At 39.5% G+C, this 59,451-nt stretch overlaps 1 protein-coding gene across 1 annotated transcript; it reads left to right on the top strand.

Annotated features, from left to right (window-relative positions):
• Positions 1-11,287: 11,287 nt before the first annotated feature.
• LOC138196799 (neurexophilin-4) lies at positions 11,288-55,986 on the top strand. Its single transcript, XM_069147152.1, has 2 exons — positions 11,288-11,721; positions 54,602-55,986. Exons 1-2 carry the CDS (start codon positions 11,668-11,670, stop codon positions 55,397-55,399), a joined length of 852 nt encoding a protein of 283 aa, XP_069003253.1. The 5' UTR covers positions 11,288-11,667; the 3' UTR covers positions 55,400-55,986.
• The last annotated feature ends 3,465 nt before the right edge of the window (positions 55,987-59,451 follow it).

The following is a 59,451-nucleotide window of genomic DNA, read 5'->3' on the forward strand; positions in this document are numbered from 1 at the left end:
GTGAGTCCTACAGGGCTCTCACATGCTCATGTGTGTTTCACAAATGTGGCCTTTTTTAATTGGTGAAAAGTGTCAAAATGAGTGAGAGGAGATGAGCTCATGTTAAACAGCTTGCAGGCTGTACAATTTTACGAAGGACCGTGTGTTATTGATGCATTTATTTCTTCATATGGGTTTGTGAATTAACGAGGAAGTAAAGAAACAATTTTAAGAGGTTTGTAGCAGCAGCCATTTTATTTGTAAAGTCAGCATGTCACTGAGTCACTGCTTTATTTTTGGTAAAAGTGAAACATGCACCTGTAAAACAGTTAAAATAAAAAAATGATCTGTCGAGGCTGGAGCTTGTGGCAGAGTCAGACAGGGGAATCTAATTATGTTTGATCAAAGTGATTTTGAGATTTATTTGCACCTATCAGATGTTTTGTCTGCAGCCTCACTGTGACTAAAGTGAAGGATTATGTGCATGTTGTCGGTGAGTTTGATGTTCTACGCAATCTGATGCATTTGGACACATCAGTGATGTAACCTGAGGTTGCAGAGGGTGTTTAGGGTCATTTAACATCAGACACACTCACCCATGCCTGCAGGTTTGAATCAATCAGATCCCAGCTTCTGTCCAAGTCTTATCTGTAGTCCACGCATCAGCCTTCATTATTCATGGTCATCCTCAGGCCGTTTATATTACCTTTAATGCTATCACTGATAAATAAGGTGAATTCAAAACACAGATTTTGCCACAGACCCTTTTGCCACAGCAATCTTCTAAAAACTGAAAGTTGTAGTCAAAGCCACAGTGCCAAGAAAAGTAAATATCTGCATTTATGCACATATTTGTCTTAGAATATGATGTGTTTATCTAAATTACAATTATGAACAAACACAGTCTCTTTTAACTAAAAACACAGTGTAGGCTGGATAAACATATGAATCCCTTGGCTAATGACATTAACACAAGCTAACTGAAGTCGAGAGTTAGCAAATCTGGAGTCAAATCAATATAACAAGATTGAAGGTGGAGTTCAGAGCTCCTTTGACTTCCAGAAAAGCAAACATTCAGAGCTAGCTAATCCCAAGAAACATCCGCTGATGTGACCCATGCCTCGCAAAAACGAGCTCTCAGAAGACTCAGGATCAAGAATTGATGAGTTGATTTGCATAAAGCTAGAAAAGGTTAGAAAGTAATCTTACAGAGTTTAGATATTGATCAGTCCACAGTCAGCCAAACTGTTAAATCTATAAATGGAGATGATTAAGCACTGTGGCGACTCACCTTAGAAGTGGGCTCCCACATAAGATGACTCCAAAAGCACAACACAGAGGGCTCAGTGAGGTAAAGAAGAAACTCAAAGTAGCAGCCAATGGCTTCAAGCAATCGCACACGTATTAACAGCAGCTCACCTGACAATCGATACCTCCTGTTTACCTCATGAATATTATAAATGGCATTGCAGCGTTTTGCCATCTTACAAGTCTTTAAACTCATGGATCTTTAACTCAAACTGGATTATCAGATTTGTACTTCATGTCTCAGCCATAACATAAATTAGAGCTGAATCTCATGAGAATGTCATTAGCTCTGCAGGTGTTTCATGATAATCAAATGTTTTACAATTTAATTTTTCCAAGGAAAAAGTTGAGAAGATCTTCGAAGAAATTGTAATTTCTTCGAAGATCTTCTCCATCCGATGGGAAACAAGAATCTCTGCACCAAAATTCACTACAATCCTCCACACAGCTGAACTTAAAATCCCCAAAAGCATCAACATCATCCAAGAGGAAAAGTCAGGGGGACACAATGGCTCAATTTTAGCGATCTAAGCGCATGGTCAAATGCATTAAGGGCATGTCCAAATCCACTTTTGGTAGTTTAAGGGCAAATCCTCTATGCACAAAGTAAGGCACATGGTTGAAAGGGGTTCCCTAATTACTCACAGGTTTTGTTTGGGTGTAACATGACAAAAATCAAGCAATAATCCTTTTTCACATTGTAATCTTTTCATTTTTTGTCTTTTACATGTTTGTGTGCTGTTGTGAACCCACCTATGTTTTCAGATATTATTTATTTGATAACGGCCCTCAAAATACCTCAAAATACCAGTAATATGAAACTTAATATGAATCAAGACCTGTTTTTTGTTGGTAAATCACGCAGCCGCTTTCTGCTGCTTCAAGATAGCAATGCCCCAACAATATGCCTGACCACACCTCATTTTAGGACCACACACTCAGATGGTGCAAGTATATTTGCTGTTCAAACAACATGTTTCCTGGATGGAAAAATTGCACCTATGTAATTCTGAAACTAGCAAAGACAATTGGGTTGCGTTTGGAGCCGGGTGTAAGATTGAAACCCATATCTGTTAGTATTTATCCTCTGAACACCCTCTGAAATGTCTTTTCACATTTCAATGGTAATCTACCCTGGTTGTAAAGCTTATTCTCTGATTTACTGACAGAAAGACAGACAGACATTGCCATCCATGTCGAGCCACGCTGCTTGTGGGGCTAAAAATGTCTGTCAATGCAATTCTCATTCCAGAAGTTCTTCACATCGGACTGACTTCACGAGCAGTCATGCACATTGTGACACTGTCAAAATAATTCCAGACGCATATTATGTCCTGTCCTGTTCTGACAGACAGATGTAATCAAATCCAATTATTCCACTTCTCCCTTTGCTCCCCATTAGTGCTCATCTCCCATTCTCCTCTCAGATTCCCTTCCTGCAACAAAACATTTGAATGACAATGGCATAGTCCTAACACCCGCAACAGGCACACTGCTCGTGGCTCCACTGCTCCTGGCTCCTCTGCTGTGCCTCTCTCACCCTCTCTCCTTTCCACACATTTTCCTTTCTGAAATTGATAGAAAGGAAAACAAAATGACAGGGTTTCATACGACTGCTGTTATACCCCGAGACTACACAGGGAAATGACTATTTCCACACACAAAAGGCTCCATTACTGCCAGGTGACCTCTCGTCATTGTGTTCCTTAACCTCCGAGTTAGACACCTCAGGATCGGCGCTTCAATGCATGTGTTAGCAGGTGTGTGTCTGTCTGTGTGTGTGTGTGTGTGTGTGTGTGTGTGTGTGTGTGTGTGTGTGAGTGGGCAGTATAATTTTGTCTGTACCGGAGCATCTCATGCAATGGCAAGGAATTCATACTGTCATTCATCCTGATGTTTTTTTTTTTCCCCTTCACACTCTCTTTGCTGTCATGTTTGCAGTGACTGCATGGCCTTCTATTCTTAGCGCTAAAACTTGCAGCTTTCAAAAAATGTCGAAGGCACGGCTAATTATATTTTCCTTTGTCGATTCAGACGTATTCGCAATTACTCATAATTATCCTTGATAGCTGTGTTTTTTTCTTATTGGCAGATAAGGGACTTTATTCTGTAGACTTAGAATGTCTTCATCATTGGAGACTATCTACTGCCTCAGAGTGTGTACATTAATAACTGCATACATCCACACAGTTTGAGAGGCAGTCCTCTTTCAAAAAATGACCCTGATGTTTTTTGTGTAAGCATGTTATTATGACCCACAGTCATATTTTGAACTGAAGTGACCTATAGCAGTCCTAGAAATAATGACAATCTGGTGTGTTGGTTTGATTTGATGACCTTCGACCTTGTGTGAAAATTACCAGAACCTCTTCACACCGGATTATTAGGTGGTGGCACGTAATGTGTTAAAATTACGTGATAGTACCACAAAAACATGCATGAGGAGAATCAGTTTGGATCATTTGTCAGGGTAGCCACATGAATGTGAGCCGGAGAAGTGATGCAGTTCTGTGGACTTGGGTGCCGGACAGGGCTTTCTGTTTTAAGCCACGAGTCAAGAGAGTTTTTTTTTTAAACAGTTTACTGTTGCCGTGGCGATAAAGGATGCATAACTTTAAGAAAGTAGTAACGTTAACACACAATATATAGTAAGTCATCACTTTGATCCAAACCTTTACCTTGCCCTAACCCTGGCCGACTGTTTTTTGTGATTAAACCTGAGCAGGGGCCCTAATTCGGAAAACATTTCTCTGTGTCGTATTTAAGAGGAACAAAGTCCTGTATGGTTGCGTGGATTGGAGGACTTGTAGTGCTTGATATTGTGGTTTGTTCTTCCTGCTTCTGCATATCCACCTCTCCCCACATTTGTCTGCTCCCTGTCTCTTCGGTTACACCTCCACTTCCTTTGCTTTGCCTCCGTATATAAAGGATTCATAATGTGCATCAAGGAGTGCAGCTCAGCTATGATGCCAGTGCTGTAGGCTGCACTGTAGCTGGCAGGCACCTCCTGAAAAATCAAACCACGCATCAGGGCTAAGGCGGCTACTGAGGTACCACTTGGAGACCATCAGGATGTGATTGGTCAGCTTGGGCTGCTTGTGTTTTACCCACAAGTTTCATATTTTTGTGGAAATTGTTAACAGCAAAGACATCATGAAGCAAGATGATGAAAGACTTAAGTGGCCATTCTTTTAATAATGCACATCTTACAGAGTCATTTCTGCAACAAAACTGCTCAACACAATTGTTGCTCAGTGAATAAAAGGACATGAACACATAAATTATTCAGTAACAACAATCTCCTAGAAATTATATTTACAAGTAACTAATTTCCAACATTTTAAGGGAAATATAATGGCGTCTAGATTATATATTAATAAGGAAAATGAGGATTTGACTTGTTTCTTTATACTACCACATCTAGTTGTAACTAAAGCATTATTTGACAATTTTATGGTTATTTTCAGGCCAGTGGTGTCTTAGTGGTGTTTGTAATGTGGTGTTAATATGTGCATTATTACGGCTCATTTGAGGTTGCAAAGATAGAAACTACCAGATTATTATGCTTGTTTATTTGTGTGTTTATGCACCCGCCTCATTTAGTTGTATTTAGGGAAAGATTGTACTCTGGTTTATTAAAAAAAAAAAATAGTCAGCACCTGGACATGAGACAATAAATGTTTATTCCCATTTAAGGTAATATGTCCCACTCCACTAAAACAAATATTTTAGCTATTGTTACTTCTTTTGGTTGTTTTTACAGAAGGGAATTTGTTTAGAGTTCAATACTGTTTTTAATTGTTCTACTGGAAGTGTAAAGTTTCTCTGAGCCCTCATAAACTTTGAGTTTAAATGGTTTACGAGGAGGCTCAAAAGGTTCTTTTTCAAGATGGCATTTGTTGCACCCAAACAGTGGATGGATCACATAGAAACTATAACCTTCGCGAGTAAGTGCTCCAAGTGTCATTGCTTGATCAAAGTCAGCACCTGGGTTACACATGCTTTTTGAGCAGTGGTTCGGATTGCATCTGCGATTCTTTACGCACCTGAAACTTGAGCAGAGAGCGCACATCAAAGTTTGTGTCAAAGGCTTCAGGGTGTCAATAAGCTTGAGAGGTATTTTGAGTGATCCTTGTTTTCAAAAGGTGGAATGTCACTGTCCAAAACCGAAGAAGGCGCTTCAGGTCAAGAGCGCTACCAGGCGGGTTTTCTTTGAGATTCATGGGATTGTACGCCGTGAATTAATCCCCCATTTTCAGACAGTCAACACTGAGATCTACTGTAATGATCTAAAGTGCCTGAGGGAAAACATTCAGTGCAAACCACCTGAACTGTGGTGTGATGGCACTTTGATTCTCCAACATAACAATGTGCCCACTCACATTGAAAATGTATACATTTATGGTCCACAACAATACAAACGTTGCTCCCCATCACTCCTACTGGCTGCCTGCTACTTCCTTCTGTTCTCTAATAATTTGTCACAAACTTTGAGGGGTGTTCTCAATCTCAATCTCAATCTCAATCTCAATCAGGGGCTGATTTTCATCAAGTGACATGAATGAGTATTTACATACAAACTTTATAGCATCACTCCCCAATAGGACCAGCCTCAAAAGCCAATCCTGGTCCAACTAGCAACTTACAAAAATGTAACTTGTAAACTTGAAGCCTAAATTGCACCAAATTGAGTGTCTTTGAATAGTCTTTAGGAAACATCTTGTGTCCAATAGTTAATTAAATATTTGCTTAATTATAGACATTTCTATGAGGGAGGAGGTGTGAATGTCATTTTGAGAATTTATAACCAGGCAAATGAACTTTTCTATGAAGAAAACATATCTGACACAAATTAGTTTCAAAGCAGAGGATTTTAGTATATTTTCAAACATACCTGGAATGGATCTGAGTCCAAAGTATCTCTGTTGCCTAAAAGTATCCACAAGATGGAAAAATGTTACCTGTTAACATAATCCAAGTGGTGTTTACATTTCTCACCACAATGTCATTGAGAGAACAAATTATAGATGTGTACTGATGATGGTACTGTCAACAACGAGACAAGGTGAAATAGAAGTTACTTTAATGTACGTTCTACTCCGCCATCGCTCTATATCACGAAGTAAATGAAATAATAAAATGGAATGTAATTAAAGTACACCGTGGCTTCATCAATCATGTGCAGTATATTTATGGAGTGTTGCAATGATGCTGTCAGCGGGGAAAATCCAACACTGAACTACAACACAAGATCCTACGTTATAGGTGTCCATAACAAGACCCCAGTTCCCTCTAGTTCAAAGACATCGTTCTCATCTTTTCATTTCCTTATCTTCATCCCTTCCTCCTCTCCTACTTCTTGGCCAACCTCTGCTCCTCCTCCTCCCTGTTGGTCCATCTTCACCTTCGTCTTCTACTTTTATTTAATTTGCTTCTAATCCTGCTTCCACTGCCTACTTCTTCCTCCTCCATTACACTCACACCATTGTCCTCCTCACTTATCCCTCTTCACCCCTTCTCCTCTTCCTCCGCTCGCTTTCAGCTCAATCTATCAAAGAGCATTAATGGTAAAATGGGTGTACTTTTTCCTACACTTAGTCATCACTGTAATTTATTGTCTTTATTGATACATACTTGGTAATTCTCTCACAAACATGGAGATGATTGATGAACAGAGCAGCTTTTAAGTGTGCAGTTTTGGAAATGATGAAACTTTATCCTGACATTTTGGGAAGCCAAAAGAGAAATAATGATGTGAGGAGGATATTTGTGATAGTAGATGCACTGGGCTCTTGCTCAGAACATGTTCATTCATTTACCATAACCATACGGCGACTGAGGGACTCGGAATAGGAGTGTCGCTGCTAAGTGGAACAGAGAAGGGGAGCAGCTGGGCGAAATTTACCTGCCACTTCCAATGTGAATCAGAAATTGCACACACACCAGCAACCTCTCTCCGGCAGTAGGGATAAAAATTAGGGGAAACAAGAGGACAGAGCGTGCTGTGGCCATACAAATCGCAAACAGTAGATTAAATGGAGGGCAGTGATGGAAATGGGAAATGGTCACATTCTTTGAGACCTGTTGTGTTTGATAGACAGGGTTTCATGGTCTACTGAAGATGAAGCAATGGGTGTAACACACTGATTTACAGCAGCTGTAAGATTGACAGAAGCCAAAAGAGTCACTTACGCTGATGGTGTGTTATGGATACAATAAAGTATGTTATTCTTTACATCGAGGAAACGTTTAAGTAATAATTTCTACGATTTTTATTAAAAAAAATGTCTGTGAAGTCAACATCTATTGTTGAATGAGTTAACAGAGGTAAGTGAGCCTGTGGCCTGATGAAACCTTTATAATTTGTATTATTACAAACTGAATGTTCCCGTGAAAAATCTCAAGCAACCCAGCAGTGGTTGTTCCACCAGAGAAGGTAGGCGGTAATGATATGCGGCCTAAGCCATAACTCGGGCATCGGGCTGGTTCGGGTAAGCCTTTCCGAAAATATTGTGGGTTAGGGTTGGTTGGGTCAAAAAGTGATAAAGTGGTGTTTTGACTACGTTATAAATAACTTTTGTGATGTTGCATCCTTTTCTTTTTGAGGACACACACACCCCCGTCTCTTCATGCTCGCTGGAGCAGCTCAGTGCATTCCTGCAAAAATTGCACCCAGTGACTGAGTGCACTTTCAGCACAGCTGGTTGTGTGTGCGAAATACGTCGGAGAAGTTTAAATCCTGGAACTGTGGACTTTCCTCCACAGTGCAGCCAAACACTGGACTAAAAACAACAGCTGGACACATGTAGGCTCCTATTTTGTTTAAGTTCATCTTTAAGATGTGAAATATGCACAGTATGCTGTGTGTGTGTGTGTGTGTGTGTGTGTGTGTGTGTGTGTGTGTGTGTGTGTGTGTGTGTGTGTGTGTGTATGTCTTTGTATGTTTGTGTGTGTGTGTGTGTGGGTGGGTGTATATGTGTGTAAAAGTGAGAGTCAAAGTTCATCTTTAATGAAAGGTTATTTGTTTTGCGAGCTGCATATTTTAGACCAAATCGTCTATAGTAACCTAGACCCCGACACTATTTGACTAAGATTAGATTAAATTCAGATATACATTATATCCTAATCCACACATTATGCATATACATATGCCTCACAATTACTGTATTATGCAAACGTTTTGGCAAACAGCCCAAAAATTTAAATAACAAAAACTTTATTTTCTACATCCATAGCTGTCCTTTTTTAAAAGTATGCTAAATGAAATAACGTTACGTCTTATTAAGTACCGTTAACGTTACGTCTGCTGACAGATATACATTGTACAGGATACCCGCGCATCACTATTAGGCGGAGCTAACAAAAAAGGCTTGCACTTTAACTCAAATTTGAGCTTGAACTGCTGATTGACTGATGTCACACAGGCAACGCTATTTGGATCTTTGGGAAGTGAAGTCCAAAAAAAACAGTTGCAATGGCCGCTTATTGCCATACGTGTCGCCAAAGACAACAAAATGGAGATCTTTGCGATTGTAACTTTAAGTAGTACTTTTTCCATCGTAGTAAGATGTTGTGTCTCAAAATGTTGAGCTAAAGGTCATAACAGGTTTGTTAATGTCTCCTTTAAAATTATAATTGTATACTATTTATTTGTCTATTTGTTTAGCCAGGAATATTTTGAGGTAAGTTTATTTTCAAAGGCAAAGTTTTTAGTATCAAGGAAGTTAGTCTGGGTATTGTATCCTCAGGTGTCTGTGTGCTTAGATTTAGGTAACTAAATCTTTTTAGGTGACACGTTTATCTCAAAATGTGTATGCAAATAGTATATAAATTCTATTTTCAGGATTTGCTCATCTGCTGTTGTTCACTACTCTGAGTACTTACTATACTTGAAGAATGGAAATGAGATATTTCACTCTTGCAGATTTTAATTTGTAAGTGTCTCTTCTTGTAGAGTTGATCTCTTGCATTAGCTGACCCTGAAGATTGCCACATGATGTGAATGATTGCAGTTGTCCAGCTGAGATGGTTATCTATTTGAAGTTTTGCTTTGACAGGTCTGCTATTAGAAATAACAGTTTGACACTCTCTTTTTGCTCATCCAGCAATTTGCAGACCCTTCTGGCTGAAATGATCAGTATCCATCTTAATCTTTCTGCCACTCCATTCTCTCCATTGTACAAACACAGAGCCTAGTGTTTGAGTGAGGACTGTTTGCCCCGGCGTGCAGGGACTCTTTCCCTCGCAGGGAGGCAGTGCTGTGTCATTCACACACTGATGAGAGCCACAGACAGACTACACACAGTGCATTCCAGTGGCTGATAATAGATTGTTAATGTACAATATGTAGAGTCACACATAATCACAAAGCAGAACAGAGCATTTTACAGAGGCACCCCTCTTCCTCTGTGACAGACCAGTCCCACTTCACCACCTCTGTGGCCACCAACATGATGCACACTTTGGACTACAGTCACTGAAACTGGCCTTGAAAACGCACGACTACAAGTATGAGGATGAGCCGCAGGTGAGCTGAGATGCTCCGTGTCTGAGGTAGAAAATGTATCAGCGCCCGAGTTTGGTCTGCAGACTGCCTGCCTCCCTGAGTTCAGGACCGAAAGCTGCTGTTTCTGCTCATGGGATAGATACGATCCACAGAGAGAGACCAGAACTTAGAGAGTCGGAAGTTTTATTCATAAATTTGATTCTCTTTGGAGACACAGAGAGGCAACAAAGAAAATCCAGTATACTGAGCGTGTGCGTTACTGTAGACTTGCTCTAAATACTTGGAGAAGCCACGGACAAAGAAACAGATTGAAAAATAATAAGACAGACATGCATACAAAGGGACATTAGAAAAGAACAAACAGTTGGTCATTTAGTCAATCAGACAGACGGTTATATTGAAGGGACACACTTGAACATACACAGACAGAAAGTCGAGACAGACATTGTACAGAGGAGCCAGTCACGCAATCAGTGACAGCGTTATATAATGTTACACAGACAGATACACTAACAATCCAGCAGACAGACACTGATCTCCGCACAAACTCACAAGACAGGCGAGCAAACACTGTGCATCTCAGATCAGTTCATTTTAAAGGTGGCTCAATCAGGCAGGCAGCAGCTGGGACTGGCCATCAGGGAGAGATGTGGGGCCACGCTGCCCCAATATATCCATGCAACATTAATATTTCAAAATTGTTTTTCTGGAAATTTATGGTCTGGCTAGCTTGAGCTGTTGGCCTCCATCACACATGGTCACTTAAATGTAACATTCAAGGTTTATGTTTTTTGTGTAAGATAATGATTGTTTTCCATCTGCAGAGCTGTACATTGAGTTTTAATTTCCCCAAAGAAAGTAAGACATCTATCTATCTATCTGTCTATCTGTCTGTCTGTCTGTGTGTCTGTCTGTCTGTCTGTCTGCTGTTTTTGTTTTTTTTTGTACATGTATATGAATGCAGATAGAAAACTGTGCATTTAAATGGTTCAGTCTATGTTGATAATTAAGATCATAAAGCCTATCTTATGTAAAATGTACAAACTGATTGAGATTAAGAATGTCTTAGGGGATTTAGTGTCAAATAAGTTTAATGATTATTTTCGTCATAGTTAGCTTTTTAAAAACACAAACTGGCATACTTTACTATCACGGACAAGAAAGAAAAGCAACAAAACCTCACATATTCCAATTAAGATGTTTGGAGACGTCATGTTTGCTTAATTTGATTCACATTCAAGTAGTTTTTGCGAAGGACACTGTTCGTAGCATTTTATCTGATTAAGTGCTTCGAAGAACGTAAATAATTACCTCATCATTTGATCACCGACTGAACATTATAATCTACCAGTAATTGTGGTCATTGTGGTTTCCAATAAAGGAAAAGCAGCTGTGCGCCGTGACGCGCGCATGGACAGAGAGAGAGAGAGAGAGAGAGAGAGAGAGAGGGAGAGGAGGAAAGAGAGGGTGTGCGACAGATCTCATCTCTCAAAATCAACCAGTCCGTATACCAAAAATACAAGAAGCACTGGTGATCTTCAGTGAGATCCGCTCTTAGCCTCCATCTCACAAAGTGACTTCGTCTCCGCACAAAGTTCCAGCAGACGTCAAGCAGCATGAGCGGAATCAAACACCATGGATGTGCCACATGAGGCGGACCGGAGCAACTGAGACCACCGCTCAAAGTTTGCCCGCAGAACCCACTGTGACTCTGACTAAGCAAACACACAACTTTAAGCGCGTTTTTCTGCTTTTCTGACACTTTTCGCACATCGCCTGCCACTTGGGATTGCTTGGATTCCGCGGTGTGTCTTTATATGTTCAGCCGGGGAGACGTGTAGTTTTTCGGGGTGGTCCGCTATAAGGAAGGTGACATGCAGGTTCTCGGTTGGACCATAGTTCTCCTCAGCCAGTGGATTCTACGGAAGGTGAGTTTATTGCCATGCAGTGAAGTAAAAAACTGAAAATACTTTTTCATGTCCAACAGAGATTCGAGGTGCAGCGTTTGGAGGGAAACACCTTCCCTCTCCTTGTAGAGGCTCCGTTTCCTAGAAATCAATTACCTGAGAAAATGATACATTTAAAAAAAAAAAAAAAAAAAAATTTTTTATCATTGTTTCACATAAATGTTTAACGAAATCACATCCAGCAGGTGTAGTTTCTTTTTATGGAGCCGTATCGACTGTAAAATCTACTCGCTGGAACTAAGTTTAAAGTTGCTATATCTTCATAACAGCTGGTTAGACTTCAAACAGATGTTAATAGGCGTATTTATTTGGCTTCAAGTTTGTTTTATTCGACTGGAGAAAAACGCTTGTGTGACTTTCGCCTGGTTTCCAGACGCGCAGATTTCTGCTGTCTGAGCGTTTCCCCTTTTACTCCCAGTTAAGCAGCCCTCCTTATCTATTTATCTATTTGCGCTCGCAGCAACTTCCTCTAATTTTTCTTCAGAAGTTAAACACGCCCGTGGCTTGTTTTATTATCTCGTCATCGCTATGGCAAAGAGTTTGTGCGCCTAATTTGGTTGCTGCAGCTGCTGATACGTGTGGTTAAATATGCGCGTGCGTAAATGCGCGCTCTCCCTTGGCTGTTTGCGCATTATATTAGAGTTTTCTTGAATTCCTTCCAGTGTCAGTGATAATGTACATAGTATATCGAGACCTCCACACATGACAATGCAATCCAGTACAACAGGATACAATAGAAAGCTGCCTCTTCAGCTGATACACAGCCTCAACAGAACGAAAGAATAAATATATGACCTTTCACCCTATTTCTCCTCTTCTCTGTCTTTCTTCTTCATTTTCTTTCTCCTTCCTGTTCCTTTCCATCTCTACAACTGTGGATCAGTTTCCCCGCCACTGATTTTTCTTTAAGCCACTTGCTGTATCTGCAAATATGGTTGTAAAAAAATGTCTGACACGGTCTAAACTGGTGGAGATTTTGACAAGTCTTTGAAATCTGCTGTTGTTACAAGCCTTACAAATCAGCCCTGCAGTGTTAAACAAGTGTTATTAGCAGACAGATGTCACTGGATTCAAGTGACGTAGTGTGGTGTTAAGGACTGTTAAGAGCTGAGGGGGTGGAGGGGTGGGGAACCTTCACTGCCAACAGATCTGCTTGGTGGACCACAATGACTAGCATTCTTTTCAAACCAAAAAGGAAAAGTGATTGGTTTGTTTTGTGTGTGATTTTAGTTTTTTAAACACCCTGTTTGGTGCTGGCAGATTGGGGTTAGGTTGTATTGTGACAGGTAATAACACCTACGCTTCTTTTGAAGATTGAATGCAAATCATTTCTCCTGCAAAGTGTGACTGCTTTCCCTCCTCAGCAGGAGAGTGCAACTTGGGTTCAAGTATTAGGATTGACTTGGTATTGATTATATCATCCGTGCTTTTCAGTAATGTGCCACTGGGAATTGTGATTGAGCTTTTTCTTAAAAAGACAAACGGGGAAAGAATCATGTTTGTTTTCGCCAACTGTGTGCTGTCGATGACACTGATTTGCAGGACATTATATGACAAGATGCATCCTGGGGAGCACTATTATCTTGACGGATTAAGAAGTGAAGAGGAAAAGGAAGCAGTGAAGAAGTGAAGCCAGGTGAACAATTAGGTAACGTAGAGGAAGTAAGAGGAAAAGTCAGCAGAGGGGAAGAGAAGAGAAAAGAAGGCTGCATTAACCACCTTTAACTTAATTTGACCGTCTCTTTGAACTAAACCAACCCTTAGTGGTCATTTCATGTAACTGAGAGGCCTGTTTAAGCACGTGTAAGAGCATAAGTGAGGGTTTGCACGGATAGATGGGGAGAGTGGACGAGAATCCTCACAGGATATCTTCCAATTCATTTTATATTTTCTGACCGCTTTTAAAATGTAAAACCTTTTTTTATACGTTATTTTTCAAATTAAATGAATTTGTTGAATATATTTGGATGTTTTGGGTGATTTCTTGCATTTCTATATGTAAAAATAATAATAAAACAGTTGCATTCCTTGCATATGATGTCCTTTGCTGCAATATTGTAATTTTTTTTCCACCTTGTGCTTTGAAATGATATCTACGGTAACAGCACTACAAAAGAAGAAAAGATGTGTGAAAAGCTTCTTTGCTGTTTTATGCTCCCAGTGGAAACAATAGTATTAGCCAGCATCTCAACCTGACCAAATCCTCTTATCTCCCCCATAAAACAACTAGCTATATACCCCAGGGATATTACAGCAACTGAGTCACTTTAATTTCATTATATATAGTCCTACTTCCTTTGCAATCATGTCTCATGTATTCTGCATAGCTTTGCATTTCAGTAGTCTCTGAATGTCTCGGTGAAATGTGTATGAGAAACACAGCCGAGTGTGTTTCCATGCTTCATGTTCGTGCCCACACGTTATGCACTTATTCAAGCCATTGTGGGGGGGGGGGGGGGGGGGGGGGGGGGAATCTGAGCCATCAGATCAGATGTTTCTCCACCATGGATTAAACCAGGTGGTTGGTGGTTTCTCTCCCACTCGCTGTCTTTTTGTCCGTCCGTCTGTCTGTCTACGGATCATCTAAACTGTCAAACAGCCCAGTTTCAAGAAGCAGGAGGCACCGCTGGCCTGTAATCTGTGCAAATTATATTCTCTATTCACAAACCGATTAGATATGTAATCTGTTGAATCATGATGACAGAAGCAATCATATTACTGCTATATCTGTTGTCTCTGAAATCGTTCCCAGAGATCAAAGAATTCTTTAACCTAAAAAAAAACGGCACAGATTCATACAGTGTTTTAATGAATTATAACGTGCTTTGTTTTAAGGTTAAGCAACAATCCATTTTATTTCATTTGTTTTTTCTTCTTTCAACAGCCCCGTGCCCTATTTTTGACAAACCATTACTCTTGAAATGAGTCGTTACTTGTTTGATACAGTGAATAGTGTCCCTTTAGGTTTTGTAAAAGCCCTAATGAGAAGGAATTTTAATTTAAATATTTGAAGATGTCATATTTTAGAGTAATCTAAAATACAACATTATTATAAATACATAGATTCTGCTTTGCACAAACATGTGTCATCACTGTTTAGTTAATGGTACTGTAGGATTGCAAAATGTACATGTAATTGTATTTTCTTATGATTAAATTAAGGCATTATTATTAAAAATTAAAAGAAGCAAAGTCGAGTATGGATAATAACTACTTCAAAAATCCCACCAGTATTCTGCAAATTCTAGATTATCAGGTTATAACAATGGAGTTCAACAGCAGGCCAAAACAAAAACAAAAAAAACACCATAATAGTGCCCAAATTCAATTACAAACAAGGTGTGCACCTTCTCTTTGACTGACAGGTTGACTACACATGAAGTTACAAGAAAGGAAGCATTATGTCTGAAATTATTGATAAGGCAAAGGTATTATTTTTAAGACACAAAAGAAGAGAAACCCATAACATTTTTGGGGGTTAGGAAAGAGCTGCTGCTGCTGCTGCTGTCACTGCTGAACGGGCCTCTTGTGGGTGTTTGGTTTGATTCCTGTTAGAGCCACCTGTTCATTTTGATATGCAGATGTTAAAGGTGTTCCTGGGTCAAAGATTCACCCACTGTTCATACATAGTAAAATTATTTAAGCACTGTTTTATTTTATCATCAAGAGCAGAAGAAATATTCACATCCTCTATTTAAGAAAAAGCAGTAATACCACACTGACAATATGTAAAACTGCTGCAATTAAAACATCAAGTAAACGTAAGTGTATTATTAGAAAAATGCATTTCAAGTATTACAAATGAAAGTAGCCACAATGCAGAAAAATGACCCCTGTGAGTGAAAATCTATAATATATTATATTACTGGATTATTATTACTGATATAATATTTTGTAAGTGATATTTTACTGTTATAGGTGGTGGAGGCGTAGTTAACTTGAACTATTTTATATATCGTCATGTAGTTACATCTATAACATGATGTCATATTTCATTATCTGATCATATGTAGCTTGGAACAGAAAAGTAACAATAGCTGGAAAATCAATATGAGTACAGTATTTCCCTTTAGCCTGAAGTATAAAGTATAATCAAATGGTAATATTACAGTAGCAGTATTTGTACATAAGCACGGAATGATTTAAAAATACTCACACTCCACCACTGACCCTCACTCTAAGGTTGCTGTCACAGTTAATGAGCTCCACTATATGTAATTTTTTTTAACCTAGTAGTTGCACATTATAAGTCCTATTTTTTTGTGTTTTATCCTGATGGTCTGGTTCTGTCCTCACAGCAATTGAATTTACATTCAAACTGTGTAACACAACATTTCTTGGGCTTAATTAGTTTCAAGGATTTTATATTTCCTGTCACTTTCAGCACAGAGGAAACAATCTGGTCATGCATGTGAGGAGTAGCTGGAGATAGCTGCATCTTAGAGCTCAGCCCTCTCCTCATTCTGGTCCTGTGGAGTCTCACTGTGAATAATCTGAGGTAGTGAAAACAAGAGAAAAGTGAATTAGAAGTGAAGGTTCAAGTTCATGTTTATTTATAAAGCATGTGCCTCAAAGTTCTTTCAAAAAGCACAGGTATATAAAAATAACTTGTATGATAGTTTATGGCGAAGATGGGAAGGGAGTGGACTTCCGACATTCAGCCAAAAGCATTTTGACCAGGTTCTAATGTTACCTCATGTACTTCCTACTTCAGCTGGCTTCATTCGAACCAGTCTGAGGCAGAACAGATGTGTCTCAGGTTTAGTTGCAGACCCACATCACACTTCTTCAAACAGAAAAGAAACAGCTGGAAAACAGGGGATGTGGCATTTTCACTGTTACATGTGTAACAGCCTTTGGAGCTAATTTTAGTTTCCGAGATGCCTTTAATCAAAACCCAGATCAGAACTTTGACCCAATCTGGCTTCACTGACTCATCAAAAGCACGTCTGTCTGTTCTAATGTTACCTCGTTTATTGCTGTTTTACACTGAAGCTGTTTTCAGTGTGTTCAAGTATTACCCCTTTCAGAGTAATTACCACTTACACTGATTTAATGAAGCAGGATAATAACATTCATTTGTGAAGTAAACACAATTTCAGACTTCCAATTTCAACGTGGTTCTCATTTCATTTTTAGATTAGCAAAATACTAACCTCAAAAAGATTCAACATGGAATTTCATGATTTTGTCACACATTATTGATTTTGCTTAAATGTAATCATTTTGAATAATGTTTTTTGTAATGAAAAGTGTTCCTTCAAATATTTAATCAGGACCATTTAGACCAGCCGAGGTTATGAAATTACTCTGAATGTGAAACACTTTGTACTAATATATAATGGCTTCCACCACGAATAGGTTGACTTTGTATCTTTGTTTTGTAGCTTTGAAATTTATATTTTTTTGCACTGTCACCATGAGAAAAATAATCCGTACAATTTAGTTGTGCATTACTCAAGATGACTTTGCTAACTCGACTGGGTCCAATGGGTTCACAGATACAGTAAGACATATGAAATTTAGAATAGATTCAATAAATTTATACATTTTAAATATTTAAAAATATTGAGAAAAGGAAAATAATTTACAGTCAGACACATTTGTTTGTTACTGGTTTAAGTTTTGATCTGTTGGAAAACCGTACAAGACTGCCAATAGTACAGTAATATAGGTGGTATTTGAATTAACTCCATGAGACAATAATTTGTTTTTTTTTATCAAAGCAGAGTGGTGGACTTAATCAGTTCCATGACTGAAGTCTATGTGAAGTTATTCATAATTCAGGATACATTTTGTCAAAAGGTCAAACTTTTGACAGGTGCAGCTGTTTTGTTTGGGGTTTTTTTAACATACATTTTCAGAGATTTGCACTGGTTAAAGTACACAATCGGGATCATTGTCCAGTATGTAGGTATTGTTTGGGTCTAACCGTCGTGCAAAATGTTAAAAATAAATTATTGATAGAAAGCCAACTTTTTAAAAAAAAAATAAAGCAGGAATCATTAAGTCTAGATCATTTATTTTGTGGGAAACATGAATAGGGGAGCAACATTTTATGGCTACCAGTTCCATAATTGTCAACTTGGACAAAAATGTTGCAACAACAGACTGACACCATCCTTAAAGCTCCACCTCCAGCAATGCTAAAAACATCGGGAAAAATGATATGCTACTGACCATGAGAGACCCGCTAATTTCTGAATCATAAGACCGATACATATTCATACGTGATTAATTGTGCTGCCCACTCTGACTTTATTTGGGCTTTATGTTCAAACACTGTATGTGCAAACACAGCACAGGTAAATAATTGGTGTTCACCTTAAATAGTTTCATGCCCTTCAAGAAGTTTAATTGTTTGTTGGGACATTTGTTTCTATTTATTCCATGTCCGATGCTTTCCATAGTTATTTTAAAATAAACACTTTTAAAATATTACAAGCTATTTGAAGTAAACAAAGAAGTTATTTTATATTAAAATAAACATAATTTTTTCTATTTATTTACAAACTGGCCTGCAGCTGTCAGAGGAGCCTTGCTTTGCTTTGGAATGACTGGTTTGTGAAAGCCAGATGGTGGGCTTGCACATTACCGCAAATAACGCTGCGAAACGGTTTGAAGCTTTTATGTTGGAAAGAAAAACATGAAAATCAGAGAAACAGAAGTAGACGATTTAAATAAACGCCCCCTTGCTGTCTCGTCTGGGCTCTTGTGATGTTCCAGAAAGCTCAAGTTAATATAAAATGGTAAACAGAATTTCTTTCATATGGTAACAGTTTAAAGCACCATGGCAGCGTTCAGATACAACAAAATATGTTTCCATTGGTCTCTTTTCTGGTGATTTACTACCTTCACTGGCTGAATTAAAAGTATCTGACTCTGTTTTCTGTATACTTTTGAAAGCTGTAAATAAGACTTAGAAATGTAGCAACAACAAAAAAGCTTAAGTCCTGTTGATTGCATCTATAACTTAGGACATGTAACACTGGTTGGAGGGAGAGTGTCAAAAATAAGTGTTATGCTTTAGCATAGGATTGATTCGTGGAAAAGCACGTTTTTATTGCTTTACACTCTTTTCTGTAGTTTAACCAGAAGTGCTTCATATCGTCATATATTTTGTGTGTAACGTTATAATCTTGTTTGTAAACATTTTAAAACCTCTTGTCTGGCTTTATGGGCATTGCCATATAGGTTTTTTAGTAGCCAAAAGTGACCATATTTTGAGAGGGAGGAGCGTGGGGTTGATCTGACTGAGAACCCAAAGACACTACACTATGCCCTGCCCACCTATATCGGATACCTGACAGCCTGTCAATCCAACCAGGCTTTCCTCCAAACATACCTTTGTTTGAGGTGTAATATCTAATTAAATATGGAATTGTTTTCAGATAAATCATCAGAACACTAATCAGAAAGAATAAATGTAACTCATGACACCATAATCACTTCATATTCAAGTTAATGTCCAGTGCTCTATATATATACAGTATTTATACAGTATATAGGTCAGTCTGTCCATCAGAATTAAACCAACATGTTGCCACAGCCATATAACCTCTGAACCAGAGTGTTCAGTGTACTATACACTATAACTACACCAAAGGAGAGGGTGGACATTAAATGTTAATTTTTTTTCAGGGGAAAAAAATTCCAGTTCTTTAATTCAGCAAGGTGAGTGGTGTTTCAACAGTCACTAGACAGTGCAAGCTTTAACATTAGTACACTGTTGTTGGAAAAGTGACTTCTTGGGCTGCAGTGAAAACACGGCCAGACAGAGAGAAGCAGAACACTGGGCTCCACATCAGACCATGTAACTAAGGTTTCACTGCCAGGACTATCTGAAAAAGAAGGCCCGTGGACAGCTGCTGCCTCAGCCCCATGAGGGTCTCACGTCTCCGGGCCTGAGCCGGCGTCCGGCCTCCAACGCAAATCTTTGTGTAACAGCCAGTTTGAGTGGTGGAGGAGGAGGAAGTGTTGATGATAGAAGTGGCAGGAGATTTTTAGTGGGACTGATCAAGAGCAAACGTGAAGCCTTTGAAACTCCATTTATTTTTTATTGTCATTTTTAATTTCTATAATCTTATCTCACACCCCCTCTCACTCCCTCAAGTTGTGTTTCCTCTGTGTCTTGCTCTTTCTGTCTTTCTGCCTCTGCTCTCTACGCGAGTGAAGGAAAGGAGGATGAGGGCAGCGAGGGCAAAGCACATATGGAGGTCCAGGTCAAGATAACCACACCTGATCTGTCTTGAACTGAGCTCTACCCACACTGCAGAACACACACTCATACAGCATTTTAATGCATCCCCGCCCACCTCAATGGATGGGCTACCATTATTACAATAGTGCTGTGTATGACTCACCAAGTCTTATGGAGTGACTGTGGAAAATTGCTCCCTGAGAGGAGTTGGTGGGGGCTAAAAAAGAAAAGAAAAGGGGGGAACATCTGTGGAGACGATAGCAGCTGAAATGGAATCAGTTTGAAAATATTACTGGTAATCTGTTTGCTGTAAAGATATGTGTCATAGACGTGTTGTACCTGTGATAAAATGAGCCGTCCCCAAGCACACACATAAACACATTTACAGCTGAGAGATAAAATTAGGGAATGCGGGGAATATGCTTCCTGATTGTTCTGTGTTGTCATGACCAAGGTGGGCGAGACAAAGAGCTTCCTTATCACACAGCTGATACCACTGAGGTGTCACAGCTATGATGGCAGGGAGGAGAAAACGAACACTTATTCAAAGCTGATAATGGGACACTACAGGTGGGTATGTTGTGACCCTGTAATGTCCATCACTGCACAATAGGCGGACCAGAGGGGAAGGACAGGGGGACCTCCACACCTTCATCCATCATTTGTTTTTGTTTTTAATGTCGTCTTTAATTCATTGTGATTCCAAACTGTTTGAAGCTGCTTTATTTTGCAATGGAGTTAGTTCTTTGGTATTTAATCATTATTTAATACTTGTATCACAGCTTCTTTCTAGCCATGCTAGTGGTCAGTCCAACCAATTTGAATGTTTGTTGTTTGTCTATCTTGTAAATGCATTTGTGCCTTCATTAGATAGACCATGGATATGGTCAGGAAAGAGGGCTGTAAAGGTCCGTCCACCTAGGAATCGAATCATTGGCATGTACCGTAAAGCCTCTGGCTGTTGAGGTACCTATGCAATTTGAATGTTACCAGCCCATTAAATGGTCATTATCAGTTGTCAACACTCTGATAAATATGCTTCATATTGAGCAAACTGCGCCTACAATACAACCTCTAGTGGCCAAAATGATACATTTAAGAAGTGAGAAACATCGCAAAGGAAGAAGGTTGGAGTTCGGATCGATCTAGTAGAGGACTTTCACTTATGAAACTGCTGTTCATGTCCCATGTGGATACAAAAGTCAACATTGACTAATTGTGTGCTGGTAATAGGGAAAAGTTCCCATGTGAGAACGTCCAACTCCTTTGTTAAGAGCTTTCAGATGACGACAACAAACAGGCAACATGGTCGTCCCCAGGAAATGTGCTCTAACTTTGCTTTCTGAAAACAGATAAGTGACAAACAACTTCGTCTGTATCCATAAACCAACACAGGGAAGAAATAGAGCTCTGGAGGTTGACATTTTTTGTACACCACATTTCAACACGTTGTGATGTACTACCATTGCACAGCTGGCAAACAGGCTGGGCTAAGATAACCAAGTGTGTCTATTCCACCTTATTGTTGGAGCTAGTAAATGTATTCCTTCACCAAACACTGCCATGTCGAGCAACATGAAACATACTTCTCAGAACTCTCAAAAACCACCCACTTTTCTTGAGGGATTTTCAAAGTTTGACAGGTGTTCAGCTGTGTTTTCCAACTCTGAAGTCAGAACTTTCCCAATTCCCAGTTGCCCATAAACTCACCATTATTTGAAGTCAGTATGTTTGGAAATTTACGTAACATATATAATGTGACTTACGAGACTAATGTAACTTTATTTACGTAAGGAGCATGCTTATGTCAACCCGAACCATGATCCTTCTCTAAACCTAAGCAAATCGTTTTTAAGCCTAAACCTAACTAAACTGTAACCATTTCACAATATTAACCAGGTGTTTATTATTGTTAGCATGACGATGAAAGTCCAGTACAACATACAGTCATACATGTTGTTGATAACATGTCAGCTGTCTTATATGTCATTGATAATAGCCTACTGAGTCAATGCAAAGGTGGAAGAAGGCCGGATGGATTACCATAAAATATGAACACAATCACACCCTCCTTAAGAAGATGTAGTATAACTTTCATTGCGATCCTATAACTTTGCATATAGATATAAATCTGACCAATACTTTGGATTTTTGGAATGCTAACATTCTAAGATAAAAGGGTGAACATGGTGAATGCCATACCTGCTTAACATCGGGATGTTAGTATTGTCATTGTAAAGCGCTTACTTCAAAGCAATGTTTTAAGTTCAGGTTGCTATCACGACCACAAAAAACTGAATTTTTTGCGGGAGGAGGTGTTTTTTTTTTTTGTTTGTCCCTTAAGTCATTTATTCTGCTGTTGTTTTTCCTGAACCTCCACCAGGGTTTTGTTGTTGTTGTTCTCTTTTATATGAGTTAATAGAATCAAGCAGCAGAGGGAGATTGTCGGTGCAGTGGTCAGCCCTACTTTGGATTGGTCTACTCGTGTTGCTCCACTTTGAGAGGTCCCCAGTCATCTTTGTGATGTGAGCAGTGTGTTAATCTCTCTCTGCCTCTCTCTCTCTCTCTCTCTCTCGCTCTCTCTCTCTCTCCCTCTCTTATTCCTGGCTGCGAGGAGCAGAGTCGAGCTTTGGAAATAGATCACATCAGAAGGGACGCTTGGCTCCTGATGATGGGCACCGTGTTTGTTTCATACATGCATGATGAGTAGCTCAGCTCTCTACGGGGGCCACCAGTTATGGCATAACGCCGCTGCCCGTGGTCAATGTGTTGCCTGGTCTCAGCTCCCCCTGGGAGAAAACACATGCCGTGCTTCATACTTTTGCTATTTGATACCGCAGAGTGTATTCTGAGGCATTCATGTGTGTTTACTGGTGCGAGCAACAAGCATGTGAACTAAACACGAGCTCACACAGAGCACTGAGACGTCACGCAGGAGTTCTAGATGAAGTGTGAATGTATATGTTGAAGTGTGGTGCTGTATGTGCACAATTTCTAATTACCTATATATACTGTATACACTCACTTAATAGCTTATTAAAAACACCTGTGCAATCTAATGCAATCCAATACAACAGTTCTGCTATACATTCTACCTTTACAGAGTTTATACATTTTCACTGATTGTTGACCTTGTAAGAAAGATGATGATTCTACTTTATGTTTATTATTGATGTCGTAATGGGTGGTAACATCGTACTAAAACGTGTTCCTACAGCACAGGATTACATCAGATTGCGCAGGTGTAGCTAATAAATTGAGTGTAGATGGGCTGTGGGGTTTCTCTTTTCCACACATACACACAATATGTATATTTGTATAGCACACATACAGTAGTTAGGAGATATTAGACAACCTTGGGTTTTCACAATATCCTATGATTAATAGTGACACACCTGGAGGAGAAATATAGAATAGGATTTTGTGTATGTAATGAAATATTAAAGTGTAATCCGAGCCGCACCAAATATCATAACTCACGGTGCAGATGGCAGAGAAAGCTCAGGGTCAGCTCAGTGTGAGGACCCTGCACCGCATGAGACCGTGGAGGAGGGATTAGTTTTTATCATTTTTTAATATCTCCGGCACAGCTTGTAATGCATTAATTCAGACAAGCATTGAATTTATTGGAGAACTGAGGCAGAGAGGGAAAAAAGACATAGGTAACCCAACTAGATTGGTGACCCCTTTGGTCAACCGCGGTATGCTCTGAAGCTTGGCATTCACAGTCCTAATAAATAAAAGATCCTCCGGAAATCCACTGGACATAAAATCTCTGGGATTTTATGTTGTTGATTTTTAAGAAGATATGTAACAATGAGGTTTTGTTTCCCATCTTTTTTGTCCATCTGGGATTTCAGGAGCTACATAGGATGCATTATTGAGATTAAAGCATGACAACATGATCGTACATGTTATTTCTTTGGATTTGTTTCCTGTAGACTGTTTCCCCATGTCAAAACTGTCTTTATATATTGTTTGCTGGCTTAATGGAGAGTGGCCAGGAGATTTCAGCGGAGAACCGAGCACTCCACACAACCATTTGGTCACAGATCCCTCGGACCTCTCTCAGTCTATTTCCCTGTCTTTCTGTCTCTGACTGGCTTTCATCTTACACCTCTCTCACCTGCCACACCTGCCTGTCAACACCTTCACAATCGACCCTCTATCTTTCACTCCATTGCCCCATTTCCCGTCTTCCTCCTCTTCTCTACTTCTCTACCATCATACCGGTCACGCCCAGCCCACAACTCCTCCGCCACTGTGTCTGATTAAAATGTAGCCCTGGAAGAAACAAAATGTGTACGGACTGTCTCATAGTTTCAGTTTCCATCACCTAGTGCGCTGATAGGTTGTGCTGTGAAGATGAGTTTTATTTTTCCCTTTTCCTCTCCTGGTGGTTTCTGGCTTCAGTCACCATGTTTCTCTCTGGGTGTTTCTGGATCAAGACATGGCAGTTCTTGCTGTTGAATTATATAAAATCTCTGCTTGGTTTTTAGTTAATTAGCCTGAGCAAAGAAGTAGTGGGAGTGCGGTGGGGAGGGGTGGGGGGGGATGTTGATGGCAAGAGGGAAGAAATGGTGTGTGTGTGTGTGTGTGTGTGTGTGTGTGTGTGTGTGTGTGTGTGTGTGTGTGTGTGGAGGCGGTGAGACTTTCCCTCCTTTAACTTGGTCCAAGTTGGCCCAAAGGATGCTTCCGGGGAGGGAGTCTGGGTCAGGGCGAAGGAAGGCGAGAAGTGCAGAACAGACTGAACTTGCGGCTGTGTAGGCAGAAGGTAACATCAGAAAATCCTCTTACATCTTAATTGCCCTCACATTAACACATTTCACTTTAGTCCTCATGTAGAGCTTAACTGTGAGCGTGCGTTAGAGGACTTTGACATGCATTTTACCACTTGATGCTTTTGATGTTTTTACAGATTATAAACAAGTGAAGGATGAAAAAGGGTTGTAGCTGTCGGTGAGAAAATACTGATATTGAGTAACCTCGTAGAACCAGTCAACAAATTTGTTCACTCACTGATAAAGCTCGCTGTGTGTGTCCTTTAATTATCAACTGGTGTTGACCAAAATCCCCTTGGTGATGATTAGATCCAGCTTTAACAAGGGAGATATATTACCACCTGAATATGGGAGCAGGTCACTCAATAGGCTGTTAATTGGCTTTTTCAGAACTTCATTGGAGAAATCGCAAATTCTATTTTCAGCTCATAAAAGTGACTTGTAAAAAAAATGTTCATGCAAAATTTGATAGTGGGTATTTCATCTGGCTTTTTTTTTTTGTAGTCTGCAGGTAATTAGAGGCATATTAAATTAGATTTATTTCTAATCATAGATGGCTTGTAAATGTAATGTAATATAATGTAAATCCTGTCAAACTTTAAAATGTTAAAAGGGCTTGTTATACGAGGCTGTCCACATCAGATAAATGACTACATTTGTCGTCTGTTCAAGCACATAAAGCATTGTCTCTTTATGTCGTTCTGGAAAGCAACCTTTAGTAGTCATGCTAATAATTACTATAATTAATTAAGGTGGTAGTGTGACATTGTTGTAATGTAAAAGTGATTTAGGAGGAGGTCAGAGTGGATGGTTGATGATCACTATCCCTCCCTTATAGTGCGATTGTTTGTTCGGTCACAGCCTTATTTCCAATGTGACGAATTAATTTTAAATCCGCACATGTACCAGTTCATGACAGCTGAGCAGACTCCATCTACTGACGCCCATGATAGGATTAAAAAACCCTAAACATAAGAGGAACTTGTGGTGGGATTGTTTTGTAATCTTACCCAAGTATGTCTGTAGAGATTGTCAGTCATCCAGGTCAATTTAAGTCCAAAGGCAATTGGAACTCCCCTCAAGTCTGTTATAACTGAAGAAGCTTTTCAGACGAGAGCTGCAACGGCTTTAAGAAACTCAGAAAAGTCCGGTTGCCTTTGGATAACACTGCAAGTAGTTTCTTCAACCATTCCCACAATGTTTCCCTGATAATAATTAGGTACATAAAGTTGAACAAACCTCAAACATCACTGACACTAGAATATATTTGAGTCACTAAAAAACTTCAAAGGCATTATATACTGCAGGCTACGCAATCACTGAATCCTGTTCAATTTGAAACCACTCTGCAAAGGTCACTGATTATTAAGTGGTCCACACTCACTTCTCAGTCTGTTTTTTAGATTGTCATATCATGTCCAAATTTCTGCTTGAAGGCTTTTCTTAAACTATAGTGGCCTAAATTTTGAGAATTGTTTATTATTGTTTGAAATTTAAACCGCGTTGATTTAATTTAATTTGAACTTAAAACAACTTTCCTTTTTTTAAACCTTTATTTCACACTAGAACATTCCAACAACAAAACAACAGCAGTGGAGGGAACGTAAAGTTCTAATGCAATAAATTCAGAAACTGGCCTTTATAAAGACTGAAACTGCAACTCTTCTCACTCCTATAAAAAAATAAAGTTCTCTTTCCTGGTCAGAAAACTGCAGAGGGAATCATTTTCCAGAGGCCTCAGTTCACTCCGCTCAGCAGATGTCACCCTCCCCTCAGCAAACACTTGGACCAGACCCCAAACCTGCATGTAGCAACATGACCAGTCAGGGACAGTGACATAATGTGGCACCTAGAGAACTAGACAGACAGAGAATGGAGGCGACAGACAGAGAGACAAATGGAGAATCAGACACGCGTCTCATCAGCGAGAGGCTACATCTCTCTGCAGAAGGCTGGGCTTCAATATGTTCAGATGAGGAGAGCGTGAACAGTGTAATGCAGCATAAACAAGGAGGGCAGCAGCAGAACAGTGTGATCCCTGAAGGACCAACCCGCGGATTGCTGATCATACTTTACTTTCTCTGCTTCTGACTTTGGGCAGAGAAGCTGCCAACAGTATAACCTTAAACTCTCAGTGCATGCATGCTAAAAAGAAATATGTTTGCATGAGTGAAAGCATTAAGTTCAGCTAACTATAGTTTAGGGATGAAAACGCAGTGATCGCTTGGTTGAACTTAGTTAATTTGCAAGCGCTCTGATCCAGTTGACCCTTCCCGTCTTCACTCTCATTTTTGCTACAAGCTGTCCACGAATAGACACAATGCTTTATTTTTTTATGCTCACATTTATATTTAAGTAGAATTTACCTGGCAAATGAAAAATTAAATGAAATTGTGTGTTGTTGTTTTTTTAACAAACAGGTTTCATGCTCTGCAAATCACTTGTCCTGTGTTCTTTTTTTTTCTTTTTTTGTAAGAAATCAGAAAGGTAACAATTTAAATATAACATTTTCGGTATGGGCACTTGTAGCCTGATATTACTGTGATATAATTGTTTTACTTTAACCAAACAAGTGATTCCATGTGAAACATATTTATAGAGTGATCCATCACCACTGTTGTAACATATCATCTGCTTACATGGACACAAAGAAATGTATTTATTGACCTCCACGCATTTCATTTGGCAAATAATGAGAAGCATGTATACACAGTTGATTATCACAATACACTACAACCAGCTCATTTAGAAGTGGGGTGAAGGTGCGAAAAAAAAAAGTGTTAAAGCTTCATTTGGTAAATTACCAAAAATGTATACAGTGTAAAGATGACTGACGGTGGATGATGTCAGCGAAGCACAAACACTTTGCTACTGAAAAACACAACAAGAGTTACAACAGGGTAGTTTTATAAATAATGATCTTCCTCCTTACAGACATGGAAAGGCCACACCTTAGCTTGGTGAACAAGCTGACATATCCGCTGTAGAAGTGCAACTGTCAGTAGCTGACGATGATCTTTGACTTTAAAAACTGCTGACTGCTGAGTTCACTTTGTTGACAGTCCTAATAATGGGGCTTTAGCATATGGCAAAAACTGGTCAAGGATTTAATTGTAGTCACGCCAAAATGCTGATTCATCATGAGCTTAGCTCTCAGAACTGCGTGTCTCTCGTTTGGTTCTCCTCTCTGTTTCCACCTCCTCTGCTCTTCCTTGTTATACCAACTCCTCTTGTTTTCCAGGGTATTCATTTCCTCGCCATTTTTTCTCTGTCACTCTGTGGTTAGATGTTTTCGTGCAGTCGAGATAAGGGGGCCGGGGTGATCTCGTGTCTTGCTGCATCAGACAGCGCAGTATTGAGAGGCCAGCATCGTGTCCTGATGGCCCGCTGAGCCACATAAATCAAACACATATGCGCACACAAGGACAGAAAGAAAGAGATTAAAAAGATATCTGTGAGAGATTGACTACCCTGTTGCCTTGTAAAACAGAATGGCCAAAAACCATGCAACTATATATACACACACCTGTGTGGTAGTCTGGTATCAAATATCCCTGTGTGAGACCTTGAAAGAGTAAACCCTGACTTCGAGAGCCACACGCGCCCAGAATTTATGGCGTAGTTTACTAGCTGGACATAACCTTAAAGTAATATCAAAAATGACATGTCCACAAATTTTGCTCCCGACCTAATTGTGTGCCTCAAGGTTTATCACATCGAACAGAATCTCATCAGGCAAAGCAATTTCTGTTTAACTGGATGTGCGTTATTTGGAGATTGCCACATCCACTAAATAGAGATTAAAATGAGATTTACAAATGAATGTTGCTGATAAATGTTTTTTGTAATTTTCTCGGATGTTTAATCCACGCGGTCAGTGCTTCCCACGAGCCTCCCTGCATCATCAATTCTGTAATTCACATTCCTCCCCCAGTTTTTTTTTCTTCTTACATTTTTATATCAGATACATGACCAGGTCCAGTTATTATCTTTCACAGGGCAGAGATTACAAAAGGCTTTAACATTTTATGTGTTCTTGAATAATATGTGTGTTGCAGACCATGTTAACAATTTGCTGCTGCATCTAAACACCTCTGGTGTCTTCATGCACATTGCCTCCACAATGATTTCTGTTTTGTCAAGAATTGATTTTCATCTGTGATAACAAATGTTCTTTGTTGAGATATAACCCACCCTCCCATTTTCATTTACTGCATCTGATGTAGCAAAGATTAGATTCTGTTAGCCAAACATTTAGTTAATGATTTCATTCTTGCTCTTCATTGAAATATCAGACCCCACTGACACATTTCCAGTGATGTAGATATTGCATTCTGTTGCCAAATAATTGTATACTTGTTTTATAGATCAAACTGAATGTCATGATGGATAAAGAGGTCTCAGATGTTTTTTCGGTTTGTGTTCATACAACAGTGAATTTATGCTATTTCTTCCAGGTTTAAAAAAGGTGGGAAATTATTGGGCGTGCAGCCAATTTAATTTCACACTGTCGGTGAAGTGGATTTGATGTTGGAGGTAAACATAAAACGTGAGAATGTAAGTGTTGCTATGTGAAAATATGAGAATAGTTAACATCTCAACAGTGACATTGTCTACAATTTAGTTGTAAAAGCTGTGATACTGAGAGGTTGAATGAACTTACCCAACCCTTTGCCTCGGTACAAACAACAAGTGTTTCATTTTGAGGGAATCTTTCAAGAAATGCCAGTTAAACATTGTGGTTATTATTTAAGGTAATGACCTATGATTATTTATGCTTTTAAAACAGTTGCTGTTAGAACCCACCAACCAACTAAGCAATTCATCACTACTTTCTGTGAACCCTTCATGATACTTCTCAAGTCAGAGAAACTTTCCTGCGGGATCAACTTTAATTGTCGCCACAAGTCATCAATTATGCAGTGACTGACTTAGCTGACGATCTGTGATGTGTGTCAGTAATTTAAATTCAGTCTTCTGCAGTTTTCCCTCCTGTTTGTAGTTAGTTTTGCTGACGATATTTGACATATACCCTCTGATTAGGATTAAAATCATTATTATTGTGTGTTATTTCTATATTCACAGCACATACAAGTTTACACCATAGAATCAATTCTGATATAGTCACAAAATAAACTCAACTTTTTTCTGCACGGTTTTATGATCTAAAATGCAAAATAACCACCAAGGGCTGTGATTTACTTTTTTAATATGTATTTTTCGTATTTCCTTCTAGAAGTAGGTAAAAGCATAATTATAATGATAGTAAAAATAATTCCTCTGCCAAATAAAACAGTTGGTTTTAGTAGAGTATTTTGTCATACAGTATGTTCACAATGGAATTTCTAGTTTAAACATCCATAAGCAGTTCATCCAATTAGAACTCAGAACCAAACTCTGTATTTTAAAAATAGAGAAAAAGCAGGCTGCCAGTTTGATAATATTTGGATGACTTATTGATTCACAGATTTCTTCTTAGCATCAAAGCAAGAGGTCGAGTTGGTGCATTAGCAGTTGAGGTCACTGTGGAAAATAATATTCACTCTGCATCTTATTTTGAAGAATTTTCCAAACATTATTTTGGGATGATCGATGCAGCAGCTTGTGCACACAGTGTGAATTTAGATTGGCTGCACTTTTATAGTAAACTGACTTGATTTGGATTTGTACTCAAGCTGGCACAATCAAGATGGCTCACTCTCAGTTTTGTATTCAATTACAAGCTAATTGGGATAGTCCAGCGATGATGTGAAAGGCTTTACCAAGACCACAAACAAATGTGTAAATAAAGAGTGAGCTAGTGGCTTTATTGACTTGAGGGTGTATTGGCAGAACTAACAGAGTGTGTTAAATTGGAGTCTTTGTGGGTTAATTGCCCCCTTGACATCCAAACCAACTGTAATGAGACGATCTGAAAATCTGCATTGCCCTTAGTCATTCAGAGGCAGCCGGAAAGGGTGATAGTTAAGAACTGTACAATAAAAGTTCATGTCTGCACTGTGGAGAGGGCATGAATACTTCACAAGATAAGGACATGTTTTAGATTCGTATGTTTGGGGTTAGAGGAGGAGAGACAAAAAGTCAATCAAGTCAGTTTAATGGAAATGCCATTGACAATAAATATGTTTTGAATCGAGATTTGAACCCCGGTGGTGATGCAGAGAACGTAGTCTTAATTTCTTACTTCACTTTCTGGGAGAAAGTACATTAGAGTTCTCAGCATTTTTATCTCCTTTGTTTTCAGTGATCGTTTCCTGATTCACTGTCTGTGATAAAGACTTAAAAATACTCCAAAAGGAAAAAGGACAGCTTATCGCACAAAATGTCATTCAGTACCATTATTTAATTTAGATCAAGACATCTCAGAGGCAGATATCTTAAAAACCCAAGCAAGTGAAACCAAAACTATCTCCATTGCTAAATACATTTTTGAGTGTAGATTTGGGTTGTTTGATTTGGGCGAACTGATCCTTTAATAAATCTGAGACACTTCCTTTAATTTTCCTGTAAAATTTAGTTGTAAAAATAACTGCATCACATTAACAACGGCTCATTAATGTGACAGAGTTGCCACAATAAGGGGGGACAAAACAAATAGATATCCGTGTCATTAGTCTCTTCTTTTTCCAGGCTGGGTGCAGTAAGGGCAGAAATGGAATTGCGTACAGAAGTTAGTGTTTGCTTTGCTGAAAGCTTCAGATGCATAATGTTATTACTGATTCAGTCAGCAGAGGGGGTTGTCAGGAAGGATGGAGGGAGTGGAGGATGAGTTGGAGAAGGAAGGTGCAAAAAAATAAAAAACTCTCAGCTAAAATTAAAAAAAATGGCACAAAATGAAATAAAGATGAGTGCTCCACTGAGCCACAGACTGAATATAAAAGACAATCCTGTGGCTGGCGGGAGAGATGAGCAGAATGCTAAGCTCCAAACTCTACCTGTAACTCACAACACCGGCCCTGATCCTGAGCCTGTTGATCACCCCAGAACATTCAGGGATCAAGCCCTCCACGGCTGCGATCTATCTAATGGTGCAGTTTCATGATCACCTAGGCAACAAGAGACAGGAAGACATAGTAGGGAAGAGACCATCCACTGTATTTAATAAGATTTGATGTTATTTTTCCCCATCTGTAATGCCTTTATTATTGCATATTGGCTTAGCGGTGAAAGGTATTGATTGTGAGCCAGAGCCCAACTGGTACTGAGTGAAACAGAAATGGAGGGTGTGGGCTGTTACCGGCAGGTGATTTGTATTTGTTGGGAAAAAAAAACTCATTCTCTCGCTGTCATGTAAGGTGTTTTTTTTCCAGCATACTTCACTCCGATGAGGAGGGTGCATTTATTCATTTGAATAAACCAAAGCAGTCGTACTTCAGTCCCTGAAAAACTACCTCCGGGGGATTTTTTTTATGCAACAAGAGCAGACGTGTCGACACAATCTAACAGTACAAACTGGTGTGAAGGCGATATAGCGACTTGACCAGTGAGAAAATACACCTGTACGTGTAAAAACATCTATTTGAGGCAGCCGAAAAGAGAGAAATGAAAAAGTGATTATTTTATTTTAATTGGTTTAACTATTAATGAAAAGACAGACGAGAGCTGATTCCATATTGATTTGGGAGTAAAATTCTTGTTAATAGTTAATTATGCTTAATTCAGAGCAGTTTGCTCGCCTGCTCATTTAATTACATCTAAACCCACATGCACCACAGTAAGATTTTTAATTGTAGTCTTTCCAACAAACCCTGAACAAACATGATGAATTGGAGACTGAAAAAATACCCGAATGCCTGAAAGATATATGGAGATGACGAGTGAGTGATTGTGTTCGTGTTCCTATTCTTAGCCTTGCAGTGGGGAAACAGGACTAATGATGCTTCCTGACCTTAATACCTAGCACTCAAGGTCAGCCCTCCACTGATGCATCGTGGGCAAGGTGTCCTGGATGCTGAGGAGCACTGCCGGATTGAGTTTGTTGCTGTTGTTGCTTTCTGTGACTTTGCCCCAGAATTTATCACTGCTCTTCCTGAAGGAACACAAACAGATACAATCACAGAACAAGCAATTTATTCAGCGGTGCAGCTCCGAGGGAACTAGCAGCACTCGTTCTGCAAGTTATACACCCGATTTTTCAGTGTTTCTTCAAGTTATGCACTGATTACTCCAAACTATAATGTTTGTGGAAAAGAGATGCAGAATTGAGATTGATTGATGAAAGCTCCTGACAAGCTTTATTAATTGTCTCTTTTCAACCTGACAGCATCAATAACAAATCTCCAAATGTATAGACAAAAAAGGTTTACAAGTGTGACTGATGTTTAACTGAAACTAAATCTGTTTAGGGTATATATGGTCCACAGTTTCCCCCTCAGACAGCTGAGTAGTATGAATGTTTAAATTTTTCTGTCTGGAGGCACTAGTCTGAAACAAATCATGGCACAGCCTTTAAAAAAAACATAGAATTAAAGTTAGTTCTGTTTGGATGTTAAAATGCTGAGAAGAGGAGTTTGTTAAACACAGCGGTAATTACCTGATAACTTAGAACTATAAATCATTAACTAATTTCTTGCAATGAAATAAAGGGAAACGAGTAATTTAATAAAAATCCAATGCAGATTCAATAAAAAAAAATCCGAAACATAAGCTACAATTGTATAAAAATGGAGCGATGGCCTGGAAACACAAGAGAGCACTAAGATAGCAATAGTTGCGGTTCATCATCGACCCTTTGCAGGCAGACCATTTAGTAGTCTGTGATCAGTCGTTTGTCAGCAAGATGACCAAACAAGAAGATGTAATGGAGATTCGTAAAAGTTAATTGAATTTCATGTGGTATGTTTTGGCTTACGTTTTTATTCTCACTTTGTTGTTGATAACACAGAGGAAGAAGGAAATCTTACTGTCTGTTAAAACTGAACAAAATTTCGTTGTAAAGATTATAGATTCTGGGTTAGATTATAAACTTTATTTTAATTGCATTTGATGAATCAACATGTTAAAGGTTGCAATGGGTGCCTGGACAGTTTCATAGCATAAGAACCTAAATAAATAAAACCCCTTTCTTTTTTCAACCCAATGTCACACCAGAGCATGTAATACCTCATCAGTCCACCACACTGTGACAGCGTCACGTTTTGCCTCGTTTAGACTTGAAAAACAATGGTCGGAGTCAGGAAAATATATTTTTTTTGAAGAAATCCATCATACGTTTTACAGAGTCAAACCCAGTTCTCCAAGGTAAAAGTCCTGGGTTTGATCCATCAAACCAACTTCCTACCTCCCCCTTTCTGACTTTTCCATTGTACTTATTCAAATGACTTCAGTCACATGATTTTCATCACATAACCTCTTTCTTTGACCTTTGTAATAAGTGTGTGTACTTTTCACACTAAGGCTAGGCTAAACGTGACACTGAAACAGTATCCTCAAGTGGGCTGACGGGTGTATTGCACTCTTTGGGGTGATAACAGGTGGCATTAGTGTTACACGCAGTTTTAAAGGAAAAGTGACACTGCCATCTTTCACACAGTTTGTCGAGACAGAACCTGAACGAGCATAATATGCATACCATGATGGCTGCTTTTCTTAACTGATAAATTAAAAAGAAAGGGAGAAGCGAAAAAAACAAACTGATAACGTCAATGCAGAGGAAGATGCAACTGGGAGGAAGGCTAAATGTTGACTAGAGGGAGGGAGAGTCAGCCTGTCTCACTTGCTTGGATCATTAATTTGTGTTCTAATTAGCAGGAATGCCACAGTTGGAATATGACGCCTGCGTAAGGACGATGTGCGTGTGCGTGTGTGTGTGTGTGTGTGTGTGTGTGTGTGTGTGTGTGTGTGTGTGTGTGTGTGTGTGTGTGTGTGTGTGACCTGCCTTGGCTCCAGGTCTCCTGGCTTGTTAGAAATGACAGATTGACGCTCTCCTGCACCCCCAACCCCACCAGGCCCACCCCACTCACCTACCCAACCCACCCATCTGCTCTGGAAAGATGCCAGATCTTTAGACCTGTCTTGTGTTTACTCCGTGTCGGTGCTTGTGTCTGCGCGTGTCAGTCAGTTCAGTTTTGTCATTGTTAGACTGGTTGGACCAGTAGGGCAGCACAAGAAAATTCTAGTCATGCTTTAATTGCATCCATCATTTTTGCTACTGTGAATACCAAGGCCAAGCTGTTTGCCTTTTCAAGCAGATATTGTCCAAACTAAGGCTGTGCTACACAGAACGTGTCATTAACATCTGTCAGCTAACCACGGTTGTTTGCTCAAGATGCGTGATATTACGACTCCTTAGATTCCAGCTAACAAAAGCCCAGAGTCCAGCAGAGTAAAAGGAGGAATTCACTTGAAACTTTGGTTGAGTTTGCGGCTCACTGGCAAAAGAGTTCTGCAAAAGAGCTGAAAATGACTTCATAGGTCACTGTTCATTTCCTGTGTTTTTTCACTCATTGTGGATAAACTGCTACAGCCGAGCTTTTCATCAACTGTCCCCAGACTTTTAAAGAGCCAGACAGTGCAGTGAGAGTTTGCCTCCCCGGGGCTTGAAAACATTCATTTAGATAGTGCCAATATCCAATCTTCCAATACGTTTCTTTTGGACATATCTTTAAGGAAAAAATGAGAGAAATGTATCAGTGTTGCTATCCTTTGGTCACTGACATCACATTTATAAAAGCCGTGTGTATTAGTGCGCCGGCTTCAGTGTGTATGTGTGTGTGTGTGTGTGTGTGTGTGTGTGTGTGTGTGTGTGTGTATGTGTGTGTGTGTACTGTGTGTACTGTGTGTGTACTGTGTGTACTGTGTGTACTGTGTGTGTGTGTGTGTGTGTACAGTGTCTAGCCCAGGGACAGAGGAGAGCTGCCCCACACTGTAATTGAACCACAGATCCTGCTACACTATTAGTCACAAGTCTTGGTCTGTCCCAAACCTTTTATCGCTGTTGAATCAACACAAGCTGCATGTCAGTAATACAAATGTCCATAAATATGCCCTTAATACAAATCTTTTCCTATATGACAAAATAATGTATATTTTACTGTGAGATGATGGAAATTTTGCTAAAATGTTGCTGCAATGCTTCCTAATTCCCAGTTCATTACAACATGAAAGTTCTTTTTCTAGGTTTTGCCATCATTTGCTAATGAAAACTTCCCTAGCAGACAACCATATCGATCATTTATTTCTACTCTCAAATACGAGCCACAGGAGTGTTTCCTGAATTTGCAACCTGGTTAGGTTTAGGCACAAAATATACTGTAGATAATGGTTTAAGTTAGAATGATGACTTGAATCATGTTAAAGTTATTTTTTCCTTAAAGTTATGCAACCGTCATTGTCATAGCAACAGTAAAACTAGATTTTATAAAACCTTTCTCTATTTGGAAAAGTGAAGCTGACAGCGATCACCTGCACCCAGGTCTACTGTTGTATTTGACCATCCACCCACCCCGCCTTCTCCTACCAAAGAAAAAAACTCACATTATGGAGATGTCTTATGAACTCTAACTTCTCTGTAACACCAGATTGTCATTATTTTATGGCCAATAGAGGTCGTTTAAATTTAAAAGTGACTTTGTTTTTTAAAAAGCTGCTTGCACAAACGACCCACAGGGTTGTTTTTTTTGGAGGAAACAGTCTCTGAACTTCATGAAGCTGAAGCTATTGTGTTTCTAAATCTAACCAGTAGATCAAAACAACTAAATCAGCAGGCGTCAATATATTAATGTAAAGTACCCTAATATGAATATATTGATAGTCTTTTTGTAAAATATTTATGTGTTACTGTATGTGCATCTCTCCATAGGGGCCACACACGTGTACTGTTCAGTCCAGAATATATATATATATATGTGTGCATCTGAGGTCAACGATGACATCCATGTATCTTCACCTGCGTGTGTGTTAGCACAATCTGGATGTTGACAGTGACCAAGTGATCAGCCACTGTGCAACATCCTGCAGGTCAGATGACCTGAGTGGGACCAAAGTGACTGTCCTGTCTGTTAGAGAGAAAGAGAGAAGGCTGTACTCAGTAATACTTTCAGCCCGATGGAAAGACAGCAGCCAGGTGGGCCCGAGAGATATAGGCCTACTTACGCCACTGGATGGTGACACAAATAACCGCAGTGGACACAATTGTCTCTGGAAAGACACTCCTGTGTTTCTCTTTTCTGTTCATATCTGCTTTGATATTGGGCCTCGGAGTGTGAAACCAAGTCGAGTGATGGAAGACCGCAGTCTCTGGAGGAGGGCGAGCGAGGAGGAAAGAAAAAGGGAGGGAGCGTGTGAATGAATGTTTCGTACAGTTCTGGATGAGCAGAGACACTGACAGCCTCGCTCTGTCTTTCGTTCCGTCTTGGCCGCTGTTCTCGTTCGCTCTCAAAATATCATTACTGCTCTCTTCGACTCCTCCTTATCTTCAGACAGGATTTTATATGAAGTCCAGTACACACTAAGCAGTCGTTGGATTGATTAGGTTTCTATCTACGGTATACACCCGCCCCCCCATCTTGCAGCTCGTCCTGAGGAACAGAATGAGAGCAGGGCCGCTGGTCAGCACTCTGGTTTTCTGTTTCCAGATGGTAGATGTGAAAGATCCCAGTTAGGGGTCCCTGTGCTGCGTCCTTGAAAGCGGGTGATTTATACACTGGCAAAGGCATCCAAAAGGCAGCTGAGGAGAAAACTTTGTATACATTGTGTGCTCATATATGTCCGGTCGTATCTTTTGTCATATTTATCTTTTCTATCATGTGTAATTTTCAGTTCCTTTAATCAAATCAGTCCTTCAGAACACAGACATACTGGAGCTAATCTTGGGCTTTTTATGCTAATAATGCTGAAGGAATCGTGTCGCTCCGCAGCAGGTGTGTGTTTTTGTGTGTGTGCATAACCTTGAAGTGAACAGGGGAATGTCGCTATGCCCTGCTGCCAGCATCTCGGAGGGGTTTTATTCATTGGCACCTCCCACTGTTTTCCCTCCAATTAACTCTCCATCAGCCCAGATGAAGACAGTCTGCCCCAAGTCGGAGAGCCATGTATCCCCTCACAGTTTTAAGCTTTGCCCCACTCTGCCCCACGTGGCTTAAGCCCCAACGCTTGGAGAGCATCCTGCACTGTAAGCGAGTACCACACAGGGAAAGGCTTAGTCTTTTCATCTTTGTCTAATCATCCCATTACATCCCAAAAGTCAGCTGACTCCCTGACCAGGGTGGAGAGACTTTGAGGCTTTGGGCTCTGGCAGCAAGATGAGAGAAAATTAGGAAGGAATAAAAAATACTAAAAGTATTGAAAACAAAGACAGAACAGAAGAATAAGGAAATAGCAGGGAAATAATGGAAGGATGGATTTATGGAGGAGGACTGAAAAAAAAATCAAGGAAGGAAGGATTGAGAGTCAGTGACAGTTCTGGCCATGTGGATGTGTGGATGTATTGAGGGATGAAGGAGTCAATGCTGGAATAAGAAATAGACTTGAAAATATGGGTGAAAGGGCTGTCAAAACATAGTTCATTCTTTGGACATCACCAAATATGAACCAGATTAAGTTTTCCTTCTTTTTTTTTTAACCCTTGTTTTGGTTTAGTTGCTTTAGATTTGTTAATTCGTTAAGATGCTTGGGTAGGCTTGGGCTTGTTTGAACTTGCAACTCTATGTTAGCTTAATTAAAATGGCCTGTTGTCTAAACCTTTGTCTTGTTTATTTGATTTGAATTTGTTAGTTTATTGAACTCCTTTAGCAGATCTTTGAATTTATGCTAAAGTCTGTCTTGGTTAATTTCCTCAGTTTGAATGGACTATAGCTCCTTCTCTTAGCTGCAGCCGCTTGAACCAGAATGAGTCCAAAGCTATAATAAGTAGGCTATAGGGGGTAGGGACTGATTTCAATATTAATCTTCATTATGGTTGTCACCATATTATGAAAAGAAATATTCATTCATTTAGTGTGTTTTAAAGACACAGTCAGTTAACATCATGCCTGCTACGATGTTACTTTTTGTCTTTCTAAAAAAAAATATATTTTGATACAATAAAAATACTCAAATGAGTTTAGTGAACTTCAGCAGTGCATTCATTTATCTCATCATTTTGTGTCAGAAGAAGTTGTGTCAATACATTCTAAAGTGGTCTGAAAATAGTTAAGGAAGGATGGAGAGGTGAGAAGATTAAGGAAGAAACAGTCCCTACATGGACAAAGGGAAGGACAAATATATGAACAGCAGAAAGGAGGAAATAACAGAAGTATCATTAGTAAGTCATAATTCTATCAGTCCTGGGTTGATGGCTGGAAGTATGTAGGTAAGGAAGGAAGAACAAGGAACCGAAGGAAGAAAGAGTTGATGGAGAGAAGATGGAAAGAGGTAGCCTGGTGTAACCAGACCCAATTTCACTGTGTGACTATATGGGTTGAGGGAATTGTTTGCAGTTGTTGCATCCTACTGGGTGTACACCTCTGGTTAATTTGTAAAATGATTGGAGCAGCTTTAGCCAATTGGTATGTGTCGAGCCATTTAGACAAAAACGCTCGACTATAACGTTATCGTACTTACCCATCAGCAGTGGTCGCTGATTGGTCCGCTCGTCAAAGTAGCTGAGCAAACGTTAGTGCGTGCTGCTTTTTCAGGCTGTAATCACAGTGGAGAAAACTAAAGCTGTAATGAATAGTTCGGCAGAAGCACTGGGGCGGCACAGTGGTGCAGTGCTTAGCACAGCGCCTCGCATCGGAAAGGGTTTGAGCTCAAACCTGCTGGTCGGTTGAGGCCTGTCTGTGCAGAGTTTGCATGTTCTTATGTTCCCCCTGTGCATGCGTGGGTTTTCTCCGAGTGCTCCGGTTTCCTCCCGCAGTCTGAAAACATGCGTGCTAGGTTGATTGGTGATTCTGGTGATTGACTGGCCGTAGGTGTAAATGTGAGCATGAATGGTTGTCTGTCGGAAAGACGGTTGTCCCTATGTTGGGGGGCATTGGGAGATTAATAAATGAACATAATAAATGAACAGAGGGTGGGAAAAAAAATTCAGCAAGGGAAGACGGAGGTAAGAATCAGGAGCTAGCCTTAATGTCATGAGTGAGTGGATTGGTGGAAGATGGAAAAATGGAAAGTTGCATTAGAAAATGAAAAGGTTGGAAGTGGGGGATTAAGAGGGAAGGCAAAAGGCACAAGGAACAAGGTTTAATTGGGATGAAATGAAAGATGTAAAACTGGAGCTGCAAAAAAGAGTATTAAAGAAAGAAGGTTTGGGGGAAGCAGAAATGATGGAAGAATGGATGGATGATATGAGAAATGGAAGAATTGTCAGGATCTTGTTGTAGTCCTAGTTTTAAGAAGATTGAGACAAAGACGGAACGAACGAATATGTAAGGAAAGATGGAAGATCGGGGATGAGGGCAGTGTTGGGAGCAAAACTACATGGATGTATGAATGTGGAGTAAAAGAAGAAAAGAGGGCATAAAAAAGAGAAGTGAGGCAGAGGAGAAGATAAGGGATGTTTGAAGGAAGGGGGTGAGGAGAAGGAAATGTATGAAACAAGAAAAAGAGGGCAAATTCTTGGAGCATTTTAAATGTAAAAAAGTATGAAAGTGTACCAACCAACCTCAATAACCATACGTTTATATAAATGCTGTGTATTAGGTAAAAAGCACACGGGACAAAGCACTAGACACAAACGACGGCAGTTTAAAATGAAATGAAATTGGTTGTAGGCAGTGGGGACCGCAGGTGGCTGAAAAAAAAAGGGAAGCAAATGGAAGGGTCTTTATTATGGTGAGTAACTTTGACACGCTCGCGTTGCGCCCAGTGCCAGTCCATCCGTCATCCAGCTCTCCTACTGATGAGCACTGGAAACAAATCTGAGGAAGCCGGGCTTTATTTTGCCGCCTGGGTGACTTGTCGGAATCGTCACAAGCCCATGTGTCCCTGTTTCCCTCCCCAACTGTCGTCTCCCAGGCTCACTTTCACCCGCTGGGAATCTGTGCCTCTCTTCTCCCTGCTCTATTCATTATGCAGATAGCTTGTTTTTTTTTTTTGCTTTGCCAGTCCCTTGTGTTTATTTGATTCTTTATTTATCTCAAATGTTTCTGCTGTTTATCTGTTTGCCGAGGGTGTGCGTATATATATATGCTTGATAAGTTGTGAAACACAGAGGGCATCAATCACTGTCACTTAGCTGCTCAACATGTCGCTCATGCCGACGAAGCCCTCCTCCAAACCTTTTCTTGCTAAGTCTAACCTCGATGAATTTTAAGCTCTTTCAATACATACATCTATGAGAGGGAGAAGAAGTGAGAGAGGAGGGGGGAGAGTTGGATGAGGACAAGCACTTTTGTGCTGCTGCAATCTGAGTCAAATATATGTTTACACATTTACAAATGAGAAATCCAGGAGCACAATGTCAGTTCTCATATTCCTTGCCTGCCTGGTGCTGCGGCCACTCCTGTCGCAGACTTCTGCAAGTTATTTAGATGAATGATTAAAGTTAAGGCACAGCCAGCAAGAGTCCCACCACTCTTATTTAAGGAAGAATGGGCATGCTGTCATCTTTTGATGCATTGCCTGCCATCCTGCATGCAAACAAGACACCCTGACTCCGCCGAGGCGGCCCTACTGCCCTCGGTCCCTCCCTTCCTCTCAGATGTGTCCCCAAAGAGTTGCTTTTGGGTGATTGATCAGGTGGCTGCCGTGGCATCACTGGAGACAAGTGTGAAGTCTGCCCACCCGGCAAGCCAGGCAAAAACACTCAGGCATGCTGATCTGATGCGATCACTGAGATAAGAGGAACAAGGGAGGACTAGTGCACACAGTTGATCTATGGCCACTGAAGTCTTGCCCCTGAGAGGGAAATCTTCTAATGGCTTTATAGATAAAGTATCCCATTGTATACTTTCATTTTTGTCTGGCTTTGGTCAAACTGCGTAGAGAGATGTTTGAGAAAATGAATGCAGCACACGGGACATTCGCAGTATTTCCACCATCCTGTTTTTGAACTGATTGAAAAAAAATTAATTCAGGGTCCAAGTTAGCAGTTTGGGAGAATCCAGTTGTTCACCAAACCACAATTAGCGTCTTCTGTTTTTAAATTGTATTTTACTTTAACAGATTCATAATTTATTTGTTCATTCATTTTCCAATTAATTTTGATATCACGTTAATATTCTTCAATATTACTTGTTCCACAAAGACCAGAGGTTGTTTAAGGAGAATGAGTGACCATAACCTCACTGTTACACACCATCTTAATGCCTGTACATCATAAAAGTTAACAAAAACGGACTCTTCTAAGTTATGATACCTCGTTTTAAAATTATAGAATGTCCATAAGAGTCTACTTGCATAGGCTTTGATAGACAGTCAACATTTTCAGGTAGAAAAGCAAGTAGAAACCTCTTACACACACCTACTGTCTCAAAGAAAAGATGTTAAAGAGTAGAATGTACATTCCTCTTTAAATCAAATAAAACAAATGTTAATAATTGTCCAGTCGTGCTTTAAATTTCAGAAATCAGTGTAATATTAAGGCAGTTCTTCCTGCTGGCAGTTTCAAACGTCCTTACATGAACTTCCTCTTAAGTTTTTGTGAATTGCATGTAAGGTAGTGACGGCTTCAGCGAAAGGTTTTTGTTTCAGTTGGTTGCACAGCCGGTTTGAATTGTTTTAAATGCTGTTGGTTCGTACCAGATTGTTGGCTCAGTGCCCTCAGTTCACTGTAGATCCCATATTGTCATGGTACCTCGTTGTAGCTTTAGTACAATACCTTTCTTAAATGAAGCCGACGTGACCAGCACCACTGAGATTTTATGTTTTGTGAGAAAAACAAAGGCCAACTGGGCACAAACATCACTCTATACCACAAACAGGGCAAATGCTGCTTTGCTTCTATTGTTAGTCCCAATAATATTAAAATGCAGTGGATAAACAGACCTTAACTTAAATGATTATCTTAAAAGGTTGCTGATATATTTTGAGTTCTTCTCTGGAGTTTTTAAGAGGTCTTTAAACATGAGTTTAGCTTCCTCCATAGACCTCTGTTCACTTTCACATGTACATGTATGTATGTATGTCTATGTATGTGCATGTCAAAATGTATGTACATGAAGGTCCATATCAAATAGAATATCACTATAGTCATATTTATAGTTGTTAAAATTAACAAATATAACTAAGAGGACTGTTATAGTCTTTGGATTTTATTTAGGCTGTTGTTGTTTTTTTGTCACATAAGAAATTCAAAAAACAGTTTTCGTAGCTTAGGCTGTGGCTGCAATGTTTAAATGTACATGAATTAATAGCTCCAACACACAATTCTGGCACTGATGAACAATGGGTTGTTTGGTTTGCGTGCTTACTTGGCAGTGGATTGTGCAGTCTCATGGGTTAACATTTTACACAGCTCCATAATCCCGCTGCGTTTTACAAAAGATGGTGTTAACAGGAGCAGCATTGTTTGTTTAGGGGAATTAATCTCCATGAGCACATAGACTTGTTTTAGTCCCATGTGCTGTACAGGAGGTATGTCATTCCAAGTAAAACGGAAAAACAACTCATTTTGTCATCTTTCCAGTTTTTGGTTGTGGCTGGCTATTCTTAATTTGTGAATCAGTGGACTGAGATGTGCACTGGAGAAGTTTACAGCGGAGAGGAGAGTGACAGGTGGATCCAGTTTAGCTTCTGATGCAGAGAGAGAAGCAGCTTCAGGTTTAAAATTTAAGTACGTTGGTTAAAAGAGGGTTTTAAACTGGTTGTTCCCTCTAATTCACCAGACAGATTTGAGAATGATATTGATTCAATATCTCTTTCGGCAAGGATGCAAATTGCTAGAATTCCAAAAATGTTGAACTGTTTCTTTAAATACATGCACGGGGTTTTGCTTGATGGAGGTGCTGCAGGATATTATGGTGTTCTGTTCTGAGTGCTCTGCTTTTAGCAAGGTGGTCGATTGTCCTTTTAAAAAGGAAAGAAAAGGGATACTGTAAGATAATGTCTGACAACCTGTCTGACTTACTGACCTCTCTTGATCTCTGTGGCAGACTTTCAGTCAAAACATAACCGAACTGGTTTAACTGGTGGTGGGGATACACTTGGTATAAAAGTGGATCTAGTTTGAACAGTAATAGCAAAAGTTCCCAGACATTTTCATTTGCACATTTGAGTAGGTTGAGTTGGTTAAATGATGAAAAATAAACCTTTATAGAAATAAATATACAGCAAAAGACAAAACAGAGAAGCTTCTCTATGACAAAACAATGAAACACATAAAAAATTGGAAAACTTGTTCTTACACCGCATGTTTTACCTTACGCATCACAACTGGGGATTTCAGCATTTCCCCCTCAGTCCAATCTCAGCAGCATCTGCAATATTTTGCAATATTGTCAGTTTATTACACTTAAGCCACCACACAATACCCTCATAAATTCTTTTATGTAGACATCAGATGGCAGAGTACTGTCTCGCATGCTTTGTTCTTTCTTTTTGTCTGTCTTTCTTTTCTTTCTGTCTTTCTTTCAAAAAAACTTGGTTTTTATTTGCTGTATATTGTACACGCTGCATATACAGATTTTTCAAAGTGAAACTTTTGCTCCTGATCAGTCGGCGCACTTATTAAATTTAGTGTGAAATATGGAAAAAGGACTTTATCCCTTCTTTAACTGAAATTATTGCAGAACTGAGCTGGTCTTCTTGAAACAATATTACAGATATTACTTCTCAAGAAACCTCTGATTATTCTCTATGGGGTGAAGTGATTCTCATTTTTGTCTTATTGCACTCATAATCTCACTGTGTGTCGTATATATATTGTCTTTTTACCTTTTCTCTGTTTCTTTGCACTTTCGCCTCATATTGTCTTACAGACCTCTGCTTTTTCTACATTCATTCTCTTATTCCTTTTCTTTTTCTCCCTTACTGTGTTATCTGTCCCGGCTCCATTTCCTTGCTCCCTGATACTCCCTGACTCAGTAGCTTTCATTTTCATGATAATCCAGCGACACCACTGGACTGCGAAATCGCTTTTACTGCTTTTTCTTTCTCTCCTTTCCCCCCCTCTGTCTCCCTGTGTCTCTCTTTCTCTCTCTCTCTCCATTTTCCCCCCTGCTGGTTTATCTTTTTCCCTCCTGGCTTTATTTTGCTTTTTGTAATTAAATGTCATTTTCAGTTCTCCCATTTTGTTCTTTTTCAGGGGTGGGGTAGGGGGGCTAAAAGTTAAAAGTTTATTTTTTTTATGATATGATTATTGTCAAAACAAAGCGCCGTCTCAGCCACAGTACCATACAGCTTTCTCTGTCCTCCTTTCCTCACCAGTTATTACTGCAGCAATTAAAACTTTGTACTTTCATTAGATGTCCTTTCACCAAATGGACAAACAATGAACTTCTATCCAATCTATTGTGTTTGTTAACAGCTCCGTCCAAATCCATACATTGTCACTTGTCACTCAGCTCCAAATTGTGGAGATAGCAGGCGAAGCAAAGCAGCCCTGACAGTCCTTCTTTTCAGCCACATCTTGTGGAGGGTAGTGCCATGTTCATAACAGCTGGGATTTGTAATCCCCAGAATGAGACCTGAGGGTCAGCCCTGAAATGCTACAGGGAGGCATCTATGATGTTTCCTGTTGTATAAATGCTCATAGAGCCTCACCTCTCTCTCCTGTCATTGAAAGCAGCACTGCACTCTGAACTCTTTTTGGATTTCTTAGGTCTTCCCTCTGTTTGTAGGAGTGAGCCCTGAAATGTCCTGCTGACTCCAGAGATCGGTTTCACAAAAAGACAAATTTACTCTAAGATTAGTATAATTAAAATTATATTTGTTCATATAATTAAAATTATATTTGAGTTATTTTAAGCCTAAAGATTAATCAAACCTACATCCAGGCTAACGTAAAACTATGAACTACGTTTCTATGGTAACACTCATTGACGCCTGCTGACGAGAGGCAGAAAAAATAGACTGTGTTTTTTTTTGAATACATTTTTTGGTAATCTATTTGCTGAATTTCCCAGTAAAATATCCTTGTAACTATTAAATTCTCCAACGAGGCATGAATCCAGTGAAGGGAGTTGAGTTATATGATGCAGTTTTTCTGTCAGTTATGTTTTCTAGTTTTTAGTTTGAAGTAACAATCACCTTACTCAGAATTTATTGCAAATTACTCCTATTTATGGTAGACAACAGCTGAACAACAGATGTTCAACAGATATTTTCAGAAGCTAAGGTCTGAGGTCAGAATTTGATTCTGCCATTTTTCAGCTGGTCACCTATTACCTGCTCAGCTGCATCTAATTATCAGTAATCAATAGAGATACACTGATCTGATATGCCAAATCTATATCTGTGCCTATACTGATCTTATTATGCATTTTTGATATCTGTTATTGTTATATTGTATGGCTTAAATTACCTTGCAATAGAAAATCTCTCCTGTGAGCTCAACACAATGAGGCACAGATTTTAAATCTGATACCAAACCAAGCAGAAAAAGTTAGATTATGCCTCCTCAGTAATCAGTACCAGCACATAAAGAGTTAGTCTTGGCCAAAAGTCTATACCTTTGTGTTTTTGTATCTGTGCCTACCTGCTGTGCCTGCCTGGAACCTGTTTCCTTGATTGTACAGAATGGTGTCATGTATTGTGATTGTTTCTTGCAGATGAACAGCAGCAAACAGCTTTTTATAATGCCTGCTGTGTGTCCCATGTCTGATTCCAGGTCCACACCGTGTTTTCCACAACTATACAGTAACAGTGATTTCAGCTGCTGTATACACAGTTTCATTGTCTTTCATTTATTAGTGGTATTGTATGACCTGAGAGTTTCACCTTTAGGTCCATCTCCATCATAATGGTAATAATCTGCATGTTGATGTTGCTGGACTTCCATCATATGCTTAAATGTGAGCAGCGACCCTCTGTTTGTGAAAGCACGAATATAAAAACAAGCAGCTCTCCAACATTTCCCTGACCTTGAAATACCTTTTGCCCATCTGTATAGTATTTGGGTGCCAACTTCAGAGTGCACAGTAAACAGGTGGGAGGTTCATTCAGATGAGGCAAGGGAAAACAAGTTGTTGGTGTTTTAATGTAGATATACAGAATTGATATTAAAGGCGTTAGATGAGCAACACGTGAGCAAAGCAGCAGCTCTGATGATGCCGCATCTGTGTCTATACACTGTCGGAGGCGTTGAGACGCAGCGTTGGGCTGCAGGAAACAGTTTGAAAGCTCTCACAGCCGAACACATAATCACTATGGTTTTGTTTGTAAAACGCTGGTAAAGAGATCTAAAAACATTTATGTGCTAATAGCACGAGTACAAAGAAAGTTATTATGTGCCCAGTGTAGACAAGCCTGGCTCTGTAAGACTATTGCTCAAAGCTTTAGTTTGTGTCTGGAAACGCGGCTCACATTGACAAGAGCCGTCCAATCAGCGACCAGTGTCTGTGGTTAAGTGTGATGACTTGGCCGAGCATTATCTTTGTAAATGTGGTTGCAGCGGTGGTAGAGCTTATCATGCATTCTGATTGGTTAAAGCTTCTCCAAAAGTTTCAGAATTAACCTGCAAATAATTACCTACAGAGCATAACCAGACCCATGCAGTGAATTTGGCTCTGGTAGCACTTCTCATTTCTCTGTTGGTCATGATTTTATCAACAGAAAAATGCTTAAAACATGAACAAACTCATTCCCTTGAGAGAAAATGCATTTGAACTTGAATGAAAAAAATATTTTCAACATGGTGAAAGCCGTGAAATTGATCGTCCTTTATCTACAAGTTTATATAGTTGCAACATGCAACAAATTTGACCGATTTGATACCATATGAAAAACCTTATTTGACAGTAGTCGGAGAGATGCCGAATGTTGTCTCATCTGCAGTGCCAGAGTCAACGGCCTTTATGCACAACTGTTTTTATGAATTATGTGGAAATGATACCAGGCTGCGACAAAATCCCAACTTGACTCACATCAGACAGGTTCTGTTTGGTTCTGTGTCGTGCCTGTTTATGTAAAATACATGAGATTACATGAGCTCCTTTCCAGTTTAAAATCTGCTGATCGTACTGTCAAAATGCATTACTGCAGACAAAAGTATGATTTCCTGGAGAATTTGTTGAACTATTGGCATCATGCATCACTGTGTTTGGCTCAGCTAATTCAGAGCTATTAGACCAGTGGTATGACTGATTTGCTAACCTCCACATCCTCGAATCTAGTTTCCACCTCACCCAGCTGTTTTGCTCTTTTTGTGCTGCAGTACCTACATGAAACAAAATCAAGTTGCCAACACTATCCACATAAGAAGTACTACCCTCTACTTGTAACTGTGATTAAGATCAGACTCGAAATTACCATCCCTTTATTCTTGTTAAAAAAACGTTCACCCAATCTGAAGGGAGCCTCAGACTTTGAGGTACTGACCCTCACACAATCACTTCACACTTAGCTCTAAACAAACTGCCACAGCATGCTCTGACTATCGCAGCCCAATGAAGCCTACAGATCTTGACTTGCTCAGTCAGTGTAAGTGAATGAGGGATCTCAGGGTCATCTAAACACCTGAAATGGAAAGGAAATTAGACAGTTGAAATGAAAAGCATTACATTTTCAGGGCTTTTCATCTCATTTCATAATGCAGCGGCAAATGTGTCAGAAATTTGTAAAATTTTCATCTTTGAAGTTCAAAACTAGAATAAGATAACTTTCTTTACTTTAAGATGTTCAGCTTTCCACCAGCATAGATATGCCTCTTTCAGGAATGGTGGAGGAGCATTTAAGGTAAACAGAGACTTCAAAGTAAAAACTGATGTGCATTCAGCTTTATAACATCTTGGCCTCGGTTTGTGCCCATAGAGATACTCTGCAGCCTGTCTCAGCCTTCTAGAGGAAATATGAAGTAAACCTGCTTCTAATCACAACAAGGAGTAAAGCACAAGAAACAGCAAGTAAAAAAAAAAAAAAAAAAAAATCAGTAGTTGGCATCAGAGCATGTGGTTTTTAGTGCAGTGGGAGTGGAACTGTTCATTTGACTCCTATGTGTGACAGCAGATCAATGTAGGCTAGAGCGCAGATAGAAATGAATTGATTGTCACCAATAAAACTCCAATTAAACAAAAGGAACAAGCCTGAGAGAGAGCTCAGAGACATGCAGCTCTCATCTTCACATCAGTCCTTTGGGGGATGAATGGCAGGCCAGGAGGCAGGAGAGGGAGTCTGATGTGGGCCGGGGGGCCGGTGAGCATGGTTCATTTCCTCTGAATACTCTTGCTATCAAGGAGGTGGGGAAGTTATGGATGGATGTGAGAGTGAGTGAACTGCAGATGGAGGATCAGATAGCCGATAGACAGAGATGTGTGTGAAAAGAAGGAGAGAGCAGAGACAGAGGAGCTGCCACTGATCCAACACTCTCCTTAATGATGAAAAGAGATCTTAATTGTGGTGACACGTGATATATCAGGTTTCAGCAGTCAATCGTAGAGCTCATCTGACCTTATTTAATACGTTTCTTTCTTTTAATAAGTTTCTTTCTGACACTAAACCCTTCTCTATCTGCCTCTAGGGAAGTCCCGTCATTTTCTTCTGTCAGTTTTGTCTCTGTCTTTGCTAACTCATAATCTCCTCATCGAACAATCCCGACATTTCATTCTTGCGTGTACTTGCAGGTAGGCTATGGGCCTTCCATCTAAGCAGAGACTAAGGATGCTTTTTGCTCACACAAACCTCCAAATGAAATTAAAGATGATTAATGTTCCGCAGCCCTAGAAAATGTACAAGATCTCCCTGCTCTCTCTTCTCCTCATCTCACTTCTCCACTAATAACATTTTCTTCACTATCTCCCTCTATCTCCCAAGCTCTGTAATCTGATTGTTCTCTCTATGATTGTGCTGTTATTGAGTTGCCTGGATCATACATATGTATAAGTCCACCACAATACTTATTCCATCCTCCGCTATTATTTTCTGCAGCATCCAACCAAACAGGAATTCCTTTCTTAAATGGAGGAAACACTAATACCATGTTGACACGGGTAAAGCTCTACTATGTGGAAGAGAGGACTTATACCATCCTCTGTAGTCCGGTTTTTACTGAACTTAACTTTTCAGTGTTTTTTAGTAAACTGGAATCCTATAAAGGTATTTCTGAATTTGGATTGTCTGAAAGTAGGTGTTTTTCTTGACACGGTTGGTTCAACCTTGTTGTGGTGCATCTCCTTTTGTTGAGAGAGACAAATGACACCTGTATTTTCTGTAAAGTACAACACAAAACAATTTGACTCCCAGCTAGCTCCACCTTATCAATGTTCAATCCAGATTTTTATCCATGCTGCATGCCTTCAGCATGTTGGTCAGTCTGTTGTTTGGTCCCTGTTTTGGTCCGATATATTTATCCAAATATTTTTCTTATACTTGCGTGCTTATATTCCATCAATATGTGTTACACTTTTCCCAAATATTTATAATCTGATTCATACACAAACCTCTAAATATACAAGTTTAGCTTGTTTGTATTTTCTGTTTTTATGTGATTAATGCAGTACTTTGTACTTTTGTACTTTATTAAAGATCCCACCTAAATCAGACGTAACATTAGTGTGGAACATAGACAGATAAATACCTCTGGAGTACTTATTTTATTACTTGAAACTAACTAACTAACAAACATAAAAATCATAACAGGACTAAATATATAAAAATAAAAAACACACATTGTAGTATGTACAAATTTGGGCAAAGTCAGCACTTAGTAAACTAAAATAAAATAACTAAAATAAAAGATATCACAGCTTGCAAACATTTTATTTATCCATCTTCTCTGCAGATCACTTGAATTTCTGAGATATTTTTAGACTGTTTTGCACACAAATCTGCCAACAGATTTTCAATAATGCTCAAGTCAAGGTCGTTTATAGTGGAGTTTGTGGTCTGGTTTGGATTGTTGTCTTGTTGTAGAAGCCTTTTCAGTTTCACTTTTTTTACTGACTTACAGACATTTGCAGACATTTCAAGCTGTGGAATTGCCAGCTGACGGGCAATCCTAATGGCAGTTCCTGACCTACCTTACAAGTCCTAATGAGTCAATTAAGGCTTGACGAGTAGTTTTGTAAGTTCATGAAATAAAAGGCAACAGTGCGTTAACATTTGAAGTAAAGCTCATTTTGCATGTCTATAAACTGAGGGGTTGTAATTACTTCTTCTCCCTTTGAAAGTCAACAAAATCTTTAATTTGTCCAAGGGTGGCCAAACGTCTGCTGTCAACTGTAAGTTTCTTTCAGATCGAACCTACAAGCCTGTTAATAAAGAGTGTCTGTTTCTTGGTTATTTGTGTGTGTGTGTGTGTGTGTGTGTGTGTGTGTGTGTGTGTGTGTGTGTGTGTGTGTGTGTGTGTGTGTGTGTGTGTGTGTGTGTGCACTTAGCTTCACCAACTCTTTATCGCACCAACAGTACCCCTCTGGCTATTGCTCTAAAAGTTACTTCTCACTCATTGTAACTGAAGTGAATACAGGCTGAGGAGGAAGAAAAGCACAAAGCTTTATTTTTCAAACTGTCAATCTCTCGCTGGATGCGGCAGCCTGATATGACCTTTATAGCAAACATCTGCTGTTTCAAAAAGTCTATAGCTTATGGATTTCATGTCAAGAGAAAATATCAGATATTTCTTCTAACAAATCCTCACCTTTTAAATGGATTTACTGTCAAGCACAAAAAATGTCATATTTATGCTAATAGAAAGTCCATCCATTTATTGGTTTCTGTTCTGTTCATTTTATTACTTTCGTGCCACAGAAGAAGAAGCCCTTCCTCCATACTCATCTTTCTCCACTCAATCGATGTTTGTTAAAGTTGCTGACTGTGTACAGTTGCTTTTCACCCCATTCAGAAAGACTCACGCCAACCTCGGGCCCCAACATAAAAATCATTTTTGAGCTTCATGCAGTTGACCCTGAAGGTTAGGTTGAGGTTCATGGTGTGATGTTGCTGCTGAAGATGGTTAAGGAATATGATGATGGTGCTAGTTCGAGCTCTGTGCCATAAGCTAGAGAAATGATTAGGACTGCACTAGCAGACTGTTCGCCTGACAGATGGCAACACATGGAGCTAGCTGACAGCACTGCTGACAGCGCATTCACAGGAAGTCCCCATATTGCATGCACTGTACACACTGTTTGTTGTTGTACATATTCTGATGCTTTTCTGCCATCAACCATTACTTATTCCTACCTGTCAATGCCAAAGTCAGCTCACATTACTTATTCACCAGCTTGAAATTGCAAGACCTCTGCATAGGGCTTCTCAGAGTCTTTTAAAAATCTGCAGTGAGACATTATCACAGTCACTGGTCATTTATCAGAACCTTTCTTTTTTTGGTAATTCATTCCTCCAGTGGTCGATAAACTTTCAGTTATTTTCTCCTCAATCAATCTACTTAGAAACCAGCTCTGCAGGCGTGTTAATGAATGGCCAGCAGAAATAGATACATTAATTGAATGACTGAATACATTAGGAGCTGTATTGAGTGCTGCACTTTTGCCTCAACGAATAGCAGTATGAAGCTGTTATTAGGTTCAGTGATTGATGAAAGATGAAGACAGCTTCGGCACAAACCTGTCGGTTCCACTGCCCTGGATAGGACTGAAGGGAGACAGAAACTGTCCTCGCATGAGTACACACAAAGATGTGATCCTGTACTTGTTTTGAAATAATGTTTTCATTTTCATTATTTATTTTTTTTAAAGGGGGGCTTGTTTATCCACTAGGAGAATAGTTTTAAACTCCATCCAAATGCATCCTCAGGGGAAGTGTATGTAACCCCTCTGAATAGTTGTAATACTTCTCACTGTCACTTCCTGACAGCGCTAAGCTTGAAGTCTGCATGTGTGCCAGTGTGTGTGTGTGTGTGCCTGAGTGTGTGTGTGTGTGTGTGTGTGTGTGTGTGTGTGTGTGTGTACATATATGCATATGGATGGGAGCATGGCAGTGATGTGATTGATGAGACATGAAAGAGAGCAGAGCAAGATTTCCAGTCAATCAGCCCTTGTGAATAACCACCTAGGCTGTGGATTAAAGGCAGAAAGCTGTCTCAACAAACAAAGGCTCACATCCATTACCTTACATGCAGAGTTGTTTTGCTCTCCGGAGCAACATTGACAACAAAATTAAAGTGTGTTAACAAAAATAGATGGGTTTTTTTCTTTGAATTCAGGAGATGAAACGTAGCAAATTCTAACAACCAGGATGCTCGTGGAAATAAAACCCGTGTGAGGTAAAAAGAATAATACAAGAGAGTGACCTGTACACCATTTAAGATTGTAAAAACGTGTAAAACGAAATGGAACACAATTATATTATTTCACTATGTGTATATTTTATTTTTGTCCTGACAGAACCAAGATTGAAATGGACTTAGTGTATAATTTACAGTCCACCTCTGATGTCTTCAGCATGTCTTTAACTCGATAAAAGTAAAGTCAGCCAAGGACTCGTTTGAGGTTGCTTGTTCAACACCCAGCACTGACAGTTGTTTATTTCAGCTTTTGGCCAACTATTTAATATCAAATGCCTTTGAACAATGTACTGAACCTGTTAACTACCCCAGTACTGCAGCTACTTCCCCTGACTAGGCCAAATTATCCTGATATCGGTTGTCATTTGATATTCAGTTTTAGTGGGTTCCTGACACCTGATCAGTTTCCTAATCAATCAACAAGTTGACACTCATGGATATCTTATTTAATATAATTGGAGTCATATTTACATATTGTGTCAAGTGCAGTCTTGACAAAGCATAGAAGTAATAGGTCTGATTTGTGCAAAAGGACCAAACAAAACATGCATTGCAAGTAAGCATAATGTGTAAGATTAATCAAAATATAGTGTTTGACCCCCTAAAATATGTATTTGGGTAGAGATTATTTGTAATGATGGAAAATAAACAATGAAGTATTTTTTTCTAATTTCAAGTCCTTCAGAACAACACCTATAAAGGTTTTTTGAGCTGATTGTCTTTGTGGGAAGATGCCATCCTTTGTCTAAGCCTCTATAACAGTGTGGTTTAGGTTTGCTTTGTGCACAAAAACGTGGTTATTGTTTTGTGGGTGGCTGTGGTAGGTGGTATTCATGGGTGAATGGAAAACAGTGTAAAAGCACTTTGAGGCCGCAAAGGTGAAAATGTGCTATACAAGTGCAGACCATCTACCTTTTACCATTCAATCCACGCCTCTTTCAGTCCACATGCCAAAGTGTCCATGGGCAAAAAACAGAATGCCAAATTGCTCCTGATGAAAGGGTGAGCACCTTGTATGGTCACCAGCGTCATTGGTGTGTGTGTGTGTGTGTGTGTGTGTGTGTGTGTGTGTGTGTGTGTGTGTGTGTGTGTGTGTGTGTGTGTGTGTGTGTGTGTGTGTGTGTGTGTGTGTGTGTGAATGGGAGGCAAAAGTTTTATATGCTATATAAGAGCAGACTATTAACCATTGAGGAGACCTTTGCTGTCATGGTTACAACAATAACCACTTGGTTAAGGTCAGGGCTGAAGGTTGAAAGAAACCATCACTGAGTATTGCCCACTGGTCTCCCAAGGCCAAGTCTCCCATGGCAAAGTCTGACGTTTTTCTGACCCACCCATCTGTCCTGACTTCCACTTTGTGGCCCTATAAGAATAAAGCTCTGTTTCCTCCTTTACTCCCAATGGACAGGAATCTTAATTCCTACAGGATTTGTCACTTGAATACAAAAATGTTTTTTTAGGCATTTTCTGAAATGTCAGATGCTGTTTGTTTTTTTTTGTTGTTGAGAGGTCAGTCTGCTAGAAGAATGTGTGAAAAGACAAATTGAATAACCTTTGGCACATTGTGAAGAAAGTTTTCCTCTTTTTGTGTCTCCTCTGCAGGTCCAAGGATTGGAGAAGCAAGTAGACTTCTCAGATCTGGGCCCAGTGGAGGCGGTGATGAAGACTCTTCCGTATGGCATGGGCGGAGGCCCAGTCGGAGGAGTAGTTAAGCCTCCGTACCAAACCCGCATCTTCTCCACATCCATCGACCAGACACCCATGAAATCCAAGCAACCCACCTACAGTTTCTTTAACCCGTATGACTCATCCCGTAACCAGTCCATGCTACTGGACCAGACAGGCGGCTACCGCTCCAAGCGCAAGCCCTCCCTAAAGACAGCCATGAAGACCAAGAAGATTTTCGGCTGGGGAGACTTCTACTTCAATGTCAAGACCATGAAGTTCAGCTTGTTGGTGACAGGGAAGATCGTGGACCACATCAATGGGACATTCACTGTTTACTTCCGCCACAACTCCTCCAGCCTGGGAAACGTGTCGGTCAGCATCGTGCCGCCAACCAAAGTGGTGGAGTTTGAGGTCCTTCAGCACCCCCACACCCAGCAGGTCGTCCAGATCCAGGAGACGCAGCAGTCCACCATGGACCCCAAAGAGGCAAAGACCCTTAACTGTCGGGTCGAGTATGAGAAAACCAACAGGTCCAAGAAGTCCAAACCCTGCCTGTACGATCCGTCTCAGACCTGCTTCACAGAGCACACCCAGTCCCACGCTGCCTGGCTCTGTGCCAAACCCTTCAAGGTGATCTGCATCTTCATCTCTTTCTTTAGCATCGACTACAAGCTGGTTCAGAAAGTGTGTCCGGACTACAACTTCCAAAGTGAGCACCCTTACTTTGGATAAATAAATTAGGCTGAACTGAAAAGAGAAAAAAGAGACAATGTTAACGACACCAATGATGAGTATAATGATAATGACAGGAATGACAGTCATATTGATTACAATGAAGAAGCAGGGGACAGTTTTTTTGCCTCTAAACTGCTGTGAATTGTGGATTTAAATCATGTATAATCAGAGTTATGGATGGTTACGATACGGCTGACTTCTCTGACTTATTTTCCAACTTTGTATTTGTTATCTTCTGTTTTTATTTGTTTCTTTTCTGTAAATAATGTACTCAACCTCAGCAGACTTATTGTTTTTAGATATTTATTTCTCAGTGTTATTACTTTCTGCAGTTGGAGAATTCGGTTAAAAAGCAGTTGGAATCAGTATTATGCCCTTCGAGTGCAAAGTGAGCCTCTGAGGCAGCTGTGCTGTGCCATCACTGTGTGGCGGACGTAACGTTCTGGTAGACTGACTGTTAATCATCCTTTCGGCTCTACATTTCAAACCCTGGATATAAGAGAGTTATATGTATGAGAAATGCTATGCTGGATATGCATACAATATACTGTATGAAAAAGCACATTAAAATCTCTTAAACTGTCTGTCTTTTACTGGGTGAATGTTTTCGTTCAGAGCTTGAAGCATATTTGCAGGGTACAAGCTGTACAGCATATTCATGTTATCTAACTCAGCAAGGACACTATTATGAATTAAGCAACTTTTGCTCTGATTAGGAATTCATGCTCAAGCTTTCATAGAAGATATGTAATTTTAATTTTCTGAAATATATTGAAATTTTCTTATGGATGGACTTTTAACATGAAAACTAACTGTGAAACATCCTTGAGATGATATAGTGTTGGACATCTTTTGAGGGAGGTGATATGTACAGTAATAGAATCCAACAAAAGTATATGATTTTTAATTAAATAAACCTTGAAACTGAAAAGAAAAATAATCCTTGTATTGGAAGTAATATGAATGACAGATTCCTGTTTGTTTGATCATGCAAGCAAAGAAAGTATTGCACACCTGATTAAATATTTTTCATTTGTGCCTAAACGGCCAGGTGGCTTTCTCACATTTTATTGACTGCTGTATTACTGCTGCCGGTGTTATGATCTTAGCTACCTAATAACTTTAAAAATACTTTTTTATGCTCAGAATATAAACTTTTAAGAAAATGAGGCAGGATTGCATCACCATTAAAAAAAAAAAATTATTCAGTCTAGCTCAAGGCTGGAAACCGAAAGCTGGAATCAACTTACCGACCTCTTCTTTAATCAAACTAAATTAAAACAACTCAAATTCTATCCCCCTTTAATTTTTTGGGTCATTGGGTCTACAAACCTTTGATCTGACAATATTGGTGCTCAGAATTTCATTAGAAAACACACACTCAATGCTAATTGAGTCTTCGTCTTACTCTGGCTCAGTACCTTATTATGGTTTTGATCAATGGCATTGAGACGTAGGTTCATGACTCGTTACTGTGGACAGATGTGACACAGCGATGGATAGATAGAGTTCCCATCTTTATCGCAATGAATCTCTACAGAGGTTTAGTGAAGAATCACCGGACAAGTTGCTGCGGACGGATACTCACTCCATGTCCTCCTCTGTGTGATTGTGTGATTGTGTGTTTGTGAGTGTGTGAGTGGTTCTGAAATATTCATGTTTTCGGTATGTTTCCAAATATGTTTAAGTTCCTATAAAGTATTGAATAAACAATGTAAAAACATACCCTACAATAAGACAATGCTTGTATTAAAGATTATAATTATAGCTGTGTAACATCACTTGACATAATGATCATATGGCGCAGTTTGTGGACTTTAATATCTGAGACTTTTGAAGAAACTATGCCTCATTAGTAAAAACAGTTCCAAAAGTGTCCTGAAGAAACATCGGATTTCAAAAATGTTTTCATTGTTTTTAAAAAGGTGATTTATTAAGGTGCTGTTGATGCTGTCTGCCATAGTCACATACAGAAGCTCGCATTTCCCGACACTCTCATACACAGATATTTATACTGGATGAAGAAGTATTGATTTGGCATCTCTCTGAGGGACTGTGACGGCACACCATAGTTGACACATTTATTGATACAGAACATAACTTGTAGCCACTTGGTTATTATAGGAAAGGGACTATATGCAACACTATTCAGCAAATGAAGCTCCGAAGTTCATTCCCCAAGGAATGTTAGGATCGCTATCATCACAAAATAACCTGGACTCAAGGTCCACTTCTTGTCACGACTAAAAATTCACATTTTGTGATGTCATTATTTGAAGCACGTGTATTTGTTTATTCTTTCACTCATTTATTTTTGACCAAGCCATATTTTGACTAAGTGACAAGAGGATGTTGAGCAATCCCAGTAAAAAGCAACCAAACACATTGACCAAAACAGAGTCAAACTTATACTCTTAGTTAAATACAACACTGTAGACCCGCCATATGATGTCTTGGGACAGAGCGTATCACAAAAAACGTCCTAAATGATGCGCCAAGGGCTAAGATCAAGCTGTGTGCATTTTTTACACAGCCATGATCAATTTAATACATTTCTAAATGTCTAAAGAAACATTTGTTTGAATTTTTATTTAAAAATGTTATTCCAGATAAACAATTCATTGTATGGCAAGCTTTAAATATTGGCACTTTATCAAAAGATCATGGATGGAGTAAACTTAAGCTTCATATAACTATGAACACTTATTGTAAGAGATAAGATAAGATAAGATAATCCTTTATTAGTCCTGCAGTGGGGAAATTTACAGGATTACAGCAGCATCGTGAATAGTGCAATGTATCAGAAAGTATCATAAAAAATAATACAGTAAAGGATATTGACTAGGAAAAAGTACAAATCCACAATAACTAAAAGATATGATATATATAGACAGAATAATTGTAGTATTGCACAGTGTATTTATATTGTGTTAAATATAACTATAACAAAAAATATACAGACAGAATAATTGTAGTATTGCATAGTGTATTTATATTGCACAGTTTTGTTTTGTGTTCGGTGGTCTACTGGGAGCACAGCTGGTTGTGCAGCCTGACAGCAGCAGGAAGGAAGGACCTGAGGTACCTCTCCTTCATACACCGGGTGTGAATCAACCGGTGGCTGAAGTAGCTGCACAGAGCTGCCAGGGTGTCCCGCATGGGGTGGAGGGTGTTATCCTTCAGGGATGATAGTTTAGCCATCATCCTCCTGTCTCCCACCACTTCCACCGTATCCAGTGAACACCCCAGCACACTGCTGGCCTTCTTGATGAGTTTGTTTAGTCTCTGCAGCAGCAGAGAGGACTGGATGGGGGGAGGAGTGGATGGCTGAACGAATTTGTTAAAAAATAAGTTCAAGTCACTCACCCATTTTTGGTCCCCCGTAGGCTGTTGGTTGGGCCCTTTGTAGCCAGACATTGCCTTAAGGCCCTTCCAGACCCTGCTGATGTTATTCTGCTGCAGCTGGTCCTCCATCTTCGTCCTGTAGACTTTTTTTTCCTTCCCTGATCTTCCTCCTCAGCTCCTTCTGCACAGTCTTTAGCTCCTCCTTGTTTCCTGATCTAAAGACCATCTTCTTCTCCTTGAGGAGGGCCTTTATTTAAGGAGTGATCCAAGGTTTGCTGTAGGAGAAACACCATACAGTACTGGTGGGTACGGTGTTCTCCGCACCGAAGTAGATAGATAGATAGATAGATAGATAGATAGATAGATAGATAGATAGATAGATAGATAGATAGATAGATAGATAGATAGGTAGATAGGTAGGTAGGTAGGTAGGTAGGTAGGTAGGTAGGTAGGTAGATAGATAGATAGATAGATAGATAGATAGATAGATAGATAGATAGATAGATAGATAGATAGATAGATAGATAGATAGATAGATAGATACCTTATTAATCCACAAGGGGAAAATGTTTTCGCTACAGCAGCATTTATAGATACAGGAAATAAATAAAATAACAGTAAAAAATATTAAATATGAAAATGCACAGTATATACAATAAAATAGAATAATTAAATTAAAACTAACTAAACAATAGTGCATTTTT

This window comes from Embiotoca jacksoni, unplaced genomic scaffold (assembly GCF_022577435.1).
Source record: "Embiotoca jacksoni isolate LCO1_2020_lvr unplaced genomic scaffold, fEmbJac1.0.p SCAF_1, whole genome shotgun sequence".
NCBI classification, from domain to species: Eukaryota; Metazoa; Chordata; class Actinopteri; family Embiotocidae; genus Embiotoca; species Embiotoca jacksoni.

Excerpts from the sequence above, each read along its gene's own strand:
- LOC138196799 (XM_069147152.1), top strand. The coding sequence starts at position 11,668 with ATGCAGGTTCTCGGTTGGACCATAGTTCTCCTCAGCCAGTGGATTCTA. Across the intron at positions 11,722-54,601 it reads GCCAGTGGATTCTACGGAAG|GTCCAAGGATTGGAGAAGCA; the intron begins GTGAGTTTATTG and ends TCTCCTCTGCAG.